Source organism: Anser brachyrhynchus (genome assembly GCF_964034855.1).
Source record: "Anser brachyrhynchus genome assembly, chromosome: 1".
Classification (NCBI taxonomy): Eukaryota; Metazoa; Chordata; class Aves; order Anseriformes; family Anatidae; genus Anser; species Anser brachyrhynchus.
In genome coordinates, this window is record NC_137694.1 from 121,435,750 (window position 1) to 121,506,356 (window position 70,607).

The 70,607-nt window shown below is 51.2% G+C and overlaps 3 long non-coding RNA genes across 6 annotated transcripts; 2 read left to right on the forward strand and 1 right to left on the reverse strand.

The window, feature by feature from the left end:
- The first annotated feature begins 1,990 nt into the window (after positions 1-1,990).
- On the forward strand, positions 1,991-23,777 carry LOC308195778. Its single transcript, XR_013951847.1, has 3 exons — positions 1,991-2,091; positions 2,277-5,937; positions 20,937-23,777. It is a non-coding gene; the product is annotated as an uncharacterized lncRNA (long non-coding RNA).
- Positions 23,778-30,853: 7,076 nt separating this feature from the next.
- LOC308187680 lies at positions 30,854-45,716 on the forward strand. 3 transcript variants are annotated; one of them, XR_013944853.1, is made up of 4 exons: positions 30,854-31,599; positions 36,922-37,147; positions 41,619-43,773; positions 44,035-45,716. It is a non-coding gene; the product is annotated as an uncharacterized lncRNA (long non-coding RNA). The 3 variants fall into 3 exon arrangements; XR_013944855.1 differs by lacking the exon at positions 30,854-31,599 and adding an exon at positions 32,589-33,224; XR_013944854.1 differs by lacking the exon at positions 30,854-31,599 and having other exon boundaries at positions 32,589-37,147.
- LOC308187681 lies at positions 41,323-45,833 on the reverse strand. 2 transcript variants are annotated; one of them, XR_013944856.1, is made up of 2 exons: positions 45,711-45,833; positions 41,323-43,915 (listed from the first exon to the last, which is right to left on the reverse strand). It is a non-coding gene; the product is annotated as an uncharacterized lncRNA (long non-coding RNA). The 2 variants fall into 2 exon arrangements; XR_013944857.1 differs by having other exon boundaries at positions 45,718-45,819.
- Between the last annotated feature and the right edge of the window lie 24,774 nt (positions 45,834-70,607).

Genomic DNA, 70,607 nt, shown 5'->3' on the forward strand with positions numbered 1-70,607 from the left:
CCTCTTTGTCTGCTTTGCAAAGGCTGTTGTGAAAGCAGAATGGGCTTAAAATGTCTGGAAGAATCATTTGTGACCTGTCAAACCTGCTCTGTAAGGAGAAGCTGAAGAAGCTCCTTCTATGCAGCTTAAGAAAAAAAAAAAAAGTATGACTTCAGCACAGGCAGAGGGAAAGTATTTCTGAGACTAGGAGGCCCTTTGTCTTTTATCTATCACATAGATGTGTAACCCAGAGCTAAAAGCCACTGTGCATCCCTCACTCATGGAATTTAGAAATAAAAGTTACAATAAAGAATATTATACAATTCTAAATACTGTTGTCAGAGGGAAAAGTGCCTGTGGTCTGCTCGTGACTGCAGAATCCATGATGAATACCTGTAATTTTCCTCTCCTGGAAACACTGTTAATTGTTTTTTCGCGTGATAAAATTGGTTTGAAGTGATTTCACTGTCCCTTGAAGTCTTGTGAAAAGAGAAAGCAGATTGTACTAGCATGAGAAAAGATGATGCTCACAGATGTCTAAGAACCAAAAAGCCAGAGATACTCTCTAAAGTTGGTGGGATGAGGCTGCTTTTTTCACTGCAATGTTAATACATGCACCTTGGAGACTCTCATCTCAGCCAGCATCTGATCATGCTCTTGCATTACATCCAATGGCTCAAGAGCAAAAGCACCAGCTTGTATTCAGCACCATGTAGCTCCAAAATCAATGTCAGCTAAGCATTTTCATTGCTAACAAGCTAAAAATCTTCATGGATATTATTTGGAATAGAACTGGATAAATAGCACTGGAGGACTCTGATGAACATAAATTTTCCAAGCTGTGAACCCTTCTTCCCTGACAGCCAGATGAGAGGAAGGACAAAAGCCATTTTTTCGTGTTTTTATCTCTGCTCTCTTTGACGTGGCTCTTGAATGGCTGAATGTCACCAGAAAAAACAATGACTTAGCAAGGACTTTGCATAGAAAGATCCAATTTAAAGAGTGGGATTTGCAGTCCACACTAAAAGAATACATAGAGTTTCCAAATTCCAGCTCAGTGAAAGCCTGGGAATTAATTGGGCCAGTGGGTAAGTGGCCTTTTCCATACTTCAGAGAGATAGCAGGTACACACACACATGCTGTGTGCAAAGGCACTCGCTGAAAACATAAAATTGAACTAATATCCCTGAAAGGTGCCATACTGATAAAAGTGGGAAGTAAAGACTTTCATCTGTGGAGCAGGTATGACAAAGGTCCTGGCAGCATGAACTTCTCTGCATAGTGAAGAACACAGGGACCGAGTTTTGTTTTAACATTTACCTCCATGAGGAGAGAAGGGACAACTCACTAACAACGGGATGATCCCAGCTCAGTCTACGACTGAAGCGTTATCATTATCATGCATTAGATTCCCCGTAGCAAATGAGGAATTGGAATTGAAATAAAGTATTGAAATTGCAGTAGAGGCTCTACATGACTTTCAACTGCATCGTAAAATATATTTTAGATGGCTATAATCATAAAAAAAGGTTTAAAAGCCTGGACAGATCAAGATTTCAAAAAAAAAGATAAAATAAAAAATCCAAACAACCCAAGCCCTCTCACTCTCCACTTTTAAAACAAATGCATTCATAGCCTCTGACTGTACAAACAGACTTAATGCTGACTTTGTTTCCCTTTGCTTGGTCCACAGGGGAGCATGCAGAGAAAATCAGGAGTTTGGCGAGGCTGTTTGTTGGTAAGCCAGACCGCAGCATTTGCTATAGCGGTCATAGATCAGCCTGCTCGTGGAAAGGGGCCCTTGTCTGAAGATTCCCCCTCATGTCCCATTGACTTTATGGATAGTCCTCGGGATCTTGTCTGAGCACATCCAAATGTTTGTACAGCACCTGATGCAAACAGGCTGTCGTCCTGCTTCATTCGTCAAATGATAAATAACATAATAATGCTATAATTGAAGTTATTCACACAGACAGTAATCATCTGGTGATTCAGTATAGCGCAGACTTGCTAGGTGGAAGACTACACTAAGCTTATGCAGAGATTTCTATCTCGCCCATCAGTTTTTGCACGCTAAATATATTCTGAATTTACGAATGCTGAAGTCTTAAGGTGAGATTTTCTATGCTTGGGCTCAACCCAAAAATGATTCATTTTCGTAATGCCAGAACAAAACCGTTCAAGCACTTTTGAGTTATGTGAGACTGAAAGACAAGGTATTGATAATGTTGCTATTAACAGTTGAATCAAGACTCCCTGACAGCACATATAATAATATTTTTTTATTTATTGAGCAGGGAGCAGCAATACAGGCGGAGGCGGAAGACAGGAAACTTTGGAGAGTTTATGCCTGCTAGCAAGCAACACCTGATCCAGAAATCAGGCTTTGGCGATGTGCAGCGCACGGCAAGTATACTTGAATTAATGCCTGAGACCTGGCTGATACATACCTCATAGTTAATCTGGTTACGCGGGGTTTATTTCACAGTCGGAAGTTCTTGCACTGGAAGGGAGTCCTGCTGGGGTTTTCTGAGCACACGACTGAATTAATGAATGAACGAATGCAGCTTGCCAGCCCAGATTTAAATTGCTTACTAGATCAAAATCTGCTCGTTTTCTCTGTCCTTTTTTTTTCCTTTTTCTTTTTTTTTTTTTCCCCAGCCTCTCTGTCTTTCATTTCATTTATTAACGTATTTAGGAAAACAGATCAAGAGCACAGAAAGTGCCCGCGGGCGTCACCAAGGCAGCGAATGCAGATAAATGGCTGGGTTTTGTGCTGGCCTCAATCCTGGCACGAGGCTTTGAGCCGCACTTCTGGGCAAGAGGGACCCTGGCAGGGGCTGGCGGTGTTGGCTGCGGGTGTGAGGGAGCCGCGGCCACTGGCAACCCCTTTCCACAGCCCCTGGGAAAAGGACGGCATTAAGAGCTCTGCTTTGAAAGGGCAGGCAATAAACCCGGGCTGCTTTGCGGGAAGGGTCACGTTGTTTCTATCTTTCAAATCCATGCTGCCTTGGGAACTAGCCAGTTGTCAGATTTTAATGGGCGCTTGCAAACAGTGTAATATTTTGATTTATTTGGCCACTGGGCAGATCTCCAGCCTGCCGTCTTGACTGCGGTGTTTGTATTTTAATAGGAGTTTTAAGAAGGCTTGGTTAGGGGTATTTAAGGTAGTCCCTGAGCTTTCATGTAGACTTTCTCAGCCCTAGTCAGAAACACAGCACTGCAGAGATGTGGTGGCAGGCTTTTAGGAAGCAGAGAAGCAGGAATCCTGTAGGGGTGCCCTCAGTGATGCCCTCCTGAAGCCTTTTTTTGGATGAGCGAGCTCATCTCCCACTGCCCGTAGCGTCTGATTTCGCATCCCAGTGCCTGGACTCCTTAACGCCGTGTCCAACCGTGCTGCGCAAGGCCGGGATGAAGGCAGCCCTCGCTCCTCCGCAGAGCAGCGCGCTCCACCCTGAGCAGCTTCGGCAGGGCATTGGGGAAGGCAGGACGTCTGCTCACCCCCCCGAGCCCCCCAGCACCAGCTTCGCAAGGGCTGGACATCTCCCTCCGAGCCCTGGCGCTGGATGCGTTGCAAGGAGGTAACGTATGGATGCACAGAGCTGGAGGCAGCGAGACGCCTTCCCGGACTCCGGTCTGCATGCTCATGAGCAAAGGGGATGGGAGACAAATGTCGCTCGTTCAAGGTGAAGGGCAGCGGTGGCATGAAGGAAAAGCCGCCTGTGCTCTGTGCCGAAGCCTGGAGACCCTCCTGAAGATTCACGGCTCTTCATTTTTAGCGGTGTCTTAGACAGGAATTTTAGAGCTTGTGAAAACAAGAGGCTGATAAATCCATGGGGTTAATCACGAGAGAGCCTGCCAATATATCCAGGTGTCCTGAGCTGCGCTGCCAGTGCTCTTCCTCACCTTCCTCCCCCTGTGCTGCGGACAGACCCTGAGGAGGGATGGATAGCTGTGCTGCATGGTGCAACGCAGGAAGCTGGCATGGCGATATTGACCAGGTTTCCTTTGCTCATCTAGAGACTCGACTGCGAATTTGAATCCAGGTCTCCAGAGGTACAAGCCCAGCGTGCCCACACCGCTCTGCCTGCTGCCGCGGACTCTCCCTGCCTGTTTGGACCCTGACCCCACTGAGGAGGATGAGGCAGGGTCGGCACCAATGTGCATTTCTACTGCACACCATCCCAAAGGGAGCAGAAGCACTTCAAAATGAAAATCTGCTTTGATCTGTGGGACTCAACTCTATTAAATGAGGAGCTGAAGAAGTCACCTCTTTGGACTTTGGAGGGCCATGGTGGCCACGTAATTAATACTCTCCGTGGGGCAGTTCAGTCCCTGAAAGGGCAGCCGCAGCCCAGAAGCAGCTAAAGCAAGGATGGTGGGTGATTTCAAACGGCACCTCGAAGGCCCAGCATGTTGGCAAACTCCGCAGCCATTTGGTTCACAGTTTCGTCACAAAGCCCTTTAGAGACAGCGAGCTGCACATGGCCACCCCTCTTCCTCATCTGCCTCCCCTGTGGGCACACAGGGAGAAGAAGGGAAGCCCGGGCAGCGCTAGGTGGTGTGCCCACAGCTACCTGTCCTCCAGCAGCTGCCCTGGGAGGGGAAGGTGTGATCTCGGCATGCCGCAGTGATCCACCCAGGAGGATGGGAGCACGAGGAGAAACATCAACACACCTTGGAAAAGGGCAGGCAGTGCCCAGGCGCTGAACAGTTGCGAAGTACCCCATTAATTCAGGAGCAAAGAGGCAAAAAGCAGCCCGTCAGAACTTCAGACTTCACCAGCTTGCTGTACCGAGCATCCCTTGAAATGCTAATTAAAACGAGCTGGGGGAGAGGAGCCTGCTAACAGGATCACAGCCTCTCTTGGATCGAGCAATAAACATGTAGTAGGCATCCATGTTTCCCTGTATGCATATTTTCCAAGCCGAGTTGACTGTAAATGTTGCGGTTGTGTGAAACCCACACAGAGCAGGATGCAAACACAAACTAGAAAGAGACGCGAGGCCTACTCACGAAGCTGAAAGAGGAAAAACATGACAGCCTTTGACATATAAATAAATAACTGCCTGAAATGAGGGCTAATTAACTTGCAATAAACCAACTTAACCACTTAGGGGCAGCGTTAACACAGAGTTAACATGCAAAACAAACCTGTGTGTTCTCACCTGGTTAATTTAGTATGCACCGTGAATATTCATCGTGCACCAAATACTGATCCATCAACACACTGAGTGATGCGGTCTGTCAAACCCGGGAGCGCAAGATAATAGGGGTAACTCAGCTGCTGCTCACACAGGGTTGACTTTGATCATTTGGTGTCTCTAAACACATTCATAGATGTAGGACTTTGCTTCTTTTCCTCTGTCAGGGTCACGGAGTATGTTCTATACAAAGATTAAACCTAAAAAAAAAAAAAAAAAGAGAGATAAAAAAGGGCTTCACTTAAAATAAACAGAAAGATGGTGAAATAGAAAAAAAGCTGTCTTTGAGAAATGCTGCTCTTGCATGCAGGAGCTGAAAAAAAACCCACATTTTGTCTCCATGGCCACATTCAGTGTCACTTCGCTTTCACACAATATGTTTCTTTCTCTCGTACACATTCAAAATAATCCAGGTTCCTTGGATTCATCCCTCTGAAACATTTCCTTGCATTGAGAAAGAGCTCAGACCCACTTCAGGTGTGTTTACACTCCCCGATCAGAACAAGTAAATGAAGGAAAGGCGTTTTCTTCGCGTGGCTTGACTAATTTTAGTTAGCTCTGGCAGGTGGAGGCAGCAGGAAAAACACGGTAACCTGTTTCTTTTATTTGTTTTATTTTTATTTTTTACAGCCTCCAGGCACTGCCACTGCCCTGGCCAGTGCTGGGGCACCTGGGTGCCAGCTCCTGTGGTGCTGGGGTGCCCGGTGCTGCCTGGTGAGGAGCAGCAGAGCCTTGCAGCCTGGAGCAGGTGCAGGTGTGTGATCGTGTTTCTGGTGGATTAGCCGGGGCGCTCGGTGGGGAACGTGTGCCAGCTTTGTGCTTTGTGGCTGGGAGAAGACGGACGATACCTGATCTGGCATGAAGTGAGCTCGGTGCAGGGAGACGATATTGAACATGGCATGAAGTTAAAGTGGGGTGGGTAAGCAATATCTGATCTGGCAGAAGAAGCTGCTGGTACAAAGTTGGCCTGTCAGAGCCATTAAAACAAGTTCCAACCAGCAGAGTGAGCGCCATGTGGCCAAAGCATTTTGGTACCAGGGAGCGCAGAGCCGAATTTACCACGTTGCCCAAACCTGTGCTCACGAACAGAGTGGGGAAGGTGTGACCACCCTCACCGACATGCCTCTGTGAGGAAAGGCGTTGGGATGGGTGGGGAGGCGAAGGTACAGGGATGTCAGATACGGACCCTGTCCAGGATTAACTATGCCCTGGCAGCAATTGCAGAGTGGATTCTGCCCTGGCAAAGGGCTTCCGCCATGGCTGGCGGTGGTGCTGGGGTTGCTGGCTGGGGGTGATGTGGAGGAGGAGAGGGATGTGCTGCACTGCTGCCAGCACCGCTTCTGCTGAGGGAGGGGATCGGGCTCCAGAGCCGCTGCCCTGCCAAAAGCATTAAACTGACTGAAAGGCACTCCCGCGAGAAAAGGAAGCAAGCAGGCTGTCAGAAGAGAGAGAGAAACAACGAGCCCACTGTACAGGATCAGCCACAGACCACCCTTCTCCACCAAAGTGATATTTCTTCTTTCACCTGCCTCAAGCGGATGAAGAAAGCCAATGTTCAGGCACTCGCGTCCTATAAAATTTTCTTCCAGGACAGCCAGCGCAGCCCAGCGCCACAGCTCCTAGGAACTGGAAGCAGAGTGGTGGGGCTGAGTCGCCATGCGTTATGCTGAATATTTACCCCTCATGCACGCTATTTTATTTTAAATCTAGCGTGTAATATGCTTTGCATCTAGCATGTTGCTCTTGTGTGTTTTTCCCTTGCCCTGCCTGCCTCTTGCTGGCAGCTGCCATCGGGAAACAAAAGGCAGCTGCCAGTTTGAGTGAACATCTCTCTCTCTTTCCCTTCTTGCTCTTGGAGCTGATGCAATGCCACTTCACGGGCTGGGTGGCAGGCACTGATGTGAGGGACTTTGCTGCCCTCGGGATGCTTGGGCATGCGGTGCCTCCGAGACTCGCTGCCAGAGCTCGCAGCTACGTGTAAGCTCCTGAGCCTGGCTCGGCAGTTGCCAAGAGGCAATTGGCTGTCGTCCTGCCAGCGCACCAGCTCAAGCTATCTCCGCTGCAGCAATTGCCCATTTCACAGGATTTAATGTTGCTGCTTTTGGCAGAGGTGACAGTTTATTAAGCACCACTTTGGCCTTCTGCCCCAAGGTGTGTAATCGAATGCAGGGATTTCTTGCTCCAAACAGGTGGTGTCCCAAAATCAGATGAAAAAAAGCCTGAAAGGAGAGATTGAACTGAAGCAGCAGTTGGAAGACGAAACTCTCTTGTGTCAAATTAAAATGCTGTGGGGAGAAAGAGGGAATAGACCCTCACCTAGACCCTCGGGCCAGCTGTGAACCTAGGATGCTGCTGTCCTTGGGCCAGCATGTGAGCTGCTGTGCATGTCGAGGGATAGCATCTGAAACTCCCCCAGCATATTTATCCCTTGGCACCTTTTACAACTAACTCCGTGATCTTGGAGACTCTGGAGACCATCTGAGAGACCAGTTCAGCTGTTTTTTCTGGAGCTGGAAAGTATGGAAGAGATGTTTCTGCTTTTCTTGGGGAGCCTTTACCCTGAACTATAATCAGAACATGCTTTGGGAAAAAAAGTTGAACTCTTGACTGCTGTAAATAGCCATGGGTGGGATAATGCCTCTCAGAAGGGAGTGCTTCCTGCTGGGAGAAGGGCAGAAATGAATTGAAGTTCACTGGAGCCGCGGTCATTGGCATAGGCTCAGCATTTCCTTATCTCTCCCGGCTATGGCGGGGCTGGGGAAGAGGTGAGGCACACAGGGCAGGAAGGCTGTGAGAAACCAAGCAAGACCCCAAACGATACTGTAAAAGGAAAAAGTCAAGCAAATGCACGCCACAGTTCCAATCAGGAAAGTTAGGAAATGAGATCCGAAACACCCCAGGAGTCTGGTGTGTGCTGGAGAAGCATACTGAAATAAATTCTCATGCAAGCTGTATCACCATGATTGTCAGAGAAACTGAGCCCCACTCCATTTCCTTCACGGCAATTTTCTTTCAGACAGCTCCTTTCTTTTTTTTTTTTTCTTTTTTCTTTTCTTTTCTTTTTTTTTTTTCTTTTCTTTTTCCATAAGAGAAATGGGTATCCCCACATCATTCACTGTAAGCTCTTTTGCTGAAATTATGTGAACTGGGGGTTTGTTCTGAGGGATAGTTTGGGAAGATCCTCGTTTGCCTGTTTTGCCTGATAATAAAGTCCAAAGCAGACATTGCTTTCTTAAAGCAGAAGCTAAGTGAGGAAAAGAATTTGCAGAGGACAGGTCTGGAGTCCCTGAGGAGCTGTCAGGGCAGGGGAGAAATCACAAATGCAGGTGGGGAGGTTGTGCTTTTTATAAACAAAGAGCAAGCTATGCTTCCGAGGTGAAGATGACTGCCTCTAGATTAAGGAGGGCTGCGAATAAACAAAGAATACAGGTTCATCGCCATGAGCAAGAAAGGGCATCTTGCGTTGGTTCACGCTGCTGACTTGCCTCTCAGATAGGCAGGCACTCACATAGCTCCTTGCATTGAAAGGGTGTGCTGCAGGAAAACAGAGGCAGAAAAAGGGAGGCACGAACATTCCTGCCTTGGCTGCCATAGTTCCCCTTGCCTGAGCACATGGATGGTGTCCACAGTTTTTTTTCCAGTTCCAAAAGCTAGGCAGAAAGTACGGTTTATGGAAATGTCTCCAGTTTGATTGATCTGAGCCACCTGCTAGTCAGTGGACTGTGAAGCAGCAGCAGTGTAAGTTAACGGCTGGGTTCCTTCGGGCTGCACTGTGGATCCCCTGATCTTGTGCTCCATTTCCCCAAAGTTGTGCTGCGAGACCATCAGCAAGCCCCACCACAAGGATCAATGTTGCTGGTACGGGACATGGGGCCCAGACCCTCTCTAGTTTACACGATGTGTTCGATGAGAGGTGAATCATGGTCCTGCTCTGAAAATCCAGCTATTTATTTTAAGTCCTGCAGCACTGATGAGTTAACACAGCTATGACCAAGAGTGAACGAGGCAGATCCTTCCCCTTTGTCACCATCTGCACTGGCAAGTCAGGGCCAACAGCTGGGCCAGATCCTGCTCCTGAATGCTATCTTTTGCCATTGCTTTGGCTTCTTCTGTGCTAGCTAAGGAGCTTTTCCTAATCTAGGTAATTTCTTACTAGCCTTCCCCTTTGCAGAGCTCAGTTTAGCAGCTGCCCTGAGAGCTTCTGCTCCACATCTCTGCCATTGCAGCTCTGCCCTATGGTCACAGTTATTTGAGTTTCCTTTCCAAGATCCTCTGTCCTACAGAAGGGCCTCCCTGGCCCCTTTTTCTTTCTTAATATCCCCTTTCTGCCCACTGGCACTCTGCCCGTGCCTCCCTCGTGCTTTCTCCCACCCTATCCTCCTGGTGTGCACTCTGTCACCTAGGACACACGGGTTACTTCTGGCCCAGGCAAAGAGCAGCCCCAGGACCCTAAACCAGGATGTTTCATCCTGTGACACGATGACCCTGGGCATCTCAGGGATGATCTCAGGCACTAGGGATCAGGAGGATCTCAGGAGGATCTCACAGAGCATGGGGGGGGGGTTATTCCCCTCTGGGTTTTGGCACACTGCGGTCAACAGAAATCCTCCAAGTCTTCACCTTCTGTGAGCCTGGACCTCTGTGCATCTTGGAGAGAGATGCTGCTGAAAAACAGGTGAACAAAGCCACCTGCCTCTCTCTGACATTCCTTGCTCAGAGAGAAACTGGCTTATGTTTGACTGATCCCCCCTGCAAAAGGGAGAGAAAATCATTCCCTGCACTCAGAGGAAGAGTCAGGAGTGACAGTGAGGGTGAGTCAGACTTCCACCTCCTAAAACAATTCAGTAGTCATTCCCTCATAAGATCAAAGAAAAATACTTCTTCTACAACCCTCTTACTTGCCACACCTTCAGCTGAAACTGAGGTGTGTACCTGACAGTGTAGAAATAGCCTCTGCTGACCTCCATCCTGGGGGATGCTTTCAGTGGTACTGTGCCGAGCAGGGATGTGTGTGACACAGCAGAGACCCAGCTCGCCCTCCTGTCCCCTGCCATGTTCCCAAGGAGCGATGCTGGGATGCTGGGACCTGCTCTGTGCTAAGCCCTCTGTCCTGGAGGAATCAGCAAATCATGCTACCTAAATGCTCCCTGCAACACAGCCCCATGCAGCCGTTCCACGTGCCAGGGTCGAGGCCTGAGCCTTGGTCTTGAGTTTTGAGGCCAGATCCCCACACTTGTGTCGTACCTTTCTGTGTTTTCAGCTTGTAGTCAAGGCGAGCCAGGAACAAAACTTAAACTCATGCTCAGTCTCAGGGAGAAGGATCAGGGAGCGTTACAAGCTCTGAGGAGCCCAAGCAGCATTGCGGAGGACAACTGAAAATGCCAAATGCCTCAGTGCCGGAGGAGATCACAACCATCCATATTTATAGCAGGACTGACAGCAGTGAGCCATGCCAGCAGGGCCATCCCGGGGCCCTCCCTCCCCTGCCCACATGAACCTCCCTTCCAGAAACTGTGGCTATGGCCTGGGATGTGTAGCTGGGTAAAGCTCAGGCAAGCAATGAAGCTTAAAAGCCTTGATAACAAATCAAGAAGAGCAGACACGGTACAGGGTGTAACTGTGAGTTTTTGGGATCCAGACCACATATCTGAGGCAGTTTCACTTCTAAAAGGTCCCAGCTAGGGGAACCTTTCTGGGGGGCTTGAAGTTTACGGTGAAAATGTGCTGTCACTCTGAAGTGAGGATGTCACTCTGTGAGGACGTGGTCCTCCCAGAAACAGAGTAACAGTGAAGAAGCCAAGTCCTGGTCGTTTGTACATCTCAGCAAACCATGGAAATCCCTTTCATTTTTTTTTTTTTATCAGTAAAAGGCTCTTCTTTGGGGGGGAAGGGTAAGCTGGGCTGGCACACTGTTGAAGCCTCCCTTTTTAGATACCTTATGACGTCCCTTTTATCATGTCTCCCCCTGACCTGTCAGACCTGTCTGCTTCTTGAAAATGCACTGGTGAGGCTGAATTTCAAGAGCCTCCTTGCGCCTGTTACTTGCTTATCATCCATCAGAGAGGAAAGCAGAAAACGGGGATGCTGAAGGCTCAGATACAAGCAGCCCGCGCACGTGCGGTGCAGGATGATGGCTTAAGAGGGTCAAAGCTTGCTCTCCCTCAGCTGGACTCATGCTCTGCACAGCCTGGGACGTGTGGCCTGATCTCTCAATGATTTTGGCCTCAGTAAAGACTCAAGATCTGGCCTGTGGGTTTTTCTTTAAGAAGATGAGAGGGAACAAAACCACAAAGCCTCCTCGTAAAAAGCCAAACTTCCCGAGGCAAAGCCAATAAAAAGCCTCCCAGCTGTCCCCACTCCTGCAAGCCTGCACGGGCTCTGCAGGCAGCAAAACCCTTTCGCACTGCCTGCGGGGTGCCGGGGGCCGCAGGACATCCCTGCCCGTTGTGCCTGTCCCGCGTGAGGTGCCTGGCGGAGGGCTGACTCAGCGGCAGGCAGCGGTTTGTGTAACCTCCAGCAATCCATTATTGCAAAGGGGCTTTCAGGAACTCCTCCGTGCCAGGCGCAGCGAGGGTTATTGATTGAGGAGACAGTGTAAATGCACAGAGAGGCTCCATCCATTAGGGCCGCTGCTCTCCACCAATTAGAAAAAAATCATTACTCAGCAGCCATCAATGGGCTCTGCGCAGCGCTGGAGTGCATGAATTCAATCTATCTTCTCCCACCTCCCTGAAAACTTAATGACAACTATTAGAGCTCCGCTGAATGCCCGGTGTGTACAGAAGCAAAAGATTCATTTGGTAATCCTAGTAATTACGACACCATAGGAGAATACATGCTAAATTGAGACGAGGGTGCAAGGGGGGAAGACACTGAATTCCTGTGTTGTGAAAGCCCTTGGTGTGCTCAGCCTGCCCCCAGTCCTTCCTGCTCACCTGCTGCCTGCCCTCCTCCCGCAGCCCTCGGGTGGGCTTTCCAATGTGCTTCCTGGGTCTGCTTTTCTGCTTTTTTCCTCCCCTCCCCAAAAGGGAAAAACCATTTTGTGAAAGCAGATTGGAGTGGGGTGGCCTGGGAAATACGCGAGGCCGATGGATGAGGCACAAGCCAAGCAACGCTGTTTGACAGCATGTCCCTGAACGATGGAGGATATGAATTCCCCTTAGCGAAGGCCCATAGAACCGCTCCGGAGCCTCGTTGGCATCGTACACACAGGGTGTGATTTATTTTCTCTGCCACAACCCCCTCCTTGCCCCCACTCCAGTCGTTTCATTTACAGGAGGCATAGCGGATGCTGAGGGAGACCCTCCTCTGCCTCCTTGCCGATGCATGTCACACCAAGTTACGAGGAAAGCAAAGTCCCAGGAGGGAGTTTTTGGAAGAGCTTAAGGATGGATGCAACGTGTCATTGAAGTTGAAAGGTGCAGTTACTTATAAGCGATGGTGCTGCTCACAGGCCTCCTCTTCTCCAAGCTGGGAAGAGGTAAAGTCCTCGTTACATGCGGGGCATTGCTGGTATTCATCAGCAGTCAGGGCCCCGGGACTGCTGTCAGTCATGCTGGGGTACAACACCGCACCTCCCAGCTGAGGAGCATCTGCCACACCACAGACAACTAGGCACGTGGCAGATTTCATGAGGATAAGGGACAGCTGATAGAGGGAAATACTGTTCCCCTTTCAGCATTCTCCCTCTACAGGAGCTGGCCCTGCCAGGCCCAGCCCGCACAGCACCAGCCGGTGTGAAGGGGAGCGCTGCTAACACAATGTCCTGCCAGTGCCTGCCCAGCTCAAGGCCGCTGGCCTCGCAGGGGGTGATGAAGTTGGGTCACCACGTCTCTGGCTAACCTCCATATTTCCATGCTCAAGACTTTAGCCACAAGCCATGTGAGAGGCCTCAAAAGCAGTTGAGAGTGACCAACATTAGGCGTAGGCCTTTGCTTGGGCTCCTTGGCTTGGACGCGTTGTAAGAAGAACGTGGAAGGTACTGCAACACCCAACAGGCGGAAAATACATCAAAGGGGAAATGACACACACAATCATAGGACAATTAGGGAAAATAATGTAAATCTTAAAGACTCTAATCAGTTTTTATTTTGGTTTTAGTCAGGCGAGGCCCTTTAAGTTCGGCAAGATTTAGTAAGCACCGACTGAAGGCCTCAGACTTCAGCTGATTGTTAAGAAAAATTAAACCTCCCAACTTTCTCAGAAACAAAAACAGAAAAAGAAAGTCATTAAAGTAGGCCATTGGGGAGAACTGTTTTCCTCCTTTTGGGTAGGTCACATGAGAAAGGCACTGAGGGAGAGGTCACCCTTCTCCACCATGTTACACAGCATAGGACAGCCACAGGGAGCCCTCTCCTTGCTGAAGGCCATATTTGCCTTCAAAAACCTCAGATAAGCAATGTCTTAACACCCATCTTAATGTTATCCAGCAACAATGATGAAAAACCACGTGGCTACAAGCCTCATACACAATGATACTGCAGCCAGGATCTGTCCCGCAGACTCACACACCCTAAGTCAAATAGTTGGAGTGACACAGGTGAATAGATTACACGACAGGATTATAATCCTGTAATGTCAGCAACCTGAGGTGACTCACACTCTGGCATGATGACCCTTTCATCTCTGTCACCATGCAGATTTTCATGACAGGATATATTAAAGAACAAGTCCCCCTGAACAAGGGAAAAGGATATATTGTGGTTTCATACGGGGACTGGTTGCCAGACTCTGTGAAATGGGAGATATGACAGTTCAAAAAGGGCATTCACAGGTTGGAGAAACCCTCTCTTAAAGCCATTGCTGGCTGCAGAAACCTGTAAAAAGTGTAAAAGAAATGCAGCCAGCAACGAGGTCTCCTTTGCCAGTGCCACTGGCTGTAACAAGAAGTAGAAACAATGAATTACTATGGATTTAATTCTGCATTTGAGTTCAGCCAGCATGGAAGATGAACTCGAACCACCATGTCCCAAACCATGTGGAGCATTCCCCAGGATCTGCTCAGATTGTCCAGTGCAGAGAGAAGGAACTGACTGGGGACCAGGCAATTTCCTGTGCACCTGGACACGCAGGCTTCTCAGACAGGCAAAAGGGTATATCTCAGTAAAAGTCAGTGACAAGAGCAGTATGTGGAAGGCACTGGCAAGAAGAGAGGGTTGGTTTCATCATGAGATACTCCAGTACCTTCTTGTGCTTGCTCCTGCAACACAGACTCTGCTTTTTGGCAGGGGAGGGCTCCTGAGACAGGGATGCTGGAAAAGGAAAGACCACAACAACCAGCTTGGAAGACAGTCACCCTCATGGCCCCAAGCAGGGATGACTTCTGTTCAGCCATCCCTGACCTTGAAGCGTCCATTGGGAATCAGCGCCAGGAAGGGCAGCACGTGAGTCCATCTGATCTTATCCTGCTCGCGGGGAAGGTGCTGGCAGCTACCACACGTGCTGTGGATCCAGCCATCTGCTGCTGAAGTGGGGTAGCTATGCGGAGGCCCAGCTGGCAAACAGGCTGATGGCCAGCCGGCCCCTTATGTAGTGAGGAAGATCTGCAGGTTCAACACAGATGGCCCCAGGAGATGGTGGCTGTTGGCTGAATTATCTTGATATGGCAGTGAGTTTTGCCTGTACCCATGGGATGCAACGGACCAAGATCACAGGTGGCCCAGGTGAGAAGCTCTGTGAATTGGGCAGGATGCTATCAGAGGACCAAGCATGATCATGGCCCTTCTTTTTGTGACCCAAAGCCATGGTGGCTGCTAAGGTGGACTATAGGGCTCACTATCTGATTGCCATAAGTTGGGGAAATGATTAAATTGAGCAGGCGGTGCTGGGTGCCTGATATATGCAAACATGCTTTTTTCCAAACCTTGACCACTGTCCTACAAGCTTCCTTGTGAAGACCTCAGCAATGCGTAGAGGGGACAAGGGCAGGTACTGAGTTGATAGCACTGGCCATTTACTACAAACTGCAGGCTTTGGAGGACAGAAGAGGATATATTGGATCCTTTGAGCAGTGGGGCACTTATTGTATTTCTCTGGCATTGGTGCGCAGAGAATGGTGTAGAGGATGATTGCTTAGAAATACATTTGCTAAGCTATTTGCTTAAACTACAGAGTCACTTGGGCACCATCAGACAGAAGGAAAGCCATGAGCTCTTTCGCCAAGAGACTATTGATAACGCCCTTGAAGAGAAATCTTAAAGCTCTAGGACCATTTGCTGAGTGTCCTTCTCCACATTAAGTATGATTATTGTATTTAAGGGGTAAGGACAGTAAGATTTAGGGTCATAGTTAAAAAAAACTCCAACCCAATAAGGACACAAAGCCAAAGCTTGAGAAGAAGCATGCATGTTACAACAAATACACAAATTATTGCTATTTTACAATTTTGCCAAAGTTAAGACTGATTTTTTTGACACTCTGAACAAGACAATGTCTCCAGCATATACCACCAGAGTAAAAATAAGCTGAGATATACCTCAGTGTGTGCCTCAGGATAGCAGGCAATTTCATCTCCAAGATTTTAATTCATCCTAAATGACAGACACACATCCTGAATGTCTTCTAATAAGATGACATTTGTCCAAGTTGTGTGTCTGCAATTCCGTAGCAGTTTGAAGCAACGGAAAAAGAAATATGCAGAGGGGCTGCCTGCAGATATAAGACACTGTTTTGAAACCGTACAGTATCCTTTGCTGTTTTGCAGGATGTGTGTATTTTCATCATATTTATTTACATTTGGAAAAGAAGCCCTCTTGATGGTCCAATCCTCCTGCATTTGGAAATACTTCAGTCGGAGCCTCTCTGGGCTCCTTTTCAGGCTTCTCTTGCCTTTCATTTTTAACTATTTTTTTTTATGGCATTTTAAATGTTTCTTGCTTGTTATAGGTGGTTGACCTGCTCCTTCTGGATCCCTGAACCAGTTTTGTTAGAGGAAACACCTGACTGGCAGATAGGACAGGAGCCTTGTTTTGGTGGGATCCTTGCTTAGGTGTCTTCCCCTCACTCCTTGCAGTATTTATGAGCTCTCTTTTAGCTGCAGTGTCTTTCCCTCCCTCCTAGAAAAGTGTGTCCTCTTTTCTATAATTTCCTTTCAACACCTACAGAGTGCTTCCCAATCTGTCAACTGTTTACAACTCCCTCTGTGTGTCTTCTCTCATCCCCCACCGTTGTGCTTTTATCAGTCATTCCTTGTCTTCCCCAGCTCCGTTCTTCTGCTTCCTCATCTTCTGCTTCCCTCCTCCACCATCACGGCGCCCCTCTTTCATGTCAGATGTCCCTCTGCTTCCACCTTTACCCTCCGTGCTGTGACTACGTCCTGGTGCTAACTGATTTGCTGTTGTGTGGTGGTGCAGGTCTTCTCCTCCTCACTTGGTCCCCGTCTGACACAGCATAAATGCCTCTCATTACTTTGGATTGCAGACCACCCAGTGCCCCCGGCTCGTCTCTGGCTTGGGGGCAGGATGTAGCCCCATTGTTCCTTTCAGACTGAGCACCACTGCCTTGATAATATTTGCCTCTTCCTATCACTCCCCCCCTGCTCTGCAGATACCAGCTATCATTTCTCTCATATCAACCAATGGATTAGCATAAACCCAACTGTCTTTACCCGTATTTACCTCGGAGAGATTGTTGCTTCTATTTCAGACCTGACGAAGGGCTTGCATTCCCAAAAGCCGTGCTGTTTTCCCAGCTGCACTGCTTTGTTTAATGAAAGATACTACCTCTGCCTACAACTCGTCTATCCTTTTCGGCTAAAGACATGCTGAGGTACCGTCTCCCTCCCTTCATCCCTGAGACACATCTGCTTTCTCTCCTCTCTCGCATTCAAAGAGATGTTTTCTCAGAAAGGAGAGGCTTCTTGCCGTCTCCCTGGAGGCAACATCCCTGTTCTGTCTCTGCTTTCAGTGAAATCCATGTTTCTGGAAAAGTGCCTTCCAGGCTGCCATGAGCAACAACAGAGGGCCCACCAGCTCCCTGGAAAACCAGACAAAGAGGTTCCTTCCAGTGGTGATACGGGGACTACATACCCATTTTCCAAAGTAGTGGGCTGGAAAGTACTGGCAAACTCACACCAGTGTTCCCACAGTGTTTGAAGTAGCAATTTTTTTCATTGACAAATTGCATTTGTCAATGCAATTAGACCAAGGCAGCATTACAATCTGAAAAGTCTCCCCTACCCAGCGCTGCCAAAATTACTAGGTGCCGAGGCCACGAAGTCCACAAGACTCATCTCGTGCCTCACTTGGCATGTCTCCACTGCAGGATCTGCTGTGCTGCTGTGTTTCCTGCCCCTCTCTCCAACAACAGGGAGACTTTATCTGCATGGAGGGGCCTTATCTGCGTGGAGGGGTCCATGCATGGCTTTCTCTCCACCAAGTGCTGGAGCAGGGCAGAGCTGCTGTGTGTGGGGCAAGCAGGAGACCGAGAGGGGAGTGGATAAAGGAAGGGATTGCTCTAAGGAAGGGAGTTGCCAGCGTCTGTGGGTTGGGGTGTGAGAGAAGGGAGAGGCAGCACCAAGCCCTCCGGTGCTGTTGCTCCACGGGCTCTGCCACAGATGCAGTCTCTCAGTTTCACTGCCCTGGTGTAACTGGACCAACTAAGCAGTAAAGATCAGGTGGGGATAAAAAGAGAAGCTCTGGCCTTCACTTGGGCTCCTGCACCTTCCCAGCTCGAGCCCAGAGGCTCAGTAGAACCGCACCACTTGATGCTGCCGCGGCCCTTCTCTTGGTATCAGTGTCATGAAAGATTCAAATGGCATTGTCCACCTCCAAAGCTTTTGCAGCGTGAATCAGTTTTCCTATGTGTCTGACTTGACACACATTCCCTGACCACTTGGAGGTCACAAATTTAATTAAACCTCTGTGAATAGTAGCAGACCTCACAGAAATAAAGGCCTTAATCCAATCAAGCCACATTTGTACTCCCTGTATTGCATCAAGCATGGTCAAAGCAGAAGGGACAGACCGTGGCGAGCTAGCAGGGCCCCAAGAAGTTCCTCCGTACACTGCCAATTATGGATGATAATGTGATTGTGACACTTGCAGACAATACAAGCAATTTCTCAAACTGGAGGTCCAAGGCTTGGTATTGTCGTGCCCAGCTAGCGCAAGAAACACGGGAGAGATCACAGCAAGCTCTTGGAGTGAAATGGCTATGGCTTTCGGGAGAGCTATCATTTCTCGGGTGGAGATTAACTTTAACAGCAGCTGGTACGAACCTCTCACCGAAGTCACAGGTTTGCTCTGTAGTCATCAGTTATGGGGGAATCTCATCCCTTCTCTTCCTTTCCTTTTCTGTTAAAAAATAAAAATAATTAAAAAAGGAGAGGCAGAAACAGCCTGTTGCCCTAGGAAGTGCTTTTAATCAACCTGTGCAACGCTAATTAATTTTGCATAACGTCTCATGCTGCATTCCACCCCGGAGGAGGCAATGCTTGATGTGTGGGCCAGGTGATTCACTGGTGATCGGAGGAGCCAGCTGCATTTTTTTTTCTGAAGCTGCCAGCAAAGTTTACTGAAATTTTGAGAGGAGGAAAACGTAACAGCGTCTTCACGAGCCGGTCATCTTCAACCCACACACAGGTCGACGCTTGCAGAGTTTTGAAATTTTAGCAAGGCAGCACGATGTCTTTGCTAAAGATTTCCCAGCGTTCACTCCAAGTACAGGATTCCTACGAACCCAGTATGGTAAATATTATTTCACTGATCAGATTAAGGAAGATGCAATCTGTAAGTAAAATTGCACAGCGCTTTGAGGCATTTTCTGTGTGAGAGGCATGTTGCTAACTGCCAGAATATTAGCAGATTGGGCCTTAACTGTACACAGTTAAGTATACATATATATATATTTAAACAAAGCTCTGTAGCGAGAGAGAGAGGCATACAGAGGCAGGATGTGGTTCCTGATGGCAGGTTCTGGCTAGGAGAAAAAGCGCTTGAAGTGTGTAGCAAGGAGATGTTGAAGGATCTTAATGTCTGAGACCTCAAGGGAACCTAGGAACAAAGAGCTGTGCGCTTCACAAAAGTCTCCATCCATCCTGTTTAGGAACAGGACCAGAAAATGGAGTGGGAATTGTTATTACTCCTATGTTACCCAGGCTGTGGGAGCAAATTGCAAGCATGCTGATGATCTCTGTGCTTTAATGCTGTACAGAGAGTAAAAAGATAGTGCTGGTCCCAAAATGTTTGTAATGAGAAAGCAGCAGGGACACTGGAGGGCAAGCACAACTTCTGCTTCGTGGTTTTTGTCGGTAGAGCTGAAGTTTTGCTGCACCTTTCCTTGCGCTGGTGGAGGAGGGGGAGCATGTGCCGACTGCTTTCATCGGAGTCACTCAGGTTGAAAAACGGGGCTTTAAAAGGGAGCGAGCAGGAGAGGGACGGAGCCGTAACATTTCACAAACCATTTCACTGCCTGATGAGCAGCCTGGGATCGGCAGCGGCGTGCACGAGGTGGCCCCCTGATGATTCTCTTCCAGGGATCTGCCCGGGAGAAGGCTCCTGCCGCTGGCCAGACCGAGCACCGAGCAGCCACGCTCTGCTCCTGGTGCTGCTCTGGGCTCTCTGCTACGCTCGAGTTCAATAGGCTTTGCCCCTGTGCTCATTCGGCTGATTAAAAGTCATTTTTTTTAAGCCACCAGCTTGTGAGCCACAAGGATCTGTTCGTTATTGCTCAGCCGTGCTGCGAGATGCTGTCTAGAAGTAATTAATTGGGCAATGCTTTGGAAACGCGGAGGAAAAACATTTTCAGGGGAAAAAATAATGCAGAATGGGGGGAGGGGGGGCTCACATTTTCCCTTTGAAGTGAGGATCTTTCACTGAGAGGGAGGGAGGCACGACCAGAGGAACAAGCTTGCTTGTTATTTTTATGATGTTATTCTCCACAGCTGTATGGATAAACACGTAACTTCAGCCTGTTTTTTCCGCCTCATTTTAAAAATAACCACAGGAGCGGGACGTTGTTAATGAGAGTTGGTGGCAGGGCGTATTTTTTCAGGAGGGGGACGTCTGCCCCTCGTCCAAACCCTTGCTGTCAGCCGGCTCACGTGCAGGCAGTGTCCCTGGGAGGTGCACGCCGCCTGTGATGGGAGGGCGAGGGGCTTCTGGTACCGCTTGCGGAGCGTCTGCTCCCTTCCAGCTAGACCTCCAGTCATCCGGGATGTTAACAGCGACCAAAGTTCACGCAGGGAAAAATGGTGGGGACCCAGCAGCTGTCGGGAAGGCTTATTTATATCCACGTGGCGGGAGCTCGGTGACGTTGGCAATTCCCCCCGCGGGGTCCCTCGCCCAGCTCAGCATCAGCTGCGCTTTTCTCCCGGGCTGCAGATGGGGTTGAGCGGCACTGAATCCAAACCAACTTTTTAGACAGAGCTTTTGGCATCAGCAGCCAGGCAAAGCTGCCTTTAACAGCACAAATTGCCCAGGCCACTGATGTCCTGCCTGCCACCCTTCCTCGAGCCTGCAGGGCAGATGCAGTCGCCTTGCCCCGAGATGGCAGCGCTCAGCGGGTCATTCTGGAGCCACCCTTCTCACAGAGGGATGAGGACGGGGTATAACAGGAGCTGTCAGACAGCTGGAGCCAGAGGGGGACATGTGGGCAATTCTGTACGGAGATCAAATATGCGTGGATGTATCTGTGTCTCCAGGCAGATTGGACACTATATATTCCAATATACACGTAAAGGCACGGTATATTTTGCATGCCTTTAGCAGATTTGGAGCTGCGAGGCACACAAGCAATTGACTTTCTGTTTTGCAGCATGGAATATGGGCAGCAAATTCAGGGAAGAAAATGGAGCGTGCCCCTTATCACGCAAAGACCCCCGTCTCCTGTGAGATGTCTGCCAGAGATGGCTCGTACCCAAAGGCGAGGCTGCAGAAACTCCTGGGAGAAGAAGTGACAGCAATATAAATAATAATTAATAAAAGCATCTAATAAAAAGTCTACTGTCACTCCCAGCGTCCACCCACTCTGAGGCGATCCAGCATCAGGGCTTCTGGCAAAGCACAAGCAGCCTTGTCATCTGTGGCCCTGAGGGAGAGGCAGACGATGTCCCTGTGCTCGCAGGGGTTTGGCCCGGACTCTCTTGTCCCACCAGCAGCTCCCGGTGACACGGGGCTGCGTGCACAGAGGGTGACAGTGACGGCTCTGGTGTGCTGGGACACCAGACGGGGCCGTGGGATTGTCGAGGTTGCGAGTGATCTGGAGTACCTATGGAAAAAGGATGATTCAGCGTCGGAGGAGCAACTGAAGCTCCCCAAAAAGCCGGGAGGGAAGCGGCGTTGGTCTGTGAACGTGCTGCTTTAAAGGCTCGCCGCGTTCCTGGCCGAGAGCGCTTGGCTGGGGCGGCGAGCTCAGGGCTGCTCTCTGGGCCGCGCTTAATTGCGCTGCGGTGCTTTCGTGCTATTTTAAGAAAGACTCTGCTCTCGTCAAAATTACCAGAGAAGCAGGCATTCCCACACGTCCCCGTCACTGCAAATGAGTGGGCAAGCCTCCTAAAATATCCGGGGGGGGGGGTCAGCCCCCCCTGCCAGCAACCCCCCGGCGCTCTGCCCCCCCATAACTAATCTGCCGGCGTTGGAGCGCGCTGGCTGGCGGTGATGCTGATCGGGAAGGGCAGCTCAGTGAACTGGCAGCGAGGCGATGCGAAGGTCACCCGGGGATCCCCGGCTGCGGGCGACGGGCAAGCAGCCGCCCCCCCCTCCCCAGCCCGGGGGGGGGGAAGAATGGGGTGAAGAGAGGGCAGAAGGAGAGAAAGAGCACAAAAGAGCGCGAGGCATTTAAATAGCTGGCTGCTGGGACGCGGTCCGGGCCTTTTTAGATGCTGGGGCTGACACCTCTGAATGAGCTGACAGCGCCGGAGGATTACGCTGGCTAGCGACTTGCTGTCCCTGCCAGTAGGCGCAAACAAATAGCTGATTGCATCGCGGCCGGCGTTATCAAAATGGCTTTAAAAAGGCAGTCAGCTTGAGTCCCCCTCTGCTCATTAGAAACTGCGGTGAGTCACTCACTGTGAAAAGGCTCGCCACCAAGTTGCTTGCTCCCCTAACCCTCCTTTTCTGCCCTTCTCACAAATAAATCCCTTATTCAGCTGGTCCGTCCTCTGCAATCAAGTAATTCCTTATGCCTGCCACCCACTCTGCCCGGATTAACCTCAGGTGGTCACTCCATTGCAGGTTTCTTGAAAGGCACTGCCTCCTGGCAACCTCTTTTTGCTTTTTATCCCTAAGCCTGGGTTTTAAAATCCCTCTGTGTATCTTGAACCGGCAAGGCTCTTTCCCCACGGGCTCTGCTAGCGGTTTAATAGCCTCTTGTTTCTCTTCAGTGCCGGTGCTAGCTGTGCCCAGCCCTACTGATGCTGGCTGCGTGAAGAGCACTGCTGGGGAGGCCGTGGCTGCTGCCGGGCACCTTTTCCACCCGCTGCTGCAGGGGGATCCTGGCTCCTCGAGCCCGCAGGGCTGCTTTCCCGAGCCCCCGCGCCCGGTGCCACCCTCCTGTGGGGAAGTTTCTGCTGCCTCTTGGCTCTGTCGGGCTGTTCATCAAAAGCACCGGGATGAGTACTGAAAATCGAGGAAAGGAACGCTCTGGCCTTAATGTGCTGCTGATGTTATCGCAGTGTTTCAAAGCTCCGGCCAAAATAAAAAGACTTTCCTTCTGCTAGGTGCTGCCAACGCTTTTGTAAGGAATCGCTCCCCAGTGACCATTGTTTGGTGTAAGCGGGCAGGGAGGACTTCCACGTCTAATGGAGTATTTGAAGATGCAGAGATGCCTCTGATTGGATTTCCAGAAAAAAACCAAGGTCTCACTCTCGCTGATTACAGGAGAGAAAACTAGATCAGAGGGAAGCATTAGAAATGCCTTTAAACAGAGAAATCAGCAAGGCTTCCACATTCACTGAAGAGGCGGTAACGTTTCGGGGGCGTGCGGGGAATCTGTTTTGTACTGCAAAGCCTCGGCTTTTGGGGAATTATTTCATCTGTGTCAGCGTGTGCTGTGCTCCTGCCTGCAGTGTGCAACAGCGCTGCATGCAAAGGCTCCGCTACAAATCCCCGCGTGGCTCTCGCTGAATCCCGGTGACAGCAGGGAAGGGGAAGGTGCTCCATTTCCCTCCCAGCCGCTGCTCGGGATGGGTACGGCGTGTGCTGCCAGCCAGACGTGCTGCTCTATTACTTGTGCCTGAGCTTTGCCCGCAGCTAGGAGCAGTCAGAAGAGCTGCCCCGGCATACGGTGGCCTGGGGAGAGCCCTGGCGTGCTGCTGCAGGGCAGGCACCGCTCTCCTGCCGCGGCTTTTGGCTGCCCTCGGAAGGCGGTGCTCGGCGTGCTTTGCGTTCACGGCCGCACGCTGAGCGCTGAGGTCCTGCCCTGGGACCACACAGGGGTAATTTGGACTCGGGCTTGGGCCGGCACGTGAGAAAATCCCCTAGCAGAGGGAGCGGGGATGGTGCATGGCAGCTGCCTGGTGCCTTGGCCGGGCGCCCCCGAGTGTGGCCACTGAGCTGCGGGCATGGGGCGGTGGGCCCAGGGCCATTGAGGGAGCAGCCACGTGAGACCCCAGTGCAGGCTTTCTCTGGGGTTGAGAGGGATTAGCTGGTATGACAGCTTTTTCTTCAGCTTTTTTTTTTTTTTTTTTAAGCCGTTGCATTCTTTCTTAATGTGCGTTGCAGCACAGCTGCTCGCAGCGATTCAGAGGGCACGCAAGGCTCAGCTCCCAGACCCGAGGCTTGAAAAAGAATTACAAAGCACCTTTTTCCATAGCTGCGTGGACAGTTTCCATAGCTCCCTCACTGAATTCACACCGAGGAATGACGGTGCCTTACGTGAGATGTCCCCTCCATCTGAGACTGAGAGGTTAGATGCTGCAGCCTCCCCAAAACCAACGGGATACCGGCCCTACCAGTTCGTGGTTTGCTACTGTAAGACAGCTGGACCCGTTTCAGCCCAGGGAGGGGAAGGCTGAGTCAGGAAGCAGCCAGGCAGGCGAGGCGGGACGGGCTGCTGTGAGACCTTCCTCCGCTGGTGAAGCAGCTGGGGCTGGACCGGTGCCCGCGGATAAACGAAAGCAGCTCCACCACTGCTCTAATTTATGCCCGACTGCCAGTGGCCCCGGGGCTTTTCTGTCAGCCGGGGCTCAACCAGCTGTGACAGCAGCCTCCTTTCAGCCTCTCCTCCGGCGCTCGCTGCTGTTGCCAGCGGCTGAGAGGGATGCGGGTGCGGATGGCCCCAGCATGGGTCCCTCTGAGCAGGGCCCTGCCATCTTCAGGGCATCTGTGCTGCTCACCCTGGTACCTTCTTGCCAGGTCGGAGCCCGTGTTTCAACCCTTCTGAGTGGAAAGATAACCCTCCTCACCCGGTACGTGTGATGGTGCTTCGCTCTCTATATCTGCCCATATGATGCAAGCAGCAAACTCCCTTGCAAACCACCCACAGATCACTCTGGAGTCGAAAAGCCCAATCATGAAGACTACAAAGAAAAATGAAAAGCCCCATTTGAAACTCAGAAACAGATGATGTACAGCAATTTCTCCCGTCTCTCTGCCTTAGCTGGAATTAATCAACAATCTCTGCCTGCAATTGCTGGGAATAATTTATTTCAAGAAATGCAAAGAAAGAGCATTTAGGATAAATATTTAAATTTCCTCTTCCAGCCCATCCTATTCTCAATCATTGTTTGTGTTCAATTCAGTCAGCTATGCATAAGCTGATGCTCATTCTAGTTGCTCTGGATATTTACATATTTTCTTCTGTACTGAATCTCTGATCCCTAGCTCTTTCTTGGGTGGGTAAAGAATTACGTAAGTAAAATCCCCTCGGGGATTGACTTCTGGGCAGGAACACACAGGGGTCAGCCAGGGCATGGAGGAACCCTTGCAGATGGGGCTGGGGACTCCATCTGGCTGGGAATACCTGCCCTTGTTACACTTACTGCCCGTCTCCCTAGGATGGAGAGAGGAGTGGGATTGAGGGAGGAGGAACAGCATGAGCAAGAATGCAAACAGCTTGGTTCTGGGAGGTGTTTGTGTGCCAAGTCACAAGGTGCGCATAAAAAATGGGATTGGAGTTAGTTGTAAAAAAAAAAAAAAGCACAAAACCTTTACTGTGTTGGGAACTATTAAAAATGTTTTGCTGTTTTTTTTTTTTTTTTGGTTTTTGATAGGAAAATTACTTAAACTGAGCTGTGGGAATAATCAAACAAAACAGCATAAACTTCAAAGGCAGTGCTTAATACCTTTAGAACTCAGGAGGTTGAGGAGAGGAAGAAGTGAGCACGAACTATTAATTTTGACCTGACTGCACATGCGTATGTATGATGTGGGTTTCCCCAGCTCCCTGCTGCCATATATCTGTAACCACAGCCCGGACGGCCCCGGCTGAGCCCCCTGTGTAATCTGTGTCCCGTGAGGGCTGCGCGTCCCCCTTTTGTGAGCTCTCATTGACTTGCGCCAGCAGCCCTTTGAACGGGGGTTGGGGGAGAAAGCATTATATAAACTTTAAAGACAGCTCATCTACCACGTGCAATTTGTATTTTACACCTCGTGAATTTTAACAACTGGAGTTGTAACTTCGCCATTAACCCCCCGTGCGCCGGAACTTCTGCCTTGACCCCTCCAAGGGCGGCAGCAGCAGTTGGAGGCTGTCGGCACGCTGCTGTGGCAGGGATCGTGCATCCAGCCAGGCTCTCCTCACATCCTGCAGCATGCGGAGCCGGAGCCAAGGTGCAGCTCTCCCTGCCTTCTCCTCCAGCTCCGGCACCCCAGCAGCTACCTCGATGGAGCAGGAATTTTTTCTTTTTACTAAAAGAGCTCAGTCACCTGCTAAAGCCTTTCCTTTCACGTGCATCCAGGCTAAGTATTAGAGTGGCGAATGCCCTCCAGATACTGCTAAATGGCTGCTTAAAAATGAAATAACAAACATAAAAGCTTAGATGGCTGCAGCACGGAGTTAAAACGCACGGCACCGCTGGCAGGTTTTGCACATAGCCGTGGCTGGACGGCTGCACACTTGATCTCCTGAAACCATCATTTACTCTGCCATTAAAAATCTTTATTGTGACTCTAAAAAACTCCTCCAAACCCTTGGGTGGAAGCAGAGGGAAGTTGGTTTCCGTAACACGCAGCCGCACGTGGAGGTGAGACCTGGGACCTCTGCTCCACGGTGGTGTTTCATTACGGGCGCTGAGGCTATTAAACCAATTTCCGAGCACTCGGGTGTGAGGTGTTTGTGGGATTTCCCCAGCTGAACAAATCAGCTTAGAAGTCTGCAATTCATTAGGCAAGTTATCAGGCAAAAGCTGTACGCGCTCTCTCCTTGCTGTGCCTGCAGCCCCTAACTTCCAGCTCCTTCAATACAGCGTGGTGCTTTTTCCAGTTTGATACTCACAGGAGCCAGGCTCAAAGCGGCTTTTTCAGTGGCAGAGTGCCCCGGCTCCTTGCTGGGTTTAGTGCAAGTCCACTGAGCGCACCAAAACCGCTGCTGTGCTCCTGGGGCTGGCTGTGCCCTTCACGTTCAGCAGTCCGTGGTGCTCCACGGCCCTCAGTGCAGGCTGAAAATGGGTGAAGGGGACTCAAAACCCCTGCCTGCAGACTGAGGGGGGCTATCGTCCTTCCTTCCTTCCTTCCTTCCTTCCTTCCTTCCTTCCTTCCTTCCTTCGGGCAGGGGATGAGCCGGGGCTGCGGGGCTGGGCTGTGCTCAGCGCTCACGCTGCTGCTGGGTAGCACGGCGAGGCCTTTTCTTGCAGGGAGGCCTTTGCATTTGCAATTTGAATTTAATCCCCTGGGCTAAAGATAGCTCCGGCTCGCCTATTGTTCCTCCAGCTGGCAACAGCTTTATTTCTTTGATGCTTTCAGTCCTCGGTCGTTTCCAAGGAACTGGCAGAGACGCTTTCAATGCGGAGTCTGCCCGGCACCCTGTCACGCTGGTCACCGCATCCCAACCTCCCGGCCCTCCCTTAGGTCTCCCTCGGGGACTGCAGGGATCCCTCCTGCTGCCACGGGCCTCCTCTGCACATACCCCTGATGCTGACCTCCCATCCCCGCTGGTTCAGGGCTGCTCCTCGTGGCTCCCCCAGAAGCAGGACCTTCCCCAGGAGCAGCCCTGGCACAACGTCTCGCTCAGGTACTTGGCAATTAGTCTGATTACCGTTACTTCACGGGAAGAAGTAGTATGTATGGTCCGTTCCTACAGGCTTTGCTGTTTGGGTTCGCCTCTAGCCCACCCTTCCCACGTGTCTATTTTGGCAAGGCCGTATTCATCGCTTATTTCTGTGTGGTGTCAGCCAAGGAACCGCGTGTTCTGCAAGGTCACTGAACGCATGCTTGACTCTGAAGCAGTTTGGACAATGATTTGAAGCGGATTAATGTCAGTGAGCTCTTATCTGCGATAATGCTTAGCTTTGTATTTCGTACATGTGCATCACACACACACATATCGTATGCATCGTACACATTACGCTGTGTATGTGATTTGGTATCTTGTAATCACGGGGAAAATTACAGGTGAACTAGGTGCTTTTCCAGAAATTGAATTTGGGATTGTTCCCTGCTAATTCACGTTGTTAATTAGCTACAGCAGGTAGCCAATAAAGCAACATAAATGATTTCAGGTTCCTTAGGAAATGTGCCAACATGACCACAAATACCAAATCAGACGTGGAATTTTCACAGTGCCTCCCGGTGAAACTCGTTCATTAAGGAGTAAAAGCCGGGAGAAATAAACGTGAGATGCTTGCAGTCTGCTGATGGACATTTTGCAAACTGGAATAGGGAGGATGTTGGATTAGTAAATCATTCTCTGGGCACATCAGTAATTCACATGCCACCCGGTGGGAAGGGTGGGCAGATTTCTGCCTGGCTGCGTGCAGCAGAGTTCCTCACAGCCCCCGAGCCCCAGCAGTGATTTTCTGACTCTCGTGGGAAGCGCTGCTAGTTCGTACCTCCGGTCTGCCACTGAAAGGATTGCCATCGTGAGGCACGGAGCCTCCGGGAGCCGTGCGGGAGGTGAATGCAAAAACAAGCAAAGAAAAAAGTCAGGCTCCTGCAGCGTGCAACGGGGACGCTTCCTTTCCCACAGAAGAAAAAGCCATTCCTATGTGGAGGCAAGAATCTGGCTGCAAAAGGCTGCAAAAATCACACGCAGCACAAAGGGAAATCTGCTGCTGGATTGCTAGGTAAACAGAAGGGAATATCTACAGACTATTTCCCTTTTTTTTTTTTTTATTGTGCCACAGAGGACTGCATCTGTGTGCATGAAATCAGCGCTGCTCTTTAAATACTTTTCTCCCCTCAACCCTGCCCCAGTTCAGTGCTGAATGGGGATCTTAAGTGAAAGCAGCAAAACACCAACTGTTCGGAAAATTGGCCATGAAGGAGCGCAGCTATTAGGCATCAGATGCCTCGGCAAAGAGGAAGCAGGATATGGGAGGTTTTCCAAAAGTGGGTTACCAAGGAGCCTTAGAGATGGACAAACACCAAAAGCATCAGTTCTCCACTCGAGTATTTGCATCTGTTTGCTTTGGGCCTTGAATGGCCCGAAACCACAGGACTGTGAGTCGCAGTGGACTGGGAGCACATGCAGCCTCTGAGACTTGTCCCACACGGCTGCTCGGCTGCTTTTTTCCAGGTCCTAGGAGTGTCAAAACCAGGGGAGTGAGCTGTTGGTGTGTGGTCATTAACATCAGACACAGCCCCATCGCCCTCAGTGTGCTTGAGGAATGCAAGTGTCTGTGCTTCACCAGTTCTGCTGTGCTAGGTCCATGGGTAGCCACAGGACTCCTCGGACAAGTGGACCCACCTGGCACCCTTAAAAAGACAAATAGCACATCGAAGCAGTTTTTTATCATCGCTGTTACATGGGGAAACTACAGCCTCCACGTGAGAGGATCTTAATGCTCTCATTTCAGGGAAGAAATAAAACTGTCTGTGAAAGCAAAAATTGACCCTGCATTTTATTTAGAGCAACTCTGATAATTTTAATTGCACCTTCCCTTGGTGGAAACTGAAAGCTACACTACTGTTTCGGTTTCAGCTTCAGTCTGGTCAGTAGTAGACACAAAATCCAGAGAAGGACATATGTGACATAAAGAAAAGGAAGGTCCCTCTCTGTACTGGCTGGAGCTCGGGGGAAGATCAGGGCAATGGTCACTGCTAGCATGGGGCCAGAGAGGGGATAGTGTACAGCTTGGATCACCCAGAAGTGATTCTTCTGCCCACAGTTTCCCAAAATCCAATGGTGCTGCAATTTTCAAAAGGAGCCCAGGGAAAAGTATCTTATTCTCTTTGGGACTAGTTATGGGAGGCAGTAAAGCTGCAGTGCTTTACTCCCCATATGACTGTGACAATAAAATGGTGACATGGAAGCATCCAGATGAGGGGGGACACCACTTGAGACAATTGGCTATTCAACAGTGTGTACAGCCCTACCTTCACTAACCTCCAACCTAGAGGTACTTACATCAGGAATACAATCCCGATTGTTAGCAGGGACACCTTTTAATCTAAAGGGGAGTCATCATATTGCTCGTGGGAGCTGCCCTGGGGGGATCAGTCCATGATGTAATTCTAGCATCGGGTCAATTAGGAGAACACCAAACTGAAAATTTTGACAGGAGATTGTGGATAAGCTGCAAAAGAAAAAAAATGTTACCTAAAAGGAGATGTTCTTTGCTTTATTCCAGGCTGGAGTCCCAAAAGACAAAATTGATGGAAAACCTGCCTCTTATTTATGGGAAATGTGCAAGCAACTAAAAGGGAAAAATAGACTATGAAAGTAAATTAGAATGATGGACAAAATGATTGCATCCTCTGCTTCCTGTCTTTAGTGCTGAAAGAGTGCTGATCTAAACCCGCAAATTAATAAAAGCAAGAAAACTACCACATTAGCCCTGCGGAAGGATTAATGAGTAAGGGCTGACCCCAGGCCATACCTGGCAGATTGGACCATTCCCCAAAAGTTAGGGTTTGCAATATGTGCTGGCGATGGTAGATATTGCCAGATGGTGACCAGAAAGCCACCGTAAAGGGCCTTGCTTGTGAAGCCAATGGTTAGGTATTCCCTCTTCTGTTCCATCAGATAATGGTTCCCATTTCACATGATAAATGGTCTGCTGAAAACAAGGTTACATGGATTTATCATACACCTTGTTATCCTCGGGGAGCTGGTTTAGCAGAGCGTACTAATGCATTGCTAAAAGAACAATTGTGAAGTCTTTCAACCTGCCCGCACCTTGCAGAGGTATCCAACAGTGTTGACACGCTAATAAATCTGAATAGTAAGGTAAGGAAGGGTCCAGCCTGACACTTCTCAGCAATTATTGTTAAGGCACGGCCACAAATGCCAACCATTTTGACTGAAAATGAAGAGCAGTGAATCTTGGCACAAGATGGACAGACCTGTTAATGCCTGACTTCATCAGGCAAACTGCTCCCTGCGGAGGTCCTAGCCCAAGGGCCAAGGGCTGCATTTTTAATTTTGGAACTGTTTGTTGATATCCCTAAATATGTCCTACAATGCTTGATTTATAGAATAGAATAGAGTAGAACAGAACAGAACAGAATAGTTCAGTTTGACGACATCTACAAAGATCATCAAGCCCAACTGCTTGACCACTACAGGGCTGACCAAATACATATACATGTGTGTGTGTGTATGTACGTTACAGAATGTGTAAAATCTCACCTGGTAAAATCTCACCATTGCATTAGCCTGTAGCAACATCTGATGATGACCTGTAGATTACACCACTGTAGCCTGGCATCCCATTTCTGACAACTAGCTGTTCTTTTCAAAAGCCTTCTGGATATGGTCCTGGACAAGTAGCTCTGGGTGGACTTGCTTGAGCAATGGGGTTGGACCAGAAGACCTCCAGAGGTCTCTGCCATCCTCAACCATTCTGTGACTCTGTTGGGTGTCAGCATAATGTTGTCTTTTTGAGGAATGTCATTTAGGACAATGGACCTGTGGTGGGAACTAAATGTTTAAGCAGGTACAGAACTGTGAGAGGCACCCAACGGATGGTCGGGGCTCAAGGTCACATCTTAAGCCTGCACTGTGCGGGTGATAGAGAACTGGGGATACGGACCTGACAGAGAGTAAGAGGTGGTATCACATAGCATTGGACAAATGATACCACAACAATATCAGTATTCCCTGAGGGATGGCCAATTATGATAGCATTAAACCACTCCTGCAGTAGCTGTAATCTCTTGAGTTATTTTTGTAATCTATGTACCAGACACGGCCAAGCATATTTGAGTAATGATATGCAATACATCTTTTCAGATCCAAACCAACAGTGGGTACAACTGGGAATGAGAACAAGCTAATGCTACTGAACGCATAGTGTTTGAACGTCTAACTGCAGCTCTTTTTACATGGGAAAGTGCAGAGGAAGAAGGAGACCGCCGTATCTTCTGGGACTGCAATACAGGTATGTATAAACCTCTGTGTGTCCCTTATCTGCTCTTTACCCCAAGTCATGTGTTCCCTGGAGGCGAGGAGACATATCGGGAATGTTAGGTCTCAGAGGATCCATCCTAAATATAATAGACTTTCAGGTATCACAAACCAGGCTGCAATCAGTTGGCCAATTAACAGCCCAACAGATTCATGGGTTAGCATCTGCCGTAACTGAATTGCAGAAGGCTGATTTACAGCAACAGCAGCTGGTTCAGCAGACCTGGATTGCTGTAGAAAAGGGGTCCACCAAAGTGCCTACAGGGCCACAGGAGCAATTAGCACTGGCCTCAGCTTGTCCAAGTACACATCTCGTGGCCCTGATAGCACTGAAGCAAGGTTGGATTGCTCTAGATGGATGCCAATGGCCCAGCATCGCATAGCTGGAACCACCCGCAGAGTCAACGGGGCAAATACTGAAAAGCCAGGCAGGGTGCTGTGAGTGTTGCTGCATACCTGTGGGTCCACTGGATCGATGCACCAACCGGGCTTGCTATGGACGAGGGGTGGTCCTCCCAGAAATTCTGTCCCAGTGACAGTGGTGGATACGTGCATGGAGCAACACCACCAGTGGTGCTAATTAGGTGCTCGTGGACATCCCGGGATGCTGGGAGCAGGAACCTTGGACATGGGTGTATGTGGGAAGACGATGACCTTTGTAGCCCAGGACAAGACCAAAGAATGCGTATGTTGCTCGCATTAAAAAAGAAGAGGCAGTTCCTACAAACTGGAGCGAATCCTCGTGTATGATATCTGTACACCTCCCTGATGAATAGGGGGGCGAGGAATGCAGCCCTTCCCGCCTTGCGGGAATGTAAACAGAGGGACAGTGGCTACTGTGAGAAACCACATGTGTTACACCCGGTGCTCAGACATCACCAGTGGAGATTTAATAAACTTCTTCCCAATTTGGAGCATTCTTGGATTTGAAGTAGGTGGGTTTATATAAACTATTATCCGACCCAATTGTGATTTGCGATTACATTTAAAATTGTTATTGCAGAGGAGTCATGAACATGATAAAGCTGAAATATGTGCGCTCCGTCAGAATAAACAGCTCATACAAATGACTAAATGTTTAGATAATGTTGCAAAGGCGAGGTGGTGGTGTATCTTTAAGGGAATAAGTCCCGATGCTAATGCTCCTACATATTTGATCACGCACCCCAGCGTTGCCCTGCTGTCAGTTGCGGCGTTGCTTACTGTTGCGGCGATTACCCTGTACATGCATACCGCTTGTATCGCTAAGCAGCTTGTTAATATGCATGATAAAATGACCCTTAGGTAGGCAGAAAGCACGGCTGTGCTCGAGAGCAAGGGGTGAGGTGTACTGGGCACCTGGTGGAGGACGTGGTTTTGGAGGAGTCTCGGGCAAGCTGTGCCTGCCCTGCTGGGCACCATACTTGGGCTGGAGAAGCTCATGTGTTGACCCATGTGCACAGGGGCATAAGAGAATGTGTCGAAGTGCCTCATGCTGGTTGGTGTCAGAAGAGAGAGGATTTTTTTTGTTGCCTGAGGTAAAAAGCACCATGGTGTAGGTGGGAGACCAAAACCCTCCACGACGGGATCTTGGCAGCGTGCTGTGGCTGTTCACCTGGGGTATGTAGGATGCTGCATGAAAATGGGCTTCCAGCATCTGGAGGGATGTAAGAACTACTCATTGCCTACATTCCTCTCCTTGTTTTATCTTAGTAATAGGGTGATTTTATTATTATGCTACCTGCTGTTGTGCTTTCTTACCGATGTATATAGAGACCCCCGTGCCGAACACCCTTGGATTCCCGCAGAGGGAAGATGCTGACCCAGGAGGGGCTGTTCAGGGGCTCGCAGCCTAACAGGGTCCCATTAAGGCTCTGGAGGAGAGCTCAGCCCGTGAGATGCTGTGTGCAGAGTGCAGGCAGCCGTGTAGGCAGCTCGCTGCCGCTCCGTGCGTGTGACGGGAGAGAGGGTGGGAAGCCGCGACGGCGGGGATGGGGAGGGGGGCGAGGGGGGCTGGACAGCTGGATGCAGGCAATGGGGATGCTGAATCAACCCTCCTACCTACAAGGAGAAACAGCTGCCGCCGCCGCCGCTGCAAGCAGCGTGTGTGGAGAAGCCGTGCTGCTTGCTTCCCAGCCGGGCAGGATCCAGGCGTGCCGGGGTGACTCACGCTGGCTGCCGGAGCCGGGCCTTGGTCCCGTGCCAGCAGCATGCTCCGGGGGGAGACCGCGGAGAAAAGCAGGGTAATTTGCAAATCCATAAAAAAAAAAAAATCGTTGCTGCACGGCGGGGTCTCGAGGCAGGTGCCAGAGCGTATTTACAGCAGGTGCCACCCCCGGGGGACGGCTCCCCTGTGCCAGGCGAGCTGGCAGGCTGAGTGTGCAGGGAAGGGCTGTGAGCATGGAGCACATCGGATCCCGTGGCTGTCCCTGCCCAGGATGGAGCTGCATCGGCTGCAGGACCCTCCGAGTGATGAGCCTGGGAGAGGCGGCGTGGCAGCGCTGCGCCGCGAGCTAGGAAAAACCCCACTAACCATAAAATGGCATGGAAGGCCCCCAGGAGTCTTGTAGAACAGGATGGCGGAGTGTAATGAATAGTCAGACATATGGTAAAAATGAATTAATGTCGAGTTGCCATCCACTCTGCCATTTTTTGCTTTCAGTTTCCCCGCTGTGCTTGTCTCCTGGCATCACTGAATCTTGATTCAGGGAGAGGCAGCCAAGTAGCTTCCCTGTGAAGCCAACATCGTATCCTAAGTTGGCCAACAACTTCACAGTGCTGTCTGCTGGCTCCATCTGGCTGGGAATCTCTCTCCTGTCCTGGTGGAGAGTGACCAGCCTCTGCAGTCCAGGTCTGCCTCTGCTCCCCTCCAGCAGGGATCCCTCTACCCTCAGGAGATGCCCGCTGATAGGGAGCACGATGCCTTCGAGCAACAGCATGTGGGGTGATCTGCCCTGGGGAATCACAAGTCCCAGGTCTAAACAATGTCCTGGCAGAGCAAGAAGGAAACGTTCAGCCTGGTCCAGGTGGAGGAAACTCGTGGGAATGACTTTTGAGAGCCTGGTGCATTGCTATAGGTAGCAGTGGTGCACGTACACATGTATAGATGCACACGTGCTTATTTTCCCCCCCAAGAAGCAGAAGAGAGCTGTGTGCCATAACTAAGTCTATGCCCTCTGGGGAGAGGCTCAAAACCCTGCAGAGCTGGTGTCAGCCCAAGACCTGGTCTAGAAAAGGGCATGAATATTGTGCCCATCCTCTGCCCTCTTGCCACAGCCTCTCCTTCCAGAGATGTCTCTTCTGCACTGCACGCAGGGCGGATGGGCTTGCTCCAGACAAGCAGACCACTGCTTTGCCCTCAGCTGGAGCTGTTCTCATCCCCGTCCCAGCCTGTAAAGGCATCAGGAGGAGAGCAGAGGGGCGTCTTGGCACTGCACCGGCTGAAATCGAGGCTCCTCTTTTTCAGTCGAAACTCCTCCCTGACACAAAAACAGATGTTTTGGTACGGTTCCTATTATTGGATTTCTTGGAAAAAGGGAGTGCTCGTAGGGGCTTAAAGGACAGGAAAAAGAGGTTGGGGAACTTGCTTTGCCGCTGACTTCTTGTGTGATTTGAGGCAAATCACTCTTTTTTTTTTTTTTTGTTTGGTATTAAACTGAGGAAAGAGGAAGAGGGGAAGGGGACAGTGCCATTAAGCAACCTTTGTGGAGCGATTTGAGACCCACGGCGGAAAAAGCTGCAAATGCCACACCACGCTCCCCGCCGAGCCGTGGCTGCTAGGGCCGTGGCTGGCAGAAAGCCACGGCGCCCAGGCCAGCCCCAGCAGGCTGCTGCTGAGCCGCAGGACGCGTCCCTCCCATCGCCGTCCCTCCGGCTGCACGGCCAGGGGTGGCCCCCGCCTCCCGACATCGTTTTGATTATCCAGCAATCGCCTGCGTCCCCGAGATGGTTTTGCTGCAGACGTGTTTAGTGCTTATTTTCTCGGCGAGGCCGTTCAGGCAGCCGCCTGCTCCTCTCCTGCCTCCTTTATCCGGCGCCTCTGCGCTTTTTCCCCTTCGCAGGCATTCTGCTCCCGCCGCCGCCAGCAGCGATCAGGCGCAGCGGCAGCTGGGGAAACAATTGGGTGCCAAATTAGAGTGGCTCTTCAAGTAATTGACTGATGGATCAGTGCTCCTGCTTTAAAAATAATAATAAAAAAAAAAAGAAAAAAAAAAAAGAAAAAAGGTTTCGCAGCATGAGTCACCGGTGCGCCGCGCTCCTGCCCGCGCTCTGCGCTGTTTAGCAGGCAGCACACGGCGGAGGTCAGGGGATGGAAATGTTTTACTCCTCGCTGTCTCCCTCTGGGGAAAAGCCCTGCCCGGCTCTGCGGGGGCAGAGGAAGGGGATGCTTCGGCGGTGTGACCTGGCTGCACCGTGCTTGGCTCCCCTCCCGGCAGGCTGCCGCGGCTGGAGGTGGCTCCGGCAGCCACCGCAGGCACCTGCTGCCTCTGAGGCTTGCCGCAGGCACCAGGCAGCTCCAAGGGATGCTCCTTGGGAGGAGATGGGGCGTTTCCTGCAGGACTGGCCTGACCCCGTGTCCTTTCTCGCTTCTTGGTGTCCTGGCGGGCTCTCACCCTCACCGTGGGTCCTGTTGGTGTCCTGGGCAAGCAGCCCCAGTCCTTGGGGACAGGTCACCCTGCCTTAACAAAAGACCATGCAGATGAGTTTTTTTTTCCCCCTGCTTTCACTCCATCATTAGCATTTTAACAGCTTTCTGCCAAGAAGGAGGGCTGGAGAAGAGGACACTGAGATTTCACACCATCCCAGGACTCCAGGAGCTGGGGCTGTAGCAAAAACACCCAATATCCCGAGGACTCACAAGAAATATAAATGATTTCTGAACCTCAAGCAGTGCTGTGTGGACAGTCAAAAACAGCAATAAGGTACCCTCACTCATTTCATTCCTCACCCTTTCTAACAGAAAGGAGAAAGATTTCTACATGTTGCAGGTATGGCCATCGTTGTAAGTCAACTTGTCATTTAAGAAAATCAGTAAGCAAACAAATCTACTCCGGGGGCTCAGCCAAAGCCCCCCTGGGCTGTGAAAGAGGTGACTTTGGGTAAATGAGTGCTGTGACTGGTACAAGGGTGAGTGAGGATGCCCTTCTTTACTGTGTTGTCCCTTGTCTTCCAGCTCTGCTTCCAGAGGGGCGAGGGATGCAAAGTTCAAAACAGGCTGGCCCTTCCTCACTCGCCAGCACCAGTCTTATGCTCTGGAGCAACACTATCGCTTATCTACAGCAAAAGACCAAAAATTCACCCTGAGTTTTCCTTACAGAACCCCGTCCTTGCCTCCTGAAGCCAACACAAGGAGCACAAGAACATCACCATGCCCAACACGTGGCCTGGGGCTGTTCCCAGTTGGCTTCCCAGTGGGTTCACAGTGCTGGAGCACCGTGCACCCACCCCACCACTACCCGCAAGCCCAATTTTCAGGCATCTCCCACCGCCCATCGCAGTTCAAAGTGTTTTGTTTTAGGCTTTCTCTGGCCTGTCAGAGCAAGGTAGGTAATGCGGGCTGCGGAGCCGGGCAGCCGAGCGCAGCTCTTTGTACTTTCCCGTTTCCCCATCGCTGGTGTCTATCCCTTATATATTTTTCATGGAAGGCCGCGCTGATCGTGCAAAGGCGCCTCCTTGCCTTCCCTCGGGTCTGATTGTTTTCTCTGGTTTTGTATACAAGGGGGTTAATTAGAAGTCGGCATCTCTCCCCCCCCCCCCAGCAGGTGTGGAAGCCGGATGAGCAGTGAGATTGGGGTAGGGCAGGGAAGAGCATGGAGAGGGAGAGTGAGGTGAGCACGGCTCCCGGGCTCCGTCCTCGGCACGGAGGAGGGTTTGCATCTCTCCTTGCCTACTTTGGCATGGATTCAGCCCAGCAGAAGGGCATGCATCCATCCAAAAAGAGACTGTAGCACATCTACCCCATCAGTGCCCTGTTGCTGTTCCTGTGAGGATGGAGGGGGGGTGTGGGAGCACTGCCCCATGCTCTTTCCTCCCTTCCCTTGGGGCTCAGCTGGGTCCCGTTTTGTTTCTTGCTGCTACTACTGTAATAAAAAAAGTGGCTCAGCCAATTCTCCTGAACCTGAACGCAGAAGGAAGGAGACAGGGAGTGAAAAATGTGAAATCACGTAGGAGTTTTTTCTTTCCAAGCCGATGCCATCACCCGGAGTGGGGCTGGGACCCTGCGGCCACCCCCAGCAGTGATTGTGGGGGGAAATAGTTATTCATGCTGGAACTGGGAGCAGAAGAGCTGCTGCTCCCATCTGAGACAGCTCGTTACCGCCCCGAGTTTGCTTAAAATACAGCTCTAATTACCTGTTTAAACAATAGCTCTGTCCCTTCCTTGGTCTATGAAGACTGCACACATTTTAATTATCCGGAAGACCTTGGCCATTCACCTTTCAGAGGTATTTAATGCTTCCAGTCAAATGCCTGCCCTGATGCACTCTGTTACCATGCCACCTCTCGAACTCTCACTGGCGGAAAACTGCAGGGTACTGCTGGTGAGATGACATTCTCAGGCAGGATTTTTTTTTCTGCATAATCACGGTATTTGGGTTAATTTTGCTTTGCTGGGCACATTAGTCTTTGGCTCCTAAACAAGAAGACTCAGGGCCTCCCCCCGCCTTGCCTTTTCCCCTGTGCATATGTGAAAAATAGGGCTTAGCCTGCCTCTTGATGTGTGATAACATTGTAATCCTGTAAATGGATGCTGTTCCTGGGGCAGGACCGCCTGTTTTGGAGCAGGCGTAACCAGAGCAGAAGGGGCTCTTCTTTCCCTTTGCCCAGATGTTGTTCCATCCATCCCATCCCCACAGAACCCCTTATTTTCGGGCGTTTTCCTAATAAGCAGTGGTCTGGGAAAGGCTTTGGACTGGAGAGCAGCACAGCAAGGGTTTCTGCTGATCCCATAGGCAGCATCTCTGGATCTCCACCGGTGGGCAAGGGGGGCATCCCTTGCCACATTGGGACCACAGGGCTATCCCGTGCCGGGCAGGGGCAAAGGCTGGTGTTCCCCGGGCCATAAAGGGTGGCAGCAGGGCTTTGCTTCAGCAGAGCGTGCAAGAAGGACTGGGGTGCTCAGGGGAGGGGAGTACACGTGTTTGCATTCAGAGAGGAGGAGGAGGACAAATAGTGTCTGGCCTGTAAGCCCCTGCGAGGCTTTGTCCGTGAGGCTCAAAGCAGCCGGCTCGGAGAAACCCCGGGTAAACGCAGCGAGCTGCCTGCAGGGCCTGGAGCTGTAAATCTCAGCAGCCTCGATTTACAGAGCTCCCAGGGCTTTTCATGAGGTTGGAAGAGCGCTGGGGAGCAGGAGAGGAACACCTGGCTGCTTCCTCCTGCCGACACCGCGGTGCGGCCGCTTGGGATTTTTTCCCCTTCCCTCCAGGAGTTGGTAAAGCATAACAGAGCCTTTCGGGGACGGAAGACACTGCTCTGATTTAGGGTAATTGCCCGTGCGTCATGATTCAGCAAATCAGCCGAGCGCTCGCCCGCCCCTGGACGTGATTAACTGGACGTGATTAACGGTAACGACGGCGGGGATCTTCCACGGGACCCGGGCACGTGCTTCCCTGCTGCACGAAACCAGGCTCCTAGGTACCGCGGCCGCGTGCCCGTCCCTCCCCTCCGAGGAGCAAAGGAAAAGGGGGGATAAAAGGGGGGAGGATGCATCTCCAGATGCCCCAGTTTTTTTTTTGTGTGCCTTTTTATTTTTTTTTTATACCTCGTAGTCTTACCAAAGCTAAGCAAAGGATCCCTTTCATCCGCTGGCCTGTTTTCTACCTTTGATGGCTAGCCTTTCATTTTACTTTGAGGCATCCCCCCTCAAAAAGCTCCTCGCTGCCTCGCCAGCACATTTGTTCCTCCCCGGCCAGATGCAGATGTGACCAATTTGCTTCCCCGACACAATGCGAGGGGAAGCGGGGGCGAGGAGGCGAGGGAGGTCTGTGAAGTCGATTTGTGCGGCAGAAGCCAGCGAGCAGAGCGCCGCGCTATTTATTCGCTTGCTTCCACCGGGGTCTTCGGTGTCCCAGCAATGGTAAATCTTAACTTTCATGCTATGGTGCACCGGGATGCAATTTACTTCAAAGACAGCATAAATCCCCGGCTGCCGCTTATATCACAGGGCCGTTACATGAAAACGGCTTATGTGCTTTGGTCCCGGGGACAGGTTTGCACTTTTCTGCATGGATCTAAGCTGACCGCCCTGTGGTTGCCCTAAAAACCTCAGGGCTGCCAGAAAATAGGCTGTCCTTGCCCCTCTGAGCCATCAGATGGCTCAGCCCTGCTCCGCCAGCGCTGGGTGTGCTCTCCCTGCCCTATTATCCGCCCCTTGTCCCCAGCGGTCTGCTTGGCAGTCCCAGACAGCCGCGATGCCCGGGAAGACTGGCCGGGTGTGCTAGCTGAACAAAGATTGAGCTGGAAAACATCCAGTGAAATTTCTAATAATTTAATTTCTTGGCTGAACGTGGGAATCTAGACATTTTATGAATATTGCTTTCGGAGTGAAGGAGGAGGAAAGAAATCCCTTCTGCCCTCTGTAGTTCAACCATATTAATAATGTCTTATTTGCAAAGCTGTTTATGCATCCCTTCCCTTCTGCCGGGGTGCTGCTGTTTATCTGCCCTCATCAGGCCGCTGCTATTAGCTGGCTTCATCATGCAGCAATGCTTCATCTTTAGCCAAAGTTGCTTTATCTCGGCAAGAGGGAAGCGAGCCATTCCTCACGGAACCACCCATATTTCATGGCCAACTAAGCAATATTGCAAAAACATTGAGATTCCTCAATTTCCTTGATCATATATAGCAGACGCTGATTTGATGCTCGGAAAACTGATTAGCACAACCCTTCCTGGCTAGTATGTCACGGCGCTGACAGCACAGAGGCAGCGAGCTTGTCCAGCAATAGAAATGCTATTACCAAGCGCATTTTTCATGTGGGGAGAAGGAGCATTTTGAGCTGCTTCTACGTACTGAAAACAAATTTCCAAACGCCTGTATAGCAAAGTGCCCGGGTTATAATCCACTCCCGTACAACGTTACCTTCAGACGTGTTATCGCCAGGAGTGTAAAATCCCAGCTCCTCTCCCGCTGGAGCCCCACTGTCATTAATCGAAGGCTTTCCACGGCTGGGGGCCTGTCTGCCTCCCAGGCAGGGCTGTGAAACCACGGGCATTACCGGGTGATGCTGCCACGCATGGGTCCCCCTCGCAGGGGTGGCTGAGCCACCACGGCGGTGGGGGGGCCGAAATCCGGTGCGTATAATTTCAAGGAAATGGATAGTCTTGCCGAGGCTAAAAATCGAGATCAAAAGTTCAGGGTTAAATTCAGCTGTCAGGTCTAGATAAGCTTATCTCCAAAAAAGTGGCTTAGGCGAGATCTGCTCCGGGCTGAAATGCTTAACGGGTGACCCGCGGGATGCTGTGCCGCTTTAGCTCCCAGCAGGGCTTACCTCCGGGCCCGCGTGTCCCCCGCCTGTACGGTGCTGAGGCTGCGGAGGGGATGTGGGGAGGATGGTGGGTCAGGAGAGCTGCACTCCCACCTCGGGCCCCCATTGATTTACGCACTTTTGCTGAGTTTCTGTGTCCCAAAGAGAGGGATGAGCAGCGAGCACCGTGTTTGTGTTATTACACAGAGGCCTGCTTTGGCAAAAAGGGCAAAATTAGAGAATTTTTTCCAAGTGTTTTATTTTATTTTATTTTATTTTATTTTATTTTTCCCACTGTCTGAAAAAAAAGCACGTCTGTAATCAACTGTGGGAGCGGAACAGCCCTCTTCATTTATTTTAGAGCATCCTTCAGGCGCGTCTCGTTAATAACCATGCTCCCCAGGGTGGGAAGGCACCACCTGGAAAACCCAGGGGCATTTTGTTCCCGGATCGGGTGCCCCACTTCATCCCCTGGGATGCTGGGGAGGGGACGGAACGAGGGGAGGCTGCACCCGGAGGGGTTTCCAACCCTGCCTCCTCCCTCTCGACAGCTGCCAAAGACCGGGGAGTGTTTAAACCTTCATGCACATGGATGGGCTGAAGATCGGGGAGTATTTAAACCCTGCCCTTCATCCACACAGATGGATTGAAAGCATCACCAATTGGAGGCTCACAGCATTCGCACGCAGGCAAGGCACAGCTGCTCCAGTCTCCGTCGGCAGTTTTCGTGGTGCACGGACACGACGGGTCTCTGGGAAGGGCAGTAAATGGGAAAAAAAGGTCATTTGATCAATCATTTTGCAGCCCAGTGGCACAGTGGCCTTTCTAGGGGAAAATAAATCAATCTCTCCAACCCATCCCTGTTTTTATAGCCTACGCAGAAGTTTCTGGGATGCAGCATGGAAACGCGGCTCCTCATTAAAGGGAGAGGTGCCCACTCACCTAACCAGCCTGTTGCAGTGGGAAATTAATGATGAAGCAATAAGACAAGCCTGGACGGCTGCCAGCATCATGAAACAAAGGTGGAGAGAGGGAAAGACGAGGCTCCTGTGGGGTTAATGGTGCCCAGGTACCCACGAGGGGCCAACAGCACCTGCTCCTGCCTATTGCCACCTCCCAGCCCCCTTTGAAGTTGCCCCATAACCACTGGGGTGGCCCAGGGAGACAGCAGCTCCAAGGGATCCCGTTGCCCAGGTTTTTCTGGCAGTGTATGACTTCTCTGCAGGGAGGCAGATCCATGCATGCAGATATGGGGCTGTGATAATGCCATATTTCAGCCAAAACGCAGAGGGCGTTGTATTAGAGGTGACAAAGAGAGGTATCCAAATGCAATAAGGCGAGTCATTGCCACGGTGCTGTTGCTACCTTAAAATGATCCAAAAATGTTTGAGAGGCTGAAAATTAGATGTTTCTTCTCTTTAAGAAAAAAGGCAACAGCTGTTCCAAAGGTCTGGGAATGCTTGCTTAAACTTTTAACATTCCCTATGCTCTTCCGTTCCTTTCTTATTTAAAGGTAGACTATGAAATTTTGGGAAGAAAAAAAAATATTTTTTAAAAACAAACTTTCACAGTATCTAAGAATAATGGGAACATTATCATAGCTTTGCAAACCCAACAAGACTTCACTGATAGTTTCACTTAAAGAAATCCAGATGCGGCAGCAACTAGTCCCTTAAATGAAGCTGCCTTCAGTGCTGTGTCCAAACCCACCATGTGTGAGCATTAAACTGAGAAAGTAAAAAGGGGACATATGAAATAACCTATTTCTTTGCTCCTCAAACCCTGTAGCTTTTCAAGTCCATCAAATATTGCTGCGTGAAAGGCTCACAAAGGTTGTTCCCTCAGCTAGTCACTGATTTACCCCAATGAAAATTTAGGTTAAACCAAGAAATCCTAGGGAAGAGATTTCTTAAAGACAATTCGATATTGTTTTCTTTGCAATTTGAGGGTCAGAATTTAATTTTTTTTTGATGGAAGTGGAAAAATAGCTTGCTATGCTGTTATGGGAAAAAATGCCACCCTATGTTGCTAAACTTGTCCTAAACCCAGAACATTTGGGAACTGTTGGCAGGTGCATCTGCTAAGCTGAATTTCTGCATCCCAATCACCTGTCCAGGTCTCTGAGGACTCAGCGAGGTGCTGCAGAGAGGATTTGAGGCCAAAGCATGATGGGACACCCAAAAGAGGGTGGTGGGACAGTCGTAAGAGGGAATCCCCAAAGAGGTTTGGTGTGGGGACATCAGATGGGGCGCTGGAGCAGCAGAGGTCTCTTCACCCCCTCCTACCAAAAATAAATGGGGAGTGGGGAGTTTAACTCCAGATGGACCTGGCTAATCCCTGCTTAGATTATTTCAGCTGTGCCTGGGATTAGGGAACGCGTTAGCATGGGCTGATCATGCCCAGAGGACGGTGCTTCTGGCTGACTCCTTAATCCCATCACTTGGCTCCCGGGATTTGGCTGCCAGGGCAGACAGCCCCGAGTACCCTGCTCAGCCCTGGGCTGGCAGGGGCTTTTAGGGTACCTCTACTTTTGCTCTTCCTTGCTTCACTCTTCCCCTTCCTTCTACAGAAAGCAGGCAGAAGGCTGTTGGCGTGTAGAAAGCACAGTGCAAAGTGATAGCCAGGACCAGGCAGAGCCGTGTTAATTACCCCAGTTTTCTGAAAAGATGCTGCAGCGGAGGATGAAAGGGAAGACATCTGACTGACGTGAGCGTATTTCTTACTTTTGGATGAGAGAGACTTCGGGAAGGGCTTGGGCGATACTTCTGTGCGAGTGTAATGGTGGGGCTGGGCATGCTGCTCCTCGTACAGCCTTCTGGGAGGGTAGCTCCATCCCCGCATCTGCCCCCTGGGGAGAACAAGAAGCCATGGGACAGCTGCAATGGAAACCCCCATTTGGGGGGAAACAAGAAAAAGAAAAAACAACAGGACCGTATATATATATATATATATATTTTTTTTTTTCAGGAGACATGAAACATTCTTTTCACTTTTTGGAAAAAGGAAGAAAAAAAACACAAGAGGATTCTGCTAGTAACAGATAAATAAAAATATATAATAACAAAACATGAAGGAAAAAAAATGATTTGCAAAATTGTTAGGGATTTTGAGTTTGGGAAGAGAAGCAGAGGCCTGCAGGGATGACACGCTCATGTGGCTGGCATCCACCAGCTCTCCTGCCAGGAGGAAAAGCTCCTACTGCAGATTACGCAGCAGTTTGTGCAGCCGAGCTCCAGCAGGACCACAAGCCTCCGGCAGCCCTGCTTGCAAAACCCCAGAGCACAGCCCCATGGTGCCTGGCCCCCTCAAGCATCCCCAGGGGCTCCCTGTAAAAGCAGGTAGCCCCCCGGGGTACCCTGGAAAACCAGGCTGCCCACAGCCTCCCCTGGCCACATCCCAAGCTCGGGCAGTGCCCAAAATCACCACCCAGCCCCGTGCTCATGCTGAGAGGGACAATTGCAGAGGCTCCCGAAAGGAAGGCAAACAAAAAAACAAAAAGCCTGCCCTGAACAAATAAGTAAAGGAGCAGCAGTAACAAATAAACCCGTGCACAATACAAAAGAGACAATAAATAAAGCCAATTAGCCCACAGGCTTAGCGCTGGCTTATGCACGGCGAGTCTGGCAGAAGGGCAAACCCGAGTGCTGCTGGCCACAAAAGCATCACTTCTTCCTAGTGTAACAAAAATAAATAAAACCACCCCAAAGGAGCAGCAGGGGCTGATGTGTTGCCAGGAGGAAGCAGGGAGCAGAAGGGAAGGTGCAGCTCTCCATGCCCTATGTGCAGGATGTGGCACCTGCCCTGTCCTCTTGGCCCTGGCCAAAACCTCCCCATTGGTGCTGCTGGAAATGTCACCCCTTCATCCTGCCTGTTATCTGCGCTCCCCTAGCTGCTGCATCCTTCCTGGTCCTGGTTCTCATCCCCATCCCTGTCCCCATCCCTGTCCCCATCCCCATCCCCATCCCCACTCAGCAGCCAGTAGCTGCCAAAGAGGGCACAGGGAGCAAGCTGATGGTTCAAGCATTTAAGGCCAAGGTGATGAAGGGATTAACGCAGCCTTTCTGAGACCTTGAACTCTTCCCCTAATCTGGATTTATAGCCGTGTACTGGCTGCTGAGGCCATTTACTGCCCCTCCTTCATCTTCCAGCCCACGTCACTTGCGAGAAAAGCCCTTTTTGGCACCCCGAGAGCCCTCTCCACGTAGGTACTCTTGCATATCCCATCTTTAATAAAAACTGCCTTAAAACCCCAGTGCTTTGGGACCCAGATACACAATATGCTTCTGTGCTAAACATGCCACGGTGTCTCTTAACTCCTGACAACCATTATCCAGCTGCTGAATGAGCCTTATTATAAGCAATTTTTGTAAATCATATTGAAAGCATGAAGTCAAGAAGGGGAAAAAAAAAAAAGTAAAAAAAAAAAAAGTATCTCAGGTCATGAACTGCAGCAACACCTGGCAGGTTGTTTAAAAAACAAGGAAGAAATGCTGGGGGAGATGTTGACACAAGATCCTGGGGCGATACATCACAGACATCAACATGCAGGTCCCACCCAAGCCCGCGGCAGGGCTCGCCCACCTCCCCTGCTGTGTGTGTGTTCCCCCTCCTGGAGCCCCAAAAATATAGCTCAGACTGGGGACCTGGCACCTTTTTTTCACCGAGAACACTTCCAAACCGGGCACGGCTGGGGCAGGCGGGGGGAAAAACGCACGGTTTGGGTATCAGCGTGGAGGTAGCTTGCAGCTTTTCGCCTCTGCCGCGCAGCGAGGCAGCTCTGCCGCCTCGCTATTGCTGACGGCAATTGTGTGAGCCAGTCCCGGAGCGGTGGGCTGGATAAATTATGCATGTCCCTGGTGTGCTGGTGCTGATGTGTGCTGCGCGGCTGGATCAGAGCCATCGGGGTGGTTGGAACGGGCTGTTTTGGCCATCGCTAATCAAAAGCCCTCCAGCAGCGATCCCAGAGCACATGGAGATGCGCTGGGGAGCGGGGCTGGCTATGGGAAGGGCTGGGGCAGGCGGGTGGGTGCTGTGTTCCTCATTTACGCCGTTGTCTCCTCGGGCACTGCTGATAACGCCTGGCAATTAGCAGCGGTGTGCTGAGGGGAAATCCCAGCAGCGGGAGGGAAGAAGGCACATGGTGGGAGGAAGGCACACGGTGGCGGGGCGGCTCCTGGGGGCGCTGGGGTGCACCGATGCAGGGGTGAGCACCGGAACATCAAGCAGCATCAAGGCCAGCTCCTTGCGAGGGTGACAAATTAAAGATCAGTGCTGCCACACGCAGGGACACGTCGCCTCGCTGCCTGCAAGGCGTGCGGCACATCCCCGACACGTCCTCCGGCTGCACCGGAGCGGAGCAGCCCCTGCCCACGCCACGGGGCCGGCTGTCACACCGCTGGCCCCACGTCCCTCGCCGATATCCCCATCAACCCGCTCATTAGTGTTTTGTGACGTGCAGCCTCCTCTTCTCCTGAAATACCACAATTATGCAGTGCACTGCCTCGTCCCCGGCTCCTGCGCGGTGGCGAAACAAAGGCGAGAGGGAAGAGGCAGCGCGGGGAAGCAGGCACGGTTCGGGTTTCGGGCTGAAAGGGAGCCGGGAAGGGAAGGCACTGGCTTTAAAACAAGAGGAGGTTTTGGTTTATTTAGTGTGAGGCCATTTTGGCCAGCGCAAGGTATCTATCAAAATGGAGACAGAAAACAGTTCTGCTCGCGAACGCCGGGGCCAAATTGGCTTTGAGACTCGAGTAGTCCTGAGCCAATTAAAATGTCATAATAATGCAACCTCAAAAGAAAAAAAAAATAACCACCAACCTGGTGCCTGCTAGTTATGAAAGATATGCAGGGAAAGAAATCATTCCCCAGCTAGGCATGTTTATCCAAATGGCTCTCAGCGAGGAAATCACTAAGTGGAAAGAGAGGGAGGAGGAAAAAAGGCAGCAGTGAGCGAGGTCCAAGCCTGCAGTGTGCTCCACGTTTGCAATGCTGTGCTGGTGCCCCGAGAGCCTTGGCAGGTCTGGGGAGGCTCTGCCCGTGCTGCAGGACCAGGGATTTGGGGTGGCTTCATTGCAAGCGACGGTGGTAGTCTCTGCTGAATTTCCTAGCCTTGACGAGTCTTTGGGAGACGGGTGTCCCCCAGGTATATCAGCAGTAATGGAAAGTGCCAGTGTCACTACAGGCACTAACTCATCATCCTGACGACCCATCGATCCCCGGAAGAGTGGAGTGGAGGGTAAAATAAATGCGGTTTGCTGGGATGGGAGGGGAGGAGGAGAATACTGAAGGCATTTCTCCTCTCTGGCCGCTGAAACCGATGGAAAACCAGCCAGGGACTCCCGCAGGCACACAAGCGCAGCCTGGCCCTGAGGAGCATCCCAGAGCCTCTCGTGGCCTCCATGGCCAGAGGGGGGGTCTCAGCTCCCTGCACCCCAGGGTGGAGGTGGCACGGGATGAGGAGCTGCTAACCCCGGGGGCTGCCCCTCGCCTGGGGGCCGGCTAGCTGCCACAGCCAAGCACCGTGCTGCAGCTAATTAGCCCTGCTGCAAGGGAAGTTAATTAGCTTGGGGAAAACACCGTGCTAATTTGCCTAACCGGCTTTGGGGACTGAGGTTAACCCTCCGAGCAGGACGGGGCGTACTCCTGGCGGGGGGCTCTGCCTCCTGCATGGGGAGGGGGCCGTGCCCGCGGGCTTCTGGCTCCTTTGAAGGTGCTGACCCTGCTGTGTGGAGGCCGTGCCCTCTCAGGTCCTTCTCGGGGAGGGCTGCCATCCTGAGACAGCCCCGAGACCTCCGAGGTGCTCGGCAGGCAGCTGAGACTCCCTGCCCTGGGGTGCAGCGGCTGCAAGGGACGTGCAGGGTTTACAATGCACACAGCTATGTCCTGACCCAGATCTCACTCTTTTTTTTTTTTTTTTTTTCCTCTTTATTATTCTGCCTTGCCTCAGCAACGGTGCTAAACCCGGAGGGACAACCCGAGGAGAGCATTCAGGCTGTGGGAGCGGGTCCCAGGCTGGGGACCGGCCGTGGTGTGGGCATGGGGAGCTGGGGACAGGCTCCTGGCTCGGAAAAATGCCGCTCCCTCTCCGTGCAGCGCTGAGGCTAACATTTCTGATGTCTTTACAATCGCTAAGTGTTTTTGGCACGCAAGCACGTTGCTGTCCTCCGCTCCCTGACCCTGCTGGAAGCCGAGCTCGGTCCAGCACCACTCACAATGTGTGCGAGGAAGAAAGAGAAAAAAAATCTTCAATGCGAGCTTGCAAGCCTGTCTAAAAATAGAGGTTAAACCGCTCCCTAGTAATTAGCCAGAAGATGGGTTTATTTGCAGCCGTGCAATTTCAGCAGCGGTGCTTTTGGCAGGGGGAGCCGGGAACGTCCCGGCAGCTCTGACCTTCAGGGCGGGCTGTGCTGGCCTCCCCCTGACGATTTGGGTAACTGGAGCAAAAAGGGCGATGGTTATCTGGTGGATTTTGTGGCTCTGCAAGCAGGGCGAACTTGCCGTCCTTTCGCCTGCCCCGTTGCTGCGTGCCCAGCCCGTGCAAGCAGCGGGGGAAGCAGGCTAATTGCCTCTGGAAGGGGCACGGCGATAACAGCCACACTCAGAGAGCCATCAAAGACGTGGGGTGGCAAACCGAGAGCACGGGGGAAATCCCCTGCCCTCCTCTCCCCGCCTGTCTGAAGCGTTCCTCGTGCTGCGAGCAGGGAGCAGGGAGCGCGCCGCGGTGTTGATTTGTGAGCATCCCCTCCACCGGGACACGCGCAGCTGGAAGATTTACTGGCTGGGAGGTCTCCCCAGGAGCCAGCTTAAGGCCGGCGGTTCCTGGGGCTTGCTCTGGCACGGCGCAGCAGCTGTCAGTGCTGGGTAAAAAGCGAGGAGCAGGGAGTGCCCCGAAGCGATGCTTTATGGATGCCCCTGTGCTAGCGTGAAACAGTGAGAGGACCAGGAGGGGGGATAGGGACTGCAAACACAGCTCATCCCATCCTGGTGCACGCTTCTCCTATGCTCGAGTGCTGGGCTTTGGGGCTCTGGGATTTTTGCGGTGTCTGCCGGGGCGGCCTGGCTCCCCCGCTGAAACTTGCCTGCGCTCCCCAAAATGACACGAGGAAGGGCAGGGGATGTTGTGTAAACCGGGGCTGCTCATCCAGACTTCTTTTAATGGAAAAGAAGAAAGGAAAATAAAGCCAGCCGTAATGCTGCCTTCAGCAGCAATTAGCGGAGCTTCGTGTGGCAGACACGGGAACACCTGGAGCCCTGGTTTGCACAGCACAGCACCGGGTGCAAGGCTAAGCCTGGGTTTTTAGGAGTCATTATTAGGAATAGCTCTGTAGGATGCACGATCCTCCTCTCCCCCTCTGCTGCATTTCGCTCCCCCTGGCTGCAGCAGCACCGGGAGGATGCTGGCGGAGAGGCTTTTCCCGGTGCTGCTCGTGTTTCAGAGCCAGTAGAGTCCCGGAGCAGAATCTGCTCCTGGCATCCTTCTAGCGACGTGGCTGGGGCGATGCCAGAGGAGAATCTAGCTGGGGATTTCTGCTGTTTCTTCATCATGAAAGAAGTTGGAAAAAAAAAACCCACCCACAGCCGGCAGAGCCCAACAGAGCTGCGCCCCCCGCAACTCCAGCGGCGTGTGCTCGCCTCGGGCAGGCGGTGGCTGCCCACGTTAGCACTTTGCTGTTTGTAGGAGGCACACAGGTTTCTCCATCCCTTTCTGAACTTGTGGTCCCCTCCAAGCTATCGGACAGCCTGCTGTGAAGGCCTGGACTGAAACAAGGATGCTTCTGTCCCCAAAAGCCAGGGGCCTCTTCTACCTCATGGGATACTTTGCAATGGGACACGCTGCATCGGAACAGGGACCGGGTGCCTGGAGGAGCAGCACCCAGCTCTTTTAGGACCATTTGCATCTTTCCCAAGGCCGCAGCCCCAGGCTCTCCCAAAGCCACCAGCACAGCCCTCCTTTCTCCGCGTCCTGACGGTGGGGCTGCAGCCCTGGGCTCGCTGCCACCACCCCGGAGCTCAGCGCGGGTTCAGGCAGGCGGACGGGGGCAGACATCCACAAAGGCAGAGCTGCCTGCGGCACTGGGAAGCTGCAGGTGACCGCAGAAAGCCTGAGGCTGTTTGCCTTCCCTGCGCACACACACACACGTGTGCATGGGTTGTGCTGCAGGGCAGGAGCAGCAGGAGAGCAGGGCAGCACAGGCAGCCAGGCAGCATCAGCCTGGGGGCGGCAGGAGAAGAAATAAATGATCCTTGTGGCCAGCTTCAGGACTTTCCCTGGCACACGCTGGACAAAACTAATAAAAATAGGGCTTGAGCAGAGCAGGAGCAGACTTGCTGCCTGCTTTCCAAATCGCTGCAGCCCAGACGGGGAGAGGATCACTGGAGGAGGCATGCTTTCCTCCCCGTGCATCCCTCGCAGAGCCTCCCACAGCTCTGCGTGGGGATGTGGGCAGAAGGACAGGACTGCTTTGGTGTGGCTGGATGGGGATGGGGCTAAGCTTGAGACCCCAGCCCTGAGCCCCAGCAGCAGGATGCTGCCTCCTCTGGGGTCTCACCAGGCACTAGGCAGCTGCTGGTGTAGCCTGATGAGAGCCCGGAGCGAGGGGTGAAGACTGGCTCAGCAGTGCTGCGAAGTTTTCGGACCCTCCAGCAGTATTTTGGTGCTGTCGAGGCACAAAAGCAGGAGGCCAAATCGCATTCCTTGGCCTGGGAACCTAAAGCTTGTGCTGACCTGAGGGCTGCCTGCCCCATGCATCACTCGGCTGACAGCGGAGTTATTTTTTTTCCGACAGGATCCAGAAAGCAGGTCACTCGGCATGTAAATCTACAACAAATCTGTCTGCGGCCACTGAGAGGTGGCAACATACGGTACTCATCAGGCGTACCCGCAGCAAATGTCTCTGCACCGTGCATGGGGGAGAGGAGCGCTGGCAGGTTTTTGCATGGCACAGGCAGGAGCAGGGGAGCTGCCACGCCAGAAGCTGCCGTCCCGTCTGGGGGTATTTCAGCCACGATGGCCTCAGCAGGATCCAACGCCACGGTCCTGAGCAGCTGTTCTCTGAGAGCAATTAAAACATAGTAGCCTGATAGCAATGAGCAGATCAATCAAACCCTCAATGAGGCAGGGGACCCTGGGGCTTCCCGCATCCCCTCCTTCTCCAGGAGGCGAGCACAGGCATGTGGGGTGGAAAGGGTTTCACACCCAGGGCAAATTGCACCCCTCCAGCAGCCTGTCTCCCTGTTCCTGATGCATGAGCTGAGCCTCGGAGAGTTAAAGAATAGCAGCACTTGTCTTCACGGGCATTGCGGGACAGAGATCCCAACCCCTTTGGCTCAGCCGCCGAGGGAAGTTTCCAGCCAAACCTGCCAGGGCTCTGGAAACTATTAAACCCCACAAACCCCAGCTGGCTTTTATGCCTGCCCCAGGCTGCAGCCTCGCGTCCTGGGTAATGATCCCTCGCGGTGTGCCAGCTCACCTCCCCTTCTCCCAGCTCGGCGCCCATGCCCCTTTGTTCCGCGGGTGCCGAGGGCTGCGAGCCCGTCGCTAATTACTGCAGTGGGGGCTTCCAGCTCCGCCGCCGACGCCAGGGCTTGCGGCGGGCTCCTGGCGGACAAAGTTCATCCCCCTGCTTATTTCCTTCCCCGAGACCATTATCTCTCATTTACATCTAAACTAGTTTTTCATGCGGGTTTAAATGCTGCCCCTCCCCCTGCAGGCTCGGCGCGAATGGATTAAAAGTTCCTTCTCGGGATGCTCGCATCCTGCACACTTTCTTTTCGCTCCGTATTTAAATCACACACTGTTTTGAACTGAACCTTTTATTTCTTCCCAATTACTATTTCTGGTGTGTTTTCCAGAGCCTTACGACATGGCATCTGATTATACACAAAGCCTGGGAATAAAGCCCCGTTCCTTCCCTTCATTAGGGACACAAAGGATTGCTGTGCGAGCCAAGCAGCACTCGGCACACTAGCACAGCTTTACACCCCAAACCACATCTCAGCTCTCCGCAGAGCGGACTGGGGGCTGCATCCGTGCCTTCCCGTGCTGCCAGCAGCCTTCCCAGGCTCCAGCCAGCTCCTTCCCTCCCTGAATTAACACCCCATTATGTGGTGCCAGCGTGGTCACCCCCAAGCTGCTGACCGTGGGCTCTGGACCACAACCCGGTGCAATTCTCTGCTAACTCTTCACGACTGGGTCCCCCTGCCTGCCTCTGCGTGGGGGACCTGGGGAACTCGTGGGGAAGCCCAGCACACTGCAGACCCCACAGCCAGAGGGGCCTTTGCCAGTCACCCTTAAGCCTAAATTAATGAGTGTGAGGAGATGTGGGCTAAGTGATAAGCCCAAGGGCATAAAGGCAGTCAGTGGCAGGCACTGCATCCGTCCCAGGCCTGCGATCTTGCAAACAGGTCATCAGGAAACCACCTGAATTGAACTAGAAGTAGAGGAAATCGCCCCCTCCTCAACATTTCCCTTTTTCAACAACCTCAGGCAGACAGGAGTAACGTTGGCTGCCTCTTACCAAACACAGGAGGGAGATCTTTTTATCAAAATGATGCATCACCGAGCTGATCACCTGCAGAAGTCTCTTTATGTGAATGTTATTGATCCTGTAGAACATTATGGGACAGCATTTTCAAAATAAATGACTCATTTGTGTCTAGTTTTAAGAACACTTCTGATCCCTAATGAGAGGTTTGGGGGTCACCTGTGGCAGATGAGAAGCATTTGGAGTTGCAGGGGTTTGGGACAGGTTTCAAAAGCAGCACAGGGACTGTCAGAAGCGATTTGCCAAATGTATGGAGGATGGGAGTCACATCAGTGGTCTCCTCAAAGACTTCTTTTAGCTCAGAGAGGCTTTGTCTAACAGGCTTTGCACAGGTCTGCAAGGCATGGATGCGAGGCCTGCCGTCCTGATATACCGTGCTTCTCCTTTGGGACCGCGGGCAATTCAGGTTATCCCTGTCTCTCTTAAAATCCCAATCTGTAGAACAGAGATATTGCTGCCTGCAGTAAATGTCTGCAGAGTGCTTGAATGGGAGGGTTATTACCATTAAATATCCGTGCAGCTCTCACCTCAGCTGCCCGGGGAAGTAAGGCTGCAGCAGGCTGCTCCGCAGAGAGGTGCTGGGGCCAGCATGAGCTGGCAAACACGGGCAAATCGGGAGCATTTCAGGGTGTTTTTCTCCAGATATTCAACATCTGATGTGCCAGGCTGCTGCGGGCACTGGAGGCTTGCCTTCATTTTAAAAATGGCTGAACCAGGCCACGCGCTGCCTTCAGAGCCCATGTCCACACGCCGGGCTGGCCTCTCTGGCTTGTGTCAGATAGAAACGAAATTAACACCAGCATCCCAGCGGTCCGGGTCAGGCCACCCTTCGGAGGATATACACATCCAGGGAGGTCATAAAGCGCTGCAAAACCCACAGACGAAACCACTAATTGGATTCTTTCGGCCGCGCTCCTCCTCCTCCGCCGGTCTCGCCCTTCTCGAACCGCCCTGCGCTGCTTTTAGACTGCAGAGCCCCAGCCTGTTTTGGGAACGGCTCCGAAGCTTTGTGTTACTAATTCTGTGATTCATATTGTTTGTACTGGCAGGGAATGCCCCGCGCGATATTTTATCTCAGCCAGTCTCTGCCGGCTGCTTAAAATACCCGCAGTTGTTGTTCCTGGCAGGCGGGTCTGCCCCGGGTCAAGGCGCGACGCTCCCACATCAGGCACAAGCTCATGGCCACCCCCCAGCGCTGGTGGTCTACAGCAGATGGGAAATCGAGGGCTGGGGGAGAAAGGGAGGCAAACTTTTGGGTTGGCTGGGGACAGATGAAATTAAGGCAGCTGGAAATGGGGTTGTCGTCCTCGCTGTTCCCAGCGCCGCTGCAAGAAGCGGGCAGAGGGGAGCAAGCACAGGTACAGAGCATGGCTGGGGAGGCTGGGGGGGCTCTGCTGGTGTGCTGTGCCCCAGATCAGCCACCAACATTCATAGCTGCTGGCAGGCACATCGCAAAGGGCACGTTTCTCACCCTCCTCCTAACCGCTGCACATTTAAGCCTGAGCTGCCTCGCATTTGAACCTTCGCAAATGCCTTCTGCAGCCCTCCAAAGCGCAGCGAGCTGGGGAGAGAAGCTAATTACGGCTGCCCGACAGGCTGCTAAATATTAAGAGCCCAATAATGGTGCAGACAGGGGGACATCAGCCTCTGAATGACAAAAGCCGGTAGCCAGTGGTTACAGACGGAGGGGCTGCAAAGCGCAGCATTCGCTGCTGTGGCCAGGGCCATGTACCAGGTTCGGGCAGGAGGGCTATGGGCCCTGACCTCCCTTCCTGCCCTGCCTCTGGGAATTCTGCTGGCACACCTCCATGGGCAGGGGGGGAGAAAGAAAAAGCCAGAAGCCGAAAAAGCCACAAGCCTCTGGTGCTCAGAGGTTGTTTGCTCTTGGCCCCGGCGTGCAGCACGGTGGCCGCGGCACCGGCAGCTGCAGGGGACAGGCACGGCCTGGATCTTGGGGTTGGGCATGTCATTGGGAGTCCCAACCAGTCCTGGACACAGTTACAGGCTCTAGATCTTATGGGAAAAACAAACAAACAAACAAACAAACAAACAAAAAACAGGCAAAAAGGGATTTGAAATTCACCTAGATCCCGCTTCCCCCTGAAAATTTAATTCCTGCAATTGTTACAAGTAACACGTACGATTACTGTAGCTGAAAGAAATGACAAAAAGCGTTTCGTTTTCTCAGCTCGTTTGGCTTCTACATCTGGCAGCGCTTTGCGCGCAGGCAGCTTCACCGCTTTCCCGAGGTGGATCGCCTGGAAATGGAAGCTGAGGAATAACAGTGCAAGATGTTTCTTAAACTGTTCTGCAAATGCTTCTGCTTCTAATGACCAATAGACAAGCTAAAGCCCTTGGCAAAAATGATAGGACAATAAATAACACATCAGTTTGCGGTGTTATTATAATGGCGAGGAAAACCTCTGCGCTCCTTATTTAATATCCAGACACTACCTCGCAGCACAGTGGAGTGCAACGTGCTGGAAGGAACCTTCCCAAAGCAAAACTGTGCTGCCACCTATTATTGTCCCCAAATGGGCTGTCAGGAAGGGAGATGTGGCTCCCTCGGGTGCTTCCCACCTTCCCTGTGGACCAGTGCAGCCCATCAGAGCTTGATGTCCTCGGAGGGAGGTGATATTAATACTCTCCTGATCTGATCAGGTGCTCAGGATGCTCTCTGACTTTTGGGGTCCCAACAGTAGGGTGCTCAGGAAGGATGTGAGAGTGGGGGCCTGGAACATGTTCCGCATGTTTCCCTTAGGGCCTCTAAACCCTCGCCAGCTGCCCTGGGGGCTCAGTGCATTCACTCTGGGTTAACCCACGCCAGCTAAGTGATCACGATGCCCCACATATGCTCCAGGGCCCGCTTACAAACACCTTCTACCATCTCCCTGGATGAGAACCCAAGCAGAGGATGGATCCCAGGTGTGGGGCTCTGGCTCTCCATCACCCCCAGGTCTCCAGGTCTCAGCAGCTCAGCACGGTCCCCAGCGCCTGCAGACGGATCACGCCTCCCTCAGATGGATGGGACAAAGCCTTGCGTGCTGGCTGTGGCTTGATTAGAAATTTTTGAATAAAATGACTTTTCCGTGAGACAATGCATGCTCATCAGGGCTGATTTTTTCCCCAGGAGCAAGCAGCTGCTGTATAAACCTTCACAGGGAAAAAAAATAAAGATGGAATTTCTCCTGAAAGCCAGAATTTGGAGGAGGATATAGTATCAGCCCTGCCTGGCCATCAGCCAAAGATTAGGATGAGGAAAAGACTGAGTACAAATCTTCCAGATGAGCAGAGCTTGTACCTGAACCTGGGTCTCCGATGCAGTAAATGGATGTGTTGGGCCAGCTCAGTGATGCAAAGCTGTCACGAAGTATCTACTTCTCCAAGAATCTGAGTGTGGGATGGGGAAGGAAAAAAATAAAATAAAATAAAAAGCATCGAGAAAGGCTGAAAAAAAACAAAACAAAAAAAAACATAACAACGAAACTGGAAGCTGTCATCGGACGAGGAAGATTTTCAGCTACGAGCCTACTCTCAGCTATTCTCACTCTGAACTACTCAGCTAACCCCCCAAGGGGGATCTCCAAAGTTTCCTTTTCTCTTCCTCCTTCTTTGAATGCAGACATTGTATTCAAATGCAATACAAACGTCCATATATTGTAATACATGCATTTTATTCAAAGTGTTTTCCATACAAACCGCATGTAAACTTTCTGCTAAACCTTCTGGGCTTTGTGCAGTGCACACACGACTCTCCGCCGCAAAGCAGAGATTTTACTGAGACCTCTTTGCATAAAAGTTTGCATCATGGAACAAAATTGTGTTCCGCACAGAGGCTCGAAAATGGCACAAGAATTAAGATTTTAATTTTAATGTGATCTTAAACGTTGGTCCCAATTAAGCATATGCCCAAGTCCCATTGGAGTTAAGCACATCATTTCTTTGCTGAACAGGGAAGGCTGCTGAATCAGGACTCTAGACTGTAAAATTGCTCAATTGCCTTCAAATTTCTGGGGAAAAAAAAATAGCGTGCTCTGAAAGCAATCACAAAATACATTTGGTATTCAAAGAGTATAAGTGAGTGCAGGGCTTATAATTAAATCCTTATCTACGAAGCTGCTACTGAGTGACTGTACATTCTGGGTAATTTTTAATGGCCTGAAACTCAAAAACCAGCATAACCAATTTTTATTTTTATTTTTTTTTTTTCAGAAGACACAGCTAGTTAGCTATAATTCTGCAACAAATCCATTACTGCAAAACAAGCCCCTGCTCCTGCAAGCATGAATGTGCTTACTTCTAGCCGTCCGTGTGCACCCAGGGAAGCCACAGCAGAAGCTACAGGCGTTAGCACCAAGCGTCGTGCAAGGGTGGGGTGCAAGGAAATACAAGGCTCAGGTCCAGCCCTGAAGTGCTCAGCAGAGCTCAGTCCCATGGCTTCGTCTGCCCAGGGCCTGGGGGAAAGTGCATGGCAAGGTGATGTGTGTGACACCACTGGTGACATTAACTGCGACCAGCCACGAGAGGGCAAAAGCTTCTTTCACCCTCCTACCCTTAATTATGTCATATAGTCCTTAATGATGCCATATTTCCTCAGAAATGTCTTGTCAACGCTTTTTGCCTACGTGGGAAGCGTGGCTATGTATCAACAGCAGTTTAGTAAGTAAAGTCACCCCTTAAAGCAAGGACGCACAAGGCAAATTTCAAATCTTGGTAGATTTATTTATTTATTTGCTTATTTATTTTTATCACCTGATAATTTAAAAGACGATGTGTCCAATTTTGCTCAGACTTCTGGGAAAATTCTCCATGTTCCTTCCACCATTTGAAGCCAAAATGAGTTTTGCATCCCATGACATTGTGGGGGCAAGGTTCAAAATGGAAACTGCGCGTCTGCCTGCTGGAGAAGGGCTATTGCCTTTTCAGAAAGCGCAGGCAGTGGACAAGCTCTCCCCCCGTGCCATTTTCTGTAACACCAGAGTCCTTGAGAAGGAAATTATATCACAGTTCCAGAAATAAGAAATCGCACAGCTTTATCTACAAACAAGCTGTACGAAAGGCTCTTAAGCAGGTCAAAGCACGGCAGGGACCTCTTGTGGACCTCTCCTCCTTGGGCAAGGGGTGCAGCTGACCCACACCCCGGAGGGGTTTGGGAACTGCTCCCAGCCGGGGAAGCTGCTGTCCCAGGGGGTTACAGAGCAAAAGAAATGTCACAGATACTTATAGAAAGGTGCTGTTGGGCTTCCAGGCCTTGCTTGAGCTTTCTCTGCCCCTAAACCCAGTGTGACTGGAGGGGTGCCCAGGGCTCGAGGGTGGCCAGGTCATTGCCTAAGGCGCAGGGACAGACGGACGGGGGCAGGTGGGAATCTGTCCCAGCAGCCAGGGGCTGGTGTTGCATCCCCTGGCTCACTTTGGGGATGAGATGCTTGAGCTCTTCTTTCATTATCCTGGGTCTTTTTTTTTTCTTTCTTTTTTTTTTTTTTCCTGAATTTTGCCTATCTGTGCATTTTATTGGCTTCCGCACGTTGGTTGCTAGGTAGCTCCCACTCCTACTCCCTTCTGCTCTCCCTCAACTCACTGCAGATCTCTCCAGTAGTTCCCATATCCTTTAATTACATTAATATCTGTTACAGTCAAACGAATAAATAAATAAATAAATAAAGCCAGGAACAAGCAGAGGCCAGTCAGCACAGCAGGCCTCCATCTTTGGGCTTTATCTTAATCCCTCCTTCCTGCTTTTCCAAGCAGACCCCTCGAGTCCTTCCCTTCTCCCGAGAAAAGCCCAGGCATCTCTTGAACTCATTTACGCACTTTGCCTCCGCCGTCTCCGCCGTAACTTGTTCCATATGTCTGCTTGGCTTTGCCTTCTGCCGCGGTTCCCTGCTTGCTCCCAGCTCCTGAACCCCTCGGATCGCGTCGCGGCGGCTCTTTGTTGACTTAATTGGATCATCAGCCTCCCTGCAAAGCCTCCCCAGACGGCCCTGCTCCCCATGCCCCAGCCTCAGCCCGCAGCAGGCAGGGAAATACACAAATAGATCGTGCGAGGGAGATGTGAAATATATGAAAAATGATTGCCACAGGTGCGCTGACGGCTGTCTCCCAGCCATCGGCTGCAGACGGATGCCTCTCTCCAGCAGGGACCCGGGGCCACGTGCTTGGGGGGTGCCCTCCTCGTGTCTCCCTCCTGCCCTGCCACGGGGACAGCTGCCTCCCGGGGCTGCCGGGTTAAGAAAAGGCTGCCCGTGCTGGGAAGGGAGCGCTCTGCAAAGCCCCGGAGAGGAGGTCCTGGCTCTCCTCCAGGCTGAGGGATCAGCCAGCGGGCAGCGTGCCTCCGCCTCCTGCCCCACTGTGCCCGGAGCCCCTTCCCCTGCCCCTGGGCAGCTCGCGCTGCGGGTGGCACGGGGGGACCCCGGCACCCCCATGAGGATGGTGGCATGGGGCAGGGGGTGTCACGGCCATGGTACTGCAGGGTTTCTAACCCTCTGCCATCCACGGAGAGCGAAAGGCAGGTGTTTTTACCGAGCTGTGGGAATCACCCAGCCGTGGTGCTGATAAAGGCCATGCGCTAGCAGCCAGCAGGGAAGGGGAGGAGAAGGAACTCAGAGCACCGTCTCGTGTTGCTCAGTACATGGCGTGCCCACCTCGCAAGGAAAAAAACACTGAAGCTTGGGGTAATTTTTCTGCTCGCAGAAAGTAATAAGAGCCCTACCTATGTTTATCAACACTTGAAATCTCAATTGCAGCGTCATACTGCTAGAAAGCTTGCTTACTGTCTTATTTTACTTTACGATGCGAAAACTTCAGTGGGTGGATTACAGTGCGGTATGCAGGGAGCCTGGCTGCTAGCTGAAGCCTGGGGGCAGAAATTCCTGTCCCTTAGCCATGCATATCTCTGAGGCTCCAGCCGAGAAAGCATTCGTCCTCCCCTCGGCTCAGACAAAACCTTCCTTGTAGACACACAGCGATGTGTGTCCTCCAGCCCTGGGCAGGAGGCTGCCAGCTGTACGCGCCGCTCAGCGCACACTGCGGCTTTGTTCGCAAGGGAGCCGTGCTGTGCCGTGCCGTGCTGTGCCGTGCCGTGCCGTGCCGTGCCGTGCTGCAGAGGAGGTCTCTCCCGGACAGTCCTGCAGCTTTCTGGCTGGCTGGAAACCAACTTCAGCTTTCTGCTTCTGAGCCTAGTCTGAAATGCTGACGGTCACTCCAGCTGGGAAGCAGTGGCACTGGGACACCAGCACCGAGGGCAGTCCTGAGCTGGCTCTTCTCCAGCTGGGCGCTCCTTGGTCTTCTCCTGTAGGCACGCCAGCAGAGTGGTAGGCACCGTCGTGTGATGGTTTTGTCCCTCCTGTCACTTGGCAGCTTTGGGTTGCGAAGAGATCGGGTACAAAACCACTTTACTGAACGCCTGCTTTTTTTGTGTGCTCTCACCTTCCTGCCCCGTGCAGAAACAACAGTGCTGCTGCCCCTGCACTTAGTCACCACGTACCTCCCCAAGAGCAACTTCTGCAAGCGTAGCCCAGCCATTTCTACATACCAACCGCATGTTAAAAAGTACCTTGGGTACAGCTAGGGTGCAGCAGGAGGATGAGAAATATGGGGCAGTTACGTAATCAGGACAGAAATAATTAGATAGATGAAATCCTAGGAGAAGTAATCCATCTTTTGCAATGAACTGGCAGCTTGAAAAATTTAGAAATCTTCATCAAACTATTACAAGCCCGAAGCGTGCATGTGCTTTGTTTTATGGGTTCTTCACACATGCAGGACATGCAAGTATAATTAAGGGTTTGCAGTCCATCTTTCTGATACTGAAGTTGGACACTGGAGACCACAATAAATAACCTGTAAATGATCCTTCAAAAATGAATAGTCTATTAATTAAAACTGAAAAGACTCTTGGTGTATAAATCAGCGTCTACTTTATGTTGTCCCCTTTTGGTGCTGGCGGTCTGGATTAAAAACAGAAAACAGAGGGTTAAAGCACGCCTATTTGAGTCAACTTTTATTAACTCCGTGTGCAATAGGAAACCAGCAGGACTAGGAAATTATTTCATCTGGTCGAAGGCTAGAAGAGCGGAGGATGTTTTCTTCTGTGGAAAAGAGTGATAGAGGTGCATCAGTTGCCACGACGTGGCAGGTGTGCCAAGATGCTTGGTGTCCCTCTGTCCTGGCCATCAGCTGCACCTCGGTCCCATCCTCACCATGCCAGGAAAGAAACACTCGGGACAGCGCCATCATCTCACACCTTCCTGACGAGAGGAAATGTGTTTCCCCTTATTTTTAAGCCTGTGGTTTGCCGAGCATACTTGTGCCTTGTTCTGCAATCCTCGCTAGCCGCACTGCGATGTATCAGCCCCTCTGCTGGCGCCGGGCGCTGCAGCCGGGCCAGCCTCAGCCCGCAGAGGTTTGCGGGTTTGCTCCTGCCGTAGAGCCGGGAGATGGGCTCCTCGGTCCTGCCTGCAGCTCGCTGTTCCCCGTTTGCAGGCTCCACAGCCTCCCTGTCAGCTCCCGGGCTCCCTGCTCCCATCCTGCCCGATCTCCTGGCATGCCCAGGGCTCCCAGCCCTTCCCTCCCCAGGCTGCCGAGGGGCGTCCCTGCCGTAGCAGCCACATCCAGCCTCCTGCCCGCCCAGACAGCTGCGTTGGACACGCGGACGTGGGTTTTGAACTCCGGTGCTGCCTGGGAAAGCCGCGCTTCCCAAGGCTCATTCCTGGCCGTGCTGCAGGGACGGGCTCGCTGCACCGCGCCGCGCTCCTGGAAGCGTCGGAGATGAGGTTAGGTTGGGTGAAACTCCCAGGGATTTCCGTGTCTTCTAGCAGCTGGCTCCAGCCCCTGGAACATCTGTCCAGCTGGAGGAGACCGCGGGCCTCACGAGATTCATTTTTACATCATCTGGCCGCCGCTAACAGCACCCAGCCCCAGCCCGAAGGCCAAATTGCCCCCAGCTGCAGCGACCTCCCATCTCCCGTGTCGTGCTCCGGCAATCATCCTCCTCGTCCGCCCTGTGCGATTTTGGGAGAACTCTGCCACCATGGCAACGGTGGTGTCAGACGGACTGACACACACCCGTGGCGCTGGAGCAGATGCCTCCGAGTTTTCGCCATTAACAAATCCTTCCACTTCGCTCACCCTTTAACTCCTTGACTGCTGACATCCCCCTGCTTCCAGCAAAACCTCTGGGCTGTAGAACAAACCATTTGCTTTGCTTTTATTGGGCTAACACTGGAAGAGTTCCCAACTTCTTGATCATACTTGTGAAGTTAAAAAACTTGGGTATATGATGGGGTTGGGGACTGCGTATCAGCAGCCGAAGCTGCCTTTTATCCATCTCTTTTCCATCAGGTGTCAACGACTGGCTGGAAGTCACAGCCAATTTGTTTCCAGACCAGTTTGAAAAAGCAGGGCAGCCTCAGCCTGATGAGCTGCTGCACACCTCCTGCTTGGCCGCAGTGGGCCAACAAGCCTGGAGTCATCCTCAGCCTTTTCTTTTTGGAAAAATACCATCAGGTGAAGGTCACCGACCACTTGCAGGGCTGATACCCAGCGTGTAACCGGAGAGGTTTTCCAAAGAGGTACCTATGGGCTGAGGCATCTCCCCAGCTGGAGAGAAACCCATCGTTCACAGCCTTGGCTCCTCTGGCTGCCACGGGTGGCACTGGGGGGCTTTGAAATGCACTGGATGAGGTGGGCCAGTGGCCAGTGGCCAAAAACCTGGGAAACCCATGCCTCTGACATCTCCCTCCTCAGTTAAAAAGTGGTTTCAGTTCCTCTTTCAGAGACTTGGAGACCATGCTGGGCAAAGGTGGACTTCAGTCTTGCTGCGGTGGCAGCTGCAGAGCTCGTACGGAGAAGAGAAGAAAATGAGATCAGGCTGCTGAGAACGTGCATCTTCTGTGAGTGAGAGAGAACATAATGCAGACAGTGATGCAGACCTTAAAAATGCAAATCTTTGGGCTATAAATTTACTACTCTACCCAAGGCAGTTGTTAGTTTTTCCATATTTATTTATGATTCATTACAATCTGGATTTTTATAGATCTTCTACTTTAAGTTTTATATATAATTGAATGAGAGTCCTGGTATCTTTCTGCATGTGTTTATGTGGTTTTCATTAACTACTGTGCAATCTAAGAAAGATCTTTGTTAACCAAAAATAAGGAGCGTTTGTTAACGTTTAATGGAAACAATAACAATAAAATTACACAACGATAATTAAAACCACCCCGACCGTAAAAGCTCCTTCTTAATGAATCATATTAAGAGAGGGTTCAAACATGTATTTATGATCTGGGTTGTGATTTATGGGCTAAATCCTGCCCTCGTATGCCTGTGTGAGGCTTTCACTGATTTCCATGGGGGCAGCACGTGCAGCGGAAGGAGGCAAATTCGGGATGCGTGCTGATCCAGTGCTGCCAGCGAGGAGCGTTATTTCACCCTGACACGGAATATGCGGAACTAAAGCCAGGCCCTCCTCCCCCCGTCATTAAAGCCAGGGAGAATATGAGGCATGACGCCGCTGTGTGTCCTCACGCTCTCCTGGTAACTGGCTGTTGGGAGCTTTCCAGCCGGCGGCCCAAACTCCCAGCAGTGATTTATCACTAATTGTCGCAATGGACCCGGAGCAGCAAGCGGTTTGCAGAAAAAAAAAAAAAAAAGAAAAAAAAAGAAGAAAAAAAACAAAAACCAAAAAACACAATAACTGACGTCGGCAGAAATGTTTTCTCAGGCAGTTTGCAGGACCCAGCCTATCGCACAGCATTACATATTCAAGAATGGGTTTAAATCCACACCAAAATTTCCCTGTGCCACGCTGGGAGTGGAAAAGGTCTAGAAATGGGTGCAGCCCTAGCCTGCTCTCCTTCTGACTCTGATTTATTTCTCCAGCAGGGAGTAAATGGGCCATGGGGCAAGTGAGAATTAGACCCCAAACATTTCTGATTTGCTCACGAGAGCCAAGAAAGACAAACCAGTATTCATGAAACTAATAAGACTTTATGAAGTTAATGATTTTTAATTAGTCAGATATAGATTTTGTTATCTGGTTGATTTTAGGTCACCAGGGGATGGATGTGCAAATAATATCACCAGGCACAGTGTTTACAAAAAAAAAAGGCCATCTCTAGAAACATAACCGATCACCATCTAATCCGCAGAGACCAGGACCGCAATCCTATTTAGCAAACCCCCGATGGCTGCACGATAACGCTGCGAACTTGAACTTGGGGGAGAATTTAATTATTCCAGCCCACAGGCCGTAACACGTGTGTCACACAAGCCAGGCTTTGAGATTTCATGTGCCTCCCTCTTCGCCTCTGCCTGACTGTGTAGCCCCCTCTCCAGCCCTCCGTCCTTCTCTCCATCCTTCTCTCCATCCTTCTCTCCATCCCTCTCCCCATCCCTCCATCCTTCTCTCCACCCCTCAATCCCTCCCTCCATCCTTCTCCCCACCCCTCCATCCTTCTCTCCATCCCTCTCTCCATCCCTCTCTCTCGCTTTCCCTCCCTCCCTCAATCCCTCCCTGGCTCCCTGCCTCTCTCCCTCCATCCTGCTCCCCAGGCAGCCTGTTCCTGGCCGCCCCTGCCGTCCCCATCCCCATCCCCACCCAGCAGCACCTTCCCTGCCCGAAGCATTTTGCGGAGGGAGACCCGGACCCAGCTGCAGGCGAGGAGGGTGGGGGAGGCGGCAGGCCGCGCCGCTTGCGCCTGTTTGCGTATGTTGCCAGCACCACTCAGAGACTTATTTTTTAAAAAATGGAGCCCCCTAATGTCTATTTAAACCACTAAAAATATCCATCCCCTTCAGCCTTGCAGACCGAGCCCCGGCCCCTCGGAAGGCTGCTCGCGGCTCCTTCAATTAGCAAACACGAAGCAAGCGCCCTCCTTTCCCCGCACAATGCGGGCTGCCGCTATTATCCCTGGCCTCCCAATTATCTCTGAGAATCTCTCGCTTAATGAAGTTTCTCTCCCTCCCCTTCCCGGCTCTCCAGACTGAGGGAAGCCTGCAGAACCAATTTAGCGCAGCGTTAGGAGGAATGAAATGTAACTACTTTTTCATTTCTGCCTTTTGCCGTTCAGCCGGCGGCTCCCCGCTCTGTTCTCAGCTGTGTCCTTCAGAAGCGCGCAGATCAGAGCATGGAAATGCATATATTGTGGGTGCCGGGAGATGTGAATCACGAAAATGGAGACAATGCCTTCCCCTTGATCACAGTTTGCCCACTTTTTTATTAAAAGGGAGCCTTAAATAAAGCTCTCACATCTGAACACCTCCGAAATTGGGAATCAGATCTGGGTTTTGATTGTAATTCTGCCACCACCTATGACAGTAATGGGTCAAGCCAGACTTCGAAGGTGAGCCATTACCTGATGGTGCCCTGTCAAAAATCCAGCATAAATCAGCATCCCTGGAGCAGCTTCCAGCCATACAGCATTTGCCTGGCCTTCTTTTTTCCCCCCTGCATCATTCCTCTTTTCTGCTTTGTCCTCCCATCTGCGGTCATCACTGTATTTTGCTTTCTTTCTCAGCTTTAACAGGATGTCTGAATGATCCTTCCACTGCCTTTCCTATAGATTTTCCCTTTCCAGGCCATGTCCCTCTGTAATAGCTTCTACCTGTGCTTTTAATAGTATTCCTGTAATTAAGAGCAAAGAAGATCAAGAAGTCTCCTTACTTTTTTTTTTTTCTTTTTTTTAATATGCCACGTGTGGCACTGCTGCACTTAATCCCTTGTGATGGCAACATCACGTCTCTTACTTAACACCACAGTTTTCAAGGAGAGAGGCAAAGGACTCCTTCACCTCGACACCCTCTTGTCCTCAATAATCTTAGCAAGGATTTGAACACCTACCATAATGCAGATTTCCCTGTTTTTTTTTTTTTTGTTGTTTTGTTTTTTAAATATCTCAACCTGTCACTGTGATGCAGCTCCATGAGCCAGCCCTATGGAGGGATGCACGTGGCAAGGTCCGAGGAGAACTTTGTGCAGCTTGAACCACCAGGCACATGTAAGATGATGAAACTGGGATGGAAGTTGCCCGAACTTTTATAAAAACTGACTAAAAAATTTCTCGATGTAAGCCCTTTGGGGTTATTTGGGCAGGCAGAAAACCTCTTTCAGGAGGGGGAGGATAGAAAGTCACACTGAAATATTACAGCTGTGGGTCAGCTCTTCCCCTCCTGTGTGTCCCGTACGAAACGCTGACACTGTTCAAATCAACAAGCCCTGTGGCATGAAGTGGAGCTTCTCTGCCCAGGCCACCCTCCCTGCTGCTATTCCCATCACTGCAAAGGCGTGCTTAGGTGAGGGCATTAGGAATTACAGTTTTCAAAGCAGTTTCTCAAAGCGTAGCAGACCTATTCCATCCCAAATGCATTTACATTGCAGTTTATTCCCAAAGTACAGCACTTTGTGGTGCTCCCTTTCGGCACCGTTACAGGAGCAACCCCAGCTTAGGGGGGCAGCAGGCTGGAAGAGGAGCGGAGAGGCAGCAGCAGCAGCAGCAGTGCTTCCTGCTTTGATTCCTTATCGTGCATCTCTCCAGCTTGCTTACCCGATTCACAGCTCCATGCATAGTTTTAAAGGAACCTCTGCTCACCGCAGGATCTCACTTCAGCTACCAGGACTGGCTGAGCGATGCTCACCCCATGCACAGCTGCTCTGGGCATCTCTTATCCCTGCCGGGTCCCTGCCCTGCTCCACTTGCCCTCCCACCCCTCTTTGTGCCTCGGGTTGCTCATTTCCTCAGAGGTTATGCTGGGTTGCTTGTAATGTTAGCTCCCAAACGTCTTACCTGCAGTCCGACACTTGGCACCGTGGGAATAATTGCTCCTTTTTTGCCTGGGCTCAGCACAGCACAGAGAACTAAACCAGAACTGGGGCAAATTTTGTCTCCAATTTTGTGTGACCAGTTTGCACTTTTTTTTTCTTCTTCTTCTATTTAGTACTTTATTTCCAGATTATTATATCATATATGTATTGCATTTATTATATTCTACCATTATGATGTATATTCCCAGATTCTGCACCTTACTATTGAGCTTGCAGCTCCCCCTGTGTCCTGCCACGGCCCTGAGTGCAGAGCTGACCCCTCCTGCTGCGAGGTGGGTACTCCAGAAATGGAGACGTCACAGCCCAGGTCCTGGCAACCCACACAAATTTTGGGTTAGGGAACTTCCCTGGCATTACCCTTGCTGAATGTGGCAGTGAGGGGTACAAATCAGAGTGTTGGGCCTATTGCTTTAATCCCATGACCATGACGTTTCCTTCTGTCATCCTCACTACCGTGCTGGATGACCCAGGGCCTAAAATGTAACTGGGCCCCGTTGCACATCCTTTTTTCAGCCTAAAGGAACCAAAGCAACAAGACGACTGCTGGAGCCCACCAGAGCTGACTTTTATAGAGTGAAAATTTATGGCGCGGCATGAGGTACAGCTTAAAGGCTTAAGGGGTGCAAAGTTTGCTGGGGCAGTGGCAGAGAGAGGCAGTGGCAGGAGGAGCCCAGGCTGGCTCGGGGTTAATCACATCCAGCCTCGTGGCAGCAATCCCCGAACCACTCCTGGTTCTTTCTTCCCAGCTGTACTGCCAGCAGCTTTTGAAAAGCCAAACGGAGGAACCCCTCCACAAACGCAGAGACAACCGGCAGCAGGAAGGTTGCCAACCTTTAAATGGTGCTTTGGGCCAGCAGAGCTTTTGGCAGTGGCTTACCTCCACCAGCTGAGCTGATGGTGTGCCCGGTAGCTGCAGCAAACCAACCTCCACCAGGCGAATCAGGACCTGGAGGGACAGGAGATACGCTCATTGCCAGGGTCTGAGGATGATCGCACGCTCTTAATAGGCAGGAACCGACCTCCCTCCCCTGGCCTGACTTGTGTTGTTCCTGCTCCCCGCAGGTTGCCCCTCAGAGGGCTGGGGCAGACCCACGTCAGGGTAAGTTTGCACAGGGCCAGCAAAAGGCAGAGCTTTGATTCCTTTCTCCCTGGCAAGTACTGACACCCCTGATCCAAGGCCCGCAAACACTCAGAAGTGCTGTCGGAATGGTTTTCCCGTAGAAAAAGATGAAGCATTCTCTTCCAGCTTCATTCCGAGAGCCAGCTGAATCATTTTCTGAAACGCTTCCCTAAATATTCAGCCAGGGATGTGGAGTGCTTCTGCACAAACAGGCGAAAGAAAAGCGCGCAGGGGCTGTGGCATGCGGCGCACTGCCTGAAAGAAGGCTGGGTGCTGATATTGTCACCTGCTCCGGCTCTACCCCACAGCCCCGACCTTTGCTTTTGTGTAGCCTGGGTGTCCTTGACCAAGGCAGTCAGCCTCCGGATGAAATGTCACTCTCTCTGCCACAGACAGAGCACTTTGCAGGCTGGTTGTGATGCGTGGTCATTTGCGTGGTGCTCAAGGATGAAAGGTGCTACGCATGTGTTATGTATTGTTGATATTAACCCGGAGAGCTTCTTTTTTTCCAGTACCACGAACTGCAGATGTACAAGGGTCCACATAGCATATAGCAGTGATAGGCTAGCAAAAAGGCAGTCCCGACCTTTCCATTGGCTATTTTTAGTTCAAAACCAGGTCTGGAACTGATGTTCAGCCTTTGCTCTTTACTTATCCTAATAATACAATTAAGACCAAAACCAGATGAACTGAGGGAAAAGTTAAGGCTCAGATCATATCAAAGACTATACCTCAGGCCCCATATTTAACATGCTGATACTTTTTCTCCTTGCTTTTAATCTATGTAAGTGAATTCCTCCTTCTCTTTACAGAAACCAGTTGTGCATGCTTTTATGCTAGAATTTCATGGCAGTGTATATCCTGGTCAGTGAGCCCCATCTTAATTCCACAAAACAAAAAAGGAGAAAAGAAGCGAGTATTAAAATGGCAGCAGTGGATGGGAGTGAGATTCAATGCAATAGAAAGCAGATTAGATTAAGCAAACTGTTGAAAATTTATTCTTCTGGTTAATTTTATCTGTAAAATTGTCCTAAAGACTAATATTGTCAATTCTCATTTGGCTCTGTAGGACCCTGCATGAATCCAAATCCATCCTTTTTTGGCAGGCCTTTTTATCACCAGTGGTACAGTGACATCTAAGTGTCAGGAAGATGGGCCAGTCGGAGCATAGAAAATTGATTTGAGCAGCACCATCCCCCCTTGGCTGGCTGCAGATAAACAGTTCAGCTAATACGCTGCTCCCGACCTCGTCGGGGCTGCATTTGAATATGATCTAACACGGCAGCTGCTTCGCTGGCGATGGTGAGAGTAAAACAGTCCCCGAGAAGTTTTGTTTTGCCCTGGCATTAAATGTGGGGCAGAAGATTTAAAAAAAAAAAAAAAAAAGAAGCAGGTGTAACTACAAGGCTGATGTGCCTTTTGCTGCTTAGTGATTTATTTATTTTTTTTAGCATTGAAAATAAGGAAACTAGTTTACGTTAGGCATAAGGGTGCAAAATCAGGCTATCTCTCCCAGAGCTTGCTCTCCAAAACACCTGAACAATCGATGTGCCAGAGATATTTCAGAAGCTACTTGCAAGTGTGCTGATGGCAACGGTGTTCAATGCACTCCTCCTTTATAGGGGCTGCCTTCTGGGCTGCAGCCGCTCTCATTTCACATGCTTTTCCTCCTGGTTTGAGGCCAGGGGACCGGAGCCCTCTTTGCCGTGCTGGACGCAGGCTCTCCGAGTGCTGCCACCCCCACGGCACCCGAGTGCCTTGCAGCGGGGCGCTGCGCCAGGCGACGAGCATCTGTCACGTGCGGCTCCTTCTTCCCTCAATCAGCCTCAATCAGCTCTTCTGCAGGCGGCACTCCCTGTCCGCAGATAGCAGGCAGGATGGGAGCTTCTCCTTTCCCGGCTTCGCTCTCGTATCAAACCGAAGGCATACTGCGGCACCGGCAGCCAGGCTGCTCGCACACGGTGCCCCTACTGTTTCAGAAGCACGGGCAGAGCACAGACCCCACGCTCTTCTCCAGCTGTGACCAGGATAACACCACTGGTGGCCGAGTCAAGCTTGAATTTAACCTCCTCTTCCAGATGAAGCTAGCGCCTCGCTCGCTCTCCCTGCCTTCGAGACAGAAAACAAGGCCTGAATTAAACATGAAAGCGGAGGTGCCCTCCTCGGTCATCACGCTCAATTCCTTGTGATGGGCGGACGAGGTGCCGTATAATCCCTTTCACAAACATATTGGGTTGTATCTTAAAAACAGTGAATTATTATCCCTCCCCCACAAAACAGCTGATGCTTCAGAATTTAGATGTGGGAGAAAGGCGCGCAAGGCAGGTTTTTTTTTTCAGCTGAAATTTCAGTAATAAGGGAGAAAAATTATCATAAAACTCCAATATTCTGCTCTCGCTGAGCAGCCAGAAAAGTTTGGATTTAAGATGTGGGTTGTTTTCCTTGTTAAAGAAACAGGCAGATGTGCATACAGAAAGTCACTTATGTGGGGTAACCTGTGCTGCTTTTCTACAATATTGTCTTAGATGGGCAGATAGTGAGAGAGAGACTATTGAATAGATGCTTTAACATGAGCATTGTGTGAAAAACTCCCTCATTTGGATGAGACATTTGGTCCCGCACCTGCTCAGCTCCCACCTATCACACAGCATCTCAGCGCTGGCTGGGATTTCTGCAGGCTTAGGCTCACCCACTCGTGCTGGCTTTAGCCAACAGTCAGCCAAGAGGGGACAGTTTTAAAAAAAAATCAGAACATTTTGTGATCACATTTTGCCTCCTCATTTTAGCTGTTGTCCCGTTTCAAACCTTGCTCGTGTTTCCTGCTCAAGAAGGAGCTGAATGAGGAACTTTGCTTTTTGGGCCGAACCTGATGGACAGGTCCCTTCCCTCTCTTTCCATTTCTCACTGTAGATGGCACATCAGTGAAAACCTAAATGTTGCTAGAGCTCTAAGCATGGTTTCTGAGTGGTACCTGCTGAAACACAGGTGGCCTGTGCTATAGCCCTGTGCTCTGCTCCCACAGTCCATGTGGGTGGTGGCGTGGTGTTTCCCACCCCAT